The sequence below is a fragment of the Anomaloglossus baeobatrachus genome, chromosome 6, assembly GCF_048569485.1.
Source record: "Anomaloglossus baeobatrachus isolate aAnoBae1 chromosome 6, aAnoBae1.hap1, whole genome shotgun sequence".
NCBI classification, from domain to species: Eukaryota; Metazoa; Chordata; class Amphibia; order Anura; family Aromobatidae; genus Anomaloglossus; species Anomaloglossus baeobatrachus.
This window is the reverse complement of record NC_134358.1, coordinates 244013972-244086060: the sequence shown is the minus strand read 5'-3', so window position 1 is coordinate 244086060 and position 72089 is coordinate 244013972. Positions and strand designations below refer to the sequence as shown.

The window sequence follows — 72089 nt, the reverse complement described above, 5'->3', positions numbered from 1 at the left end:
TGTGACAGTCACAGTATATAAGTGGGGACAGTGTGGTGGGAATATTTTATACTCATGCTATGTTTTGATGTGCCTGTGGTGATTCCCATTGGGGGGGGGTTAGTGCTCTTCGTTTCTTATTGATACTTTTTAAAGTGTGCTACAGAGTAGATCTGCCTTAAACAGATGTCGTGTGCGAAAACTCAGTTTTACGTTGTCACTAAGGGGCGCGACCAATTAAAGTGCCTAGGACAGCATGAAGGCAAAATACAGCCCTGCCTACATGGAATGTACTCTTAGGGCTGTACATGTTCTTTACATACCCATATGCGGGATATATATGTATTTTGTTGAAATCGACCTTGATTATTTACATTGGATGCTCTCTGTGGGTTAAATATACTTTTTATACATTGACTGCAGGCTATTTCCCCTTTTTATTATGAAAGGGATTGCCCACTAGATGTCAGTGTCTTATGTATGTATCTAACGCTTCATTCATTGTTTTGACATTATACGATTAATGTACTCTAAATTATTATGGGTGAATTCCCAATTACTGATTCCTCACATACACAGTCTTATTTAAAAACTATTGTATTCCCGTCCTTTAAGCCTTTAAAATGGTTGTTTCATATTGCCATTACCTCTGCCCTCTTTCAATATGGCCACTCGGCCACACTGACGTCAGAGCGCGCTCTGTGTGTCGGAGCCTGCCTCTCCCCCTCAGCCGGCGCCCAATTGAGGGATGTCTTCTGCGCATGCGCAGGACGCCTTCCGGAATGCCAGCGGAGGTGGATGATGCGGCCTCCGCCGCGCGGCGTGCGCCGCTAAATGAACTTCAGGTGGGCTTTCTAATATATGAGTGACCCCGCAGCTACCCCAGCACCTCTTGACGAAGCGAGAGGCGAAACGCACGTCGAAGTGCTGGGCGTTGTGGTTCGTCAACTGGGTTTGCACTTTGTTGCCTTTTTTGACACCAACCAGCCTTAACGGAAGCTCTTCCTGGTCTATCCTGGCACTAGGTTGTTATATATCCCATGAGTATTACATTAGATGTTATGTGATGATTTACTATTTATTGTCTCATGTTTTGATATATGTATTAATCCTATTATTGATTCTATCTATGCTTATTGATGCTCATTGGATTATATACAGTTTGGTCCAGAAATATTTGGACAGTGACACAAGTTTTGTTATTTTAGCTGTTTACAAAAACATGTTCAGAAATACAATTATATATATAATATGGGCTGAAAGTGCACACTCCCAGCTGCAATATGAGAGTTTTCACATCCAAATCGGAGAAAGGGTTTAGGAATCATAGCTCTGTAATGCATAGCCTCCTCTTTTTAAAGGGACCAAAAGTAATTGGACAAGGAACTCTAAGGGCTGCAATTAACTCTGAAGGTGTCTCCCTCGTTAACCTGTAATCAATGAAGTAGTTAAAAGGTCTGGGGTTGATTACAGGTGTGTGGTTTTGCATTTGGAAGCTGTTGCTGGGACCAGACAACATGCGGTCTAAGGAACTCTCAATTGAGGTGAAGCTGAACATCCTGAGGCTGAAAAAAAAGAAAAAATCCATCAGAGAGATAGCAGACATGCTTGGAGTAGCAAAATCAACAGTCGGGTACATTCTGAGAAAAAAGGAATTGACTGGTGAGCTTGGGAACTCAAAAAGGCCTGGGGGTCCACGGATGACAACAGTGGTGGATGATCGCCGCATACTTTCTTTGGTGAAGAAGAACCCGTTCACAACATCAACTGAAGTCCAGAATACTCTCAGTGAAGTAGGTGTATCTGTCTCTAAGTCAACAGTAAAGAGAAGACTCCATGAAAGTAAATACAAAGGGTTCACATCTAGATGCAAACCATTCATCAATTCCAAAAATAGACAGGCCAGAGTTAAATTTGCTGAAAAACACCTCATGAAGCCAGCTCAGTTCTGGAAAAGTATTCTATGGACAGATGAGACAAAGATCAACCTGTACCAGAATGATGGGAAGAAAAAAGTTTGGAGAAGAAAGGGAACGGCACATGATCCAAGGCACACCACATCCTCTGTAAAACATGGTGGAGGCAACGTGATGGCATGGGCATGCATGGCTTTCAATGGCACTGGGTCACTTGTATTTATTGATGACATAACAGCAGACAAGAGTAGCCGGATGAATTCTGAAGTGTACCGGGATATACTTTCAGCCCAGATTCAGCCAAATGCTGCAAAGTTGATCGGACGGCGCTTCATAGTACAGATGGACAATGACCCCAAGCATACAGCCAAAGCTACCCAGGAGTTCATGAGTGCAAAAAAGTGGAACATTCTGCAATGGCCAAGTCAATCACCAGATCTTAACCCAATTGAGCATGCATTTCACTTGCTCAAATCCAGACTTAAGACGGAAAGACCCACAAACAAGCAAGACCTGAAGGCTGCGGCTGTAAAGGCCTGGCAAAGCATTAAGAAGGAGGAAACCCAGCGTTTGGTGATGTCCATGGGTTCCAGACTTAAGGCAGTGATTGCCTCCAAAGGATTCGCAACAAAATATTGAAAATAAAAATATTTTGTTTGGGTTTCGTTTATTTGTCCAATTACTTTTGACCTCCTAAAATGTGGAGTGTTTGTAAAGAAATGTGTACAATTCCTACAATTTCTATCAGATATTTTTGTTCAAACCCTCAAATTAAACGTTACAATCTGCACTTGAATTCTGTTGTAGAGGTTTCATTTCAAATCCAATGTGGTGGCATGCAGAGCCCAACTCGCGAAAATTGTGTCACTGTCCAAATATTTCTGGACCTAACTGTAACTATTGGCTGCATATTAAGAATTGTGTTCAGGCAGATCACGCTTATATGTTGAATTGCACGTGCACCTTAATAGCTTACCTGTGACAGGCTATCAGGTTTTATTATAATTCTTGACACCCAGATATATATATATGGATGTGTATTAACACTGAATCATAAATTATGGCTGCTCCACACTGCACCAGTTTGTTTCTGCATGTTTTTATGGGGTAGGGTTATTTTTAAATTTGTGAGTACCAGCATTATTAAAAAATTGTGATTAATATGTGATTTAATAAAATATGATGAATTTTGTTTACCACATTAGTGTTTGACATATTATTGAATGGGTTATACTTGCAGAACTCGTTTTCGGTTAATATATGCTAATTATAGTGAGATCTGCTTTGGTCAACCTTAGATAAGATATGGATCTCTATCCTCTTTTTTGGTTCAATATTTTACAAAAGGGCACTGTGGGGGGGAAATATTTTTCAGAGGCAGTGTGGGAGGGGTATATTAATGAGACTGGCAGCATGGGGGTATATTAATGAGAGTGGCAGCGTGGGGTATATTCAGGAGAGTAGCACTGTGGGGGTATATTAAGGAGAGTGGCAGTGTCAGGGTATATTAAGGAGAGGGGCAGTGTGTGGGTATATTAAGGAGAGTAGCAATGTGGGGGTATATTAGGGAGAGTGTCAGTGTGGGGTATATTCAGGAGAGTAGCACTGTGGGGGTATATTAAGGAGAGTGGCAGTGTCGGGGTATATTAAGGAGAGGGGCAGTGTGTGGGTATATTAAGGAGAGTGGCAATGTGGGCGTATATTAGGGAGAGTGGCAGCGTGGGGTATATTCAGGAGAGTAGCACTGTGGGGGTATATTAAGGAGAGTAGCAATGTGGGCGTATATTAGGGAGAGTGGCAGCGTGGGGTATATTCAGGAGAGTAGCACTGTGGGGGTATATTAAGGAGAGTGGCAGCATAGGGGTATATTAAGGACATTGGCAGTGTGGATATATTAAGGAGAGCAGCAGTGTGGGGGGTATATTAAGGAGAGTGGCAGCGTGGATGTATATTAAGGAGAGTGGCAGCGTGGATGTATATTAAGGAGAGTGGCAGCATGGGGGTTATATTAAGGAGAGTGGCAGCATGGGGGGTATATTAAGGAGAGTGGCAGCATGGGGGGTATATTAAGGAGGTGCAGCGTGAAACCAAAAACTGCTGCCGCGAGGAGGTGCAACGTGCGATCCCAAAACTGCCGCCGCGAGGAGGTGCAGCGTGGAACCAAAAACTGCTGCCGCGAGGAGGTGCAGCGTGGAACCAAAAACTGCTGCCGCGAGGAGGTGCAACGTGCGATCCCAAAACTGCCGCCGCGAGGAGGTGCAATGTGCGATCCAAAAACTGCCGCCGCGAGGAGGTGCAATGTGCGATCCAAAAACTGCCGCCATGAGGAGGTGCAGCATGCGATCCAAAAACTGCCGCCGCGAGGAGTGCAGCATGCTTTTTGGAGATCATTTCATCTTCAACTTGTTTAACTGTTCTCAATAATAATTTTGACCAGGGGTGTCCAAACTTTTACATGCCACTGTATATTCTGATACATAGGGGCAGTATTATAGTAGTTATATTCTTGTGCATAGGGACAGTAATATAGTAGTTATATTGTTGTGCATAGGGGCAGTAATATAGTAGTTATATTTTTGTACATAGGGAGGCAGTATTATAGTAGTTATATGCTTGTACATAGGGGCAGTATTATAGCAGTTATATTCTTGTACATAGGGGCAGTAATATAGTAGTTATATTCTTGTACATATGAGCAGTATTATAGCAGTTATATGCTTGTACATAGGGGCAGTATTATAGCAGTTATATTCTTGTACATAGGGGCAGTATTATAGTAGTTATATTCTTGTACATAGGGGGCAGTATGCTAGTAGTTATATTATTGTACATAGGGGCAGTATTATAGTAGATATATTCTTGTACATACGGGCAGTATATTTGTATATGGGGAGCAGTATTATTTTAATTATTGTCTTGTGCACTTATGCAGTAAAACAGAAAAAGTATTTTGACTGTCCCTATGACGGCAGCCATAATGTCACCATTAATAGTGCCAGTGAACCCCCCCCCCCTCATCCCTGGAACCTCGCTCGCTGAGTAAATAATGGAGCTCGCTGAGTAAATAATGAAGCTCGCTGAGTAAATAATGAAGCTCGCTAAGTAAATAATGAAGCTCGCTAAGTAAATAATGAAGCTCGCTGAGTAAATAATGGAGCCTCGCTAAGTGAATAATGGAGCCTCACTAAGTAAATAATGGAGCCTCGCTAAGTAAATAATGGAACCTCGCTGAGTAAATAATGGAGCCTCACTAAGTAAATAATGGAGCCTCGCTGAGTAAATAATGGAGCCTCACTAAGTAAATAATGGAGCCTCGCTGAGTAAATAATGGAGCCTCACTAAGTAAATAATGGAGCCTCGCTGAGTAAATAATGGAGCTTCGCTGAGTAAATAATGGAGCCTCGCTGAGTATATAATGGAGCTTCGCTGAGTAAATAATGGAGCCTCGCTAAGTAAATAATGGAACCTCGCTAAGTAAATAATGGAGCCTCGCTAAGTAAATAATGGAGCCTCGCTAAGTAAATAATGGAGCCTCGCTAAGTAAATAATGGAGCCTCGCTAAGTAAATAATGGAGCCTCGCTCGCTGACTAAATAAAGGGGCCACATCTACTTGCTATGTCATCATATTATGAGGTCACAGTAGTCAGAGACTATAAAAAGCCATGCGGCTATCATTTATCCTCATACTCCTGGACCGGACCGCTGACAAACAAAGCTCCACCTGTCACCATGCCATCTAGAACTCAGAATGAACGCAGTGGACGTCGGCGGCGACGCAGAGCCAGGAGGAACCCCATAAAGCGCCACCCCGACCGTAGGACAGCTAAATATCTATGTACATTCTTGCCTGTGGACAGAATGTGTAGTAATGATGGCTTCTTCTTGTCTCAGTTCACAGGCGCAGAAGGCACCATCACAGACGGTGAAGAGGTCTCCACACAGCGACGCCACGTCTCAAGACTTCAGCAAACCCTGGGTGAATCCAAAAGACTTCTGAAGACTCCACCAAAACCGTAGTGAATCCAAAATATCGCTTGAAGGCTTTACGAAACCCGTGCTGAGTCCAAAATACTTACTGAAGGCTTCACCAAACCCGTGCTGAGTCCAAAAGACGCTGGATGCCGCTGGAGATATCTGTTAATAAAAACTAAGGCGCAAAAACTTTTCTGTTCTGGTTGTTTTTATTTAGTAAAACGCCTCAATCTTTTTGTGCTTTATCTAAGCTGGGGTCTTAAAGGGGGCTGGGGTTCTTCTTGCAGGCATGTGGGATCTTAAAGGGGGCCGGGATTCTTCTTGCAGGCATGTGGGATCTTAAAGGGGGGCCGGGGTTCTTCTTGCAGGCATGTGGGATCTTAAAGGGGGGCTGGGGTTCTTCTTGCAGGCATGTGGGATCTTAAAGAGGGGCCGGGGTTCTTCTTGCAGGCATGTGTTCCTGCATAGAGACCACAATGATCAGCTGCAGGACACCACACATCAGAGGATATGGCCGGCATCAGGCTCCTATCGGTCCAGGGTCTATAATCAGCTCATATCTGTAAATACTAAGTGACAAATATTAAAACCACATTGTTAAACTTTTTATTAAAAAAGAGAAAAAAAAAAAAAAAAAAATCTCCACAAGGTTGGATGGAAATATATGATAAGTGATGGGTGGGAACACAAACACCCCTAATCAGTGCATCCAACAGGGTTTGAAAAAAACAGAACAAAAAAAAAAAAAAATTAAAGAAGAATTATAATAAAAACATCACATTCAAAAATAAGTGAATCCAACCAGGTTTAAAAAAAACCCCAAAAAACAAAAAAAAAACAACCCAAGAAACAAAATACAATTAAAGAGAATAAACAGAAAATAAAACAAAAACCTGACATGCACAAATATCCTGGATCAGTGAATGCAACCCGTGTTTAAAGAAAAGAAAACAAACCTAAAAGAACAAAATACAAACAAAGAAAATAAACAGAAAATTAAAAAACAATAAAATAAAAACATTACCTGGGATCAGTGAATGCAACTGGGTTTAAAAAAACAAACAAACAAAAAACAAAACAACACAATCGAAGAAAATAAACAAAATTAAAATAAAAACCTCCCTCACATGCACAAATATCCGGGATGAGTGGATCCAACTGAGTTTAAAAAAAAAAAAAAAACACACAACAAAAAAAAACAAATAAAGTTAAAAATAAAAAAACAAAGACTTCACATGCACAAATATCCAAGATCAGTGGATCCAACAGGGTTTAAGGAAAAAAAAAACCTTATAAACAAAATACAATCACAGAAAATAAACAGAAAATTTAAAGAATAATAAAATCATCACATGCAAAAATACCTGGAATCAGTGAATGCAAATGGGTTTTAAAAAAAAAAAAAAACAAACAGAAAATTAACAAAATTAAAAAAAATAAAAACCTCACAGTATATCCGGGATGATTGAATTTAACTTGGTTTAAAAAAAAAAAACAACAACGCCCCCCCAAAAAAAAAATAAAAAACAGAATTAAAAATAAAAAAACAGAGACCTCACATGCACAAACATCCAAGATCAGTGAATGCAACCGGGTTTAAAAAAAAAAAAAAAAATACAATCAAAGAGAATAGAAAATAATAATAATAATATAAAAACATCACATGCAAAAATACATGAATCTAACCAGGTTTAAAATAAAACCCCCAAAAAACAAAACCCAAATAAACAAATAAAATGCAATAAAAATAAATAAACCGAAAAATCTCACATCTACAAATATCCAGGAACAGTGAATCCAAACGGGTTTAAAAAAAAAAAAAAAAAAATACAATCAAAGAGAATAGAAAATAATAATAATAATATAAAAACATCACATGCAAAAATACATGAATCTAACCAGGTTTAAAATAAAACCCCCAAAAAACAAAACCCAAAAAAACAAATAAAATGCAATAAAAATAAATAAACCGAAAAATCTCACATCTACAAATATCCAGGAACAGTGAATCCAAACGGATTTAAAGAAAAAAACAAAACCAAAAACTTAATACAATCAAAGAAAATAAAATTAAAACCTCACATGTTTTTTTTTGTCAGGAGTGTCAGGAACAAGGAAGTTGTAGTTTGGAAGTGAAGGAGAGAGGAGGTCAGGAGCAGGGCTCCTAAGTAGATCAAGGTGGTAGACGTTGGTCTGGGCCCAGAGGAGCTAGAACCCGGTTGCAGGGTAATAGGCATGGAACTGTCGAGGAGGACAGCCGGCGGCCTTGCACCATCACCGGGCTGGGACCAGGTCACAATGGGGTACGTGGACCCTAGGTCAGGGAGCAGCTTCAGGCAACCTGACAATTGACCCGACAAGAACGGAGCCTTCAAGATCTGCTCTCCACCTGCTCCAAAATCGGGGTACTAGCGCAACGAGGGGGATAGGACTTACCACATAAACGGTCCAGGAAATCCCAAGCGTGAACCCTGAGAGCAAGCTCCCACACTTAGCCATAGTGGGGAGCGGGACCCGGCAAGTTCCATACTACCAACAGACCAACAGAGAAGTAAACTTAGTGCCAGGAGGCAGGTCTCGGATCAGAAGGCAGCACAGCACCATCAGGGACGGGACCCGAATGAGCTCCCCTAAGCGGCAGCTGTATCCAGAACTTTGGTTTATCCGGTTGTCGGTGTCAGCTTTATGGACTGAGTGAGTACGCAAGTGACCCCTTTGCACCCAATGGCACTCCCCCTCACCATCACCGAGTCCCGGGGTATCCCCCCTACCTGTGGAGGGTCACAACACCTGGCTGCCCCATTCCATCACTCCGGGTACTCCCAACTGCAGCGGTGGTACTCCAAATTACCACATACCACGGGTGGCGTCAGGAGCTTTAACACAATCCCCTGTAAATACCCCCTTCATTTGAGTGGCCGCACGACCCCCCAGGCCAGAGACCCCTCGAGCCACTGCGGATCCAGATCTGAGCAGCCTGGCTGCTGGCATGGGGGCGGCACACTGGCAGGGTGTGGTGTGAGGTGGCTTAGGATTTTGTGTGCTGGTGTTCAGTGCCCCAGGTCAAGGCTCCCAGAACAAAGGAAGGTGGGCCCTGCACCTAAGATAAAGGCAGTGCAGAACCCTGCAACACCCTGGTATAGCCAGGGCGTCACATATGTACTCATCCTGGTATATATGTCCTCATGCTGGGCCCATCCTGGTATTTATGCCTTATCTTGGGCCTATCTTGGTATATATGTTCTTATCCTGGGCCCATCCTGATATAAATCATCCACATCCTGGTGTATAAGGACCCTTTCTTAGGCCCATCTTGGTATATATGTCCTTATCCTGAGCCATTTTCTGGTATTTACAGTCCTCGTTCTGTCTCTAGCTCATAAAAAAAACAGCAAAAAAAATCCCCATTCTACTCACCTCCCTCACCGCCCAGTATACTCTGTAGTAGGTGTGCAGTAGCCAGCAGCTGACATCAGCATGTGCGCTCTCTCACATGCAGGGCCGGACTGGCCATAGGGCAATTCTGGCAAATGCCAGAAGGGACGGGGCCTGTAGTGGGCTGGTGCCTGTAGTGGCCGCTCAATCTTCAGTCACCGCCGCTCTCCTCCGCAGTGTGCGCTGGGCTGTGTCGGCCCTGCTGTGTGATTCTGCGCCTGGCATACACACTGCTGAGGAGAGTGATGGTGACCACAGCTCTCTCCTTCCTGATCAAATGTATTTGCGTCTCTCAGCCGTAAATACATTTGAACAGTGTAGCGCGGCGATCGGGTCTGGGCTCCGACGTGCATCAGCGTGATAAGATCAGCACCTTGCTGACGTCATCACACTGCTGTGGACGCCACAGAGACATGTCGGACAGTGGTGAGCGCTCCATGGAGGAGCGGAAGATGAACTGTACTGGAGAAGGGGAGAACAATCGTGAAAGGGACACAGCTTTCTGAGAGGTAGTGAGGTGAGTACTTTATTCAGAGTGGGCAATGTGTGTGTGTGTGTGTGTAGGATATTTTACAAAAGGGCACTGTGGGGGGGAAATATTTTGCAGAGGCAGTGTGGGAGGGGTATATTAATGAGACTGGCAGCATGGGGGTATATTAATGAGAGTGGCAGCTTGGGAGGATATTAAGGAGAGCAGCGTGGGGGGTATATTAATGAGAGTGGCAGCGTGGGGTATATTAAGGAGAGTAGCACTGTGGGGGTATCTTAAGGAGAGTGGCAGTGTGGGGGTATATTAAGGAGAGGAGCACTGTGGGGGTATATTAGGGAGAGTGTCAGTGTGGGGGTATATTAAGGAGAATGGCAGTGTGGGGGTATATTAAGGAGAGTGGCAGTGTGGGGGTATATTAAGGAGAGCAGCAGTGTGGGGGTATATTAAGGAGAGTGGCAGCATGAGGGTATATTAATTAGAGTGGCAGCATGGGGGTATATTAAGGACATTGGCAGTGTGGGTATATTAAAGAGAGTAGTAGCATGGGGGGCATATTAAGGAGAGTGGCAGCGTGGGGGGTATATTAAGGAGAGTGGCAGCGTGTGGGAATATTTTGAAGAGGGGTAGTGTGAGGGGATATTTTGGATAAGGGCAGTGTGTATATGGGTGGAGATATTTTGTGGAGAAAGTACAGCAATTATTTATTCAGGGTTGCAGCATGGGAAATATTCATATTAATGGATCATAATAATGATACTTTTATATTTAAAGGCACTGTGTCAGGAAGTGCTGCTGAAAAACAAAGAGGGAGGTCTTCAGAGACGAGTTGAGGGCATGAAATCTCATGATGGTGTCTGTACTACATGGAAACAAAAGGGACAGGAACGATTCTGATCAGAGATGATGTCACTTATAAGGTACCTGGATGTAAATGTTTATTTGTGATGCTGCCTGCGTCTTATCAGTACTGTGGTTCTTGTATGGCCCGCAGTCTTATAATTGATAACAACAACTCTCAGCATCTCCTTACCATTGTTAAGGACAAATTGAGAGTTGTAGGTTCATACAATCCAATTGTACATGGGGCTAAGCATGATTCATGTACTGACGTTAGTTTTGACGCTGCAGTCATGTGCTGACTGTGGCTTTGGTGCTGAAATTCTGTGCTGATGATGGTTCTGGTGCTGCATTCATGTGCTGATGGTGGTTCTAATGCTGCATTCATGTGTTGATGGTGGTTCTGGCGCTGCATTCATGTTCTGGTGGTGGTTCTGGTGCTGTATTCATGTGCTGATGATGGTTCTGGTGCAACATTCATGTACTGATGGTGGTTCTGAAGCTTCATTGATGTGCTAATGGTGGGTCTGATGCTACATTCATGTGCTGATGGTGGTTCTGATGCTACAGTCATGTGCTGATGGTGGTTCTGAAGCTACATTCATGTGCTGATGGTGGTTCTGAAGCTACATTCATGTGCTGATGGTGGTTCGGCACTTGACAATCCAAAACAAGTTTCATAGCTATGTTAAAGCTTAAAAATAAAAACTTTGTTTTGAGATTATGAGAATTTGGCAAGATTCTGCTCAGTTTCTGCTCCAAAAAAGTGTAAATTAGCGTATGTTTGCACATATTTTTTAAGCAGAATGTCTCCAAATCCTCCTTAAATCTTTGGTTCTGGTGATATATTCATGTAAGTACCCCTTACATGAGTCTGACTGTTTACATCCTCTTCATGTCTGATGCGTCCTTTTCGTTATAAAAAATACAAACTGCTGTTGCATCTGGGGTCTATAATTGTCTGCATCTCTGACATCACATCAGCAGCGCTGTAGCTAATCAGTTAGCTGCTGAGCTCCTTGATTTGTTGCAGCGCTGTCATTGTGATGTGACATCAGCGCTGCAGACAATAGCAGACCTGGGGAGAGTGAATAAAATAAACAAACAATGCAGGGAATGGTTTTCCAAAACCGGAAAACCTAAGGTTATGTGCACACAAGGAATTTTAAACTCAAGCAAAACCGCCATGTTTCTCAAGCAGAAGATGCTGAAAACCGTTGTATTTTTTTCCTGACCCATCTTCTGTGTAGTTTTACAGTCATTTCCTAGCATCTATGGTTTTCACCATCTTTGGTTTTTCTTTTAGTGTTTTCTCATTGTTTTTGTCACATATGTTTTACTGCAGTTTTAAGAAAAAGCGATGGTAAACACAACAAAAAACGTCTGGGCATCTTCCGAGCCTTCTCATTGATCTGCATTGTAGAGCGTCTTCTAAGTGGAAAACACCAAAAGAATGAAGCGGTCACTTCTTTTAACCACTGGGTGGTTTTAGAAACCCAAAGTGGGTAAAAAATGCTGAAAAGCCTGAACCTCTGCACAGCAATAGATGGATATGGTCATTCGAGTATTTTTCATATCCCTGCCCATCAGCTATATGACCGCAGCATTATATCGAGATCAGCATCCTCTTTATTATCTGTGAGACCCAGCTCTGTAGGGAAAATAGCGGCTCCACGAGGTCCTGCTACTAAGAGCAATAAATAGGCATGAGCTGTAATACTGGATGCAGCCGTGACTACATGTTATATGGTCGTGTTACACAATCTACAAGTGCACAAAGATATTACACATTCAACACACGAAAAGTGAGCCTGTGTACCGCCCCAGCGCCAGCAGCCGGGCTGCTGCTCGGACCCAGATTCGCGGTGGCTCGAGGTGTCTCCAGATCCGAGAGGGGTCGCACGGACATCCGTAATAAAAGGGGGGGTATTTACAGGGGATTTTGTGGTTAGAGTTTGTGACGCCACCCACGGTGTGTGGTAAGGTGGGATACCACCGCTGCTGTTGGAAGCACCCGGTGGCGATTGTATGGCAACCAGCTGTTTAACCCCTCCGTAGGTAGGGGGAAGTGCCCCGGGGCTTGGTGATGGGGAGAGGGGAGTACCATTGGGGAGGAAAGGGTCACTGCATACTCACTCAATCCAATAACGCTGACACCGACAACTTGTAAACCGGAATTTTCAGCACCACTGTAGCAGGGAGGGAGTACGCTGGGGTCCGTACCCGATGGTGTTGCTTGTTAGCCTGTGACCTTTTCCTTGGCACTGTCTCTACTTGTTGGCCCCTGTAGTTTGAAACTAGTCGGGTCCCGCTCAACCGTATGGCTAACGGAGTGAGTTTGCTCTCAGGGTTCACTCTTGGGATTTTCTGGACTGAGTATTGGGAAAGTCTTATCCGCCTTGTTGCGCTAGTACCCCCATTTTGGAGCGGGTGGAGAACAAATCATGAAGTCTTCTCCCTCGTCGGGTAAATTACCAGGACGCGTGAAGCTACTTCCCGGCCTAGGGTCCACGTACCCCGTCGTGCCCTGGCCCCTGCCCGGAAATGGCTCAAGGCCACCGGTTGCTCACCTCGGCAGTTCCGTGCCCCTTGACACGATCCCCTGCGACCAGGGTTCCAGCTCCTACTAGGCCCAGACCAACGTCTGCCACCTAGTATTGAGGAGCCCAGCTCCCAACCTGTGACCTCTCCTTTCAAGAGTCACTCCACAACTGACTGTCTCCTACATTCCTGACTCTCCTAAACCAACCCCCCAAGTGGGCAGCCCTATTCCCTTCAGGCTACCCATTGGTGTGTCTGGTGGGTGTGGTGCAGAGTGTTTCTAGGATTTTTGATTGGCTTGGCTCTTAGCAACACCGAAAAGGTCAGGGACCCATAACCAAGGAGGTGGATACTGTGCATAAGGGCAGACTGCACAATACCCTGTGACGACCTGATAGGCCAGGACTTCACACGTGTGTACCCCCAAATGCCAGGGCTGAATTTTAGTCCCAGTCCGGCCCTGCTGAGTAGGAAACTCTCATCCTGTGAGAAAAACTATACAATCGTGGAAAAGGAATGCCTGGCCATTAGGTGGGCAGTGGACACTCTGAAATATTACCTGCTAGGCCGCAAATTCAGGCTAGTGTCTGATCATGCGCCACTGATATGGTTGAGAAGTAGACAGGGAAAGAATGCCAGGGTGACCAGGTCGTTTCTAGCCCTCCAAGACTTTGCCTTCCATGTAGAGCACAGGTCTGGGAAGTTACATGGGAATGCAGATGCCCTGTCGCGGCTCCCCTGTTTAGTGGTTGATGGTGCCAATGCCCCCGACTTTGGGCAGAGGGGGGGATATGTGATGTGGTGATCACTGGTGATGTGCAAGAGGGGAGATATGTGTTGCTGAGGCTACTGAAATCAGTGATGGGAACCCGGGTGGACTACTCCAGCATATTAGGTGCTGATAGGGTTAATTTGTATTACCTGGGCCGGGTTTGTTGTGGACAGCTAAAGAGATGGGTGGGATGGCTGTTCACCATATCTCCACCTCGGGGTGTGGTCCCAGAGGTAAAAGCCAGGCCTCTGGACACACTCGTGGTTCTGCTCTGTATGTTCCTGTGCTGGAGGAAGTAGTTTTGTCTTTCTGTGAATGGCTTATGGCTGAAGTTAATAAACCAGGTGAAAGTCGACTCGTGAGGTGTTCCTGCATCCATCTCCTCCTGCAGCTGAGAGAGTGGCTCTACCACACGCTCTTTCCCTCCAAGCCCTGCAGTGCAGCCAAACGGTGCTGTACAGTCACATGTAGTGTATTATCACTTTCAGGAGAAATTGTGTAACACATTATAGAGCCTTTTTACCTATTACCCTTGTGAAAATTGGAAATCTGGGGCTGAAACAACATTTTAGTTGTAAAAATATAATTATTTATTCTTCACCGCCCAATAGTATAACATTTTGTAACACACCTGTAGTGCCAATATGCTTACTACAATATTGGATGAATACACTGAGAGGTGCAGTTTGTAAAATGGGGTCACTTGTGGGCGGTTTCTGCTGTTCTGGCACCTCAGGGGCTCTGCCAATGTGACATGGCACCTGCAAACTATTCCAACTAAATCTGCACTCCAATATGACACTCCTTCCCTTCTTAACTTTGTATTGTGCCGCAAAAGTAGTTTCAACGACATATGAAGTACTGGCGTACTCAGGAGAAATTGCACAACAAAATGTATGGTTCACTATCTCCTGTTAACCTAGAGAATTTGAAAAATTTAGAGCTGAAGCAATATTTTTGTGGTTAAAAATTTATTTTATCATTTTCATGGCTCAATATTATAAAATTCTGTGAAGCACCTGAGAGTTCAAGGGGCTCACCAACCATCTAGATAAATTATTTAAGGGGTCTAGTTTCCAAAATGGTGTCACTTGTGTGGGTTCCCTCTGTTTAGGTACTTCAGGGGCTTTCCAAACACGACATGGCATCCGCTTTTTATTCCAGACAATTTTGCTCTCTAAAATTCCAATGGCGCTCCTTGCCGTCAAAGCCATGCCATGCGCGCAAACAGTAGATTTCTACCATCGAGTATCAGTGTACTCAGTAGAAATTGTATGATGCATTTTCCCTTGTTACCCTTGTGAAAATGAAAAATTTGGACCTAAAGTAACATTTTTGTGGGAAAAAGTAACATTTTCATGTTTTCTTCCACAGTGCTTTAGCTCCTGTGACGCACCTAAAAGGTTACTAAATTTCTTGGATGTGGTTTTAAGAAGTTTATAGGGTGCAATTTTTAGAATGGTGTCACTTTTGTTTTTTTTCTGTCACCTAGGTCTCTCAAAGTCAATTCAAATGTGATGTGGTCCCTAAAATAAATGGTTTTGTAAATTTTGTTGGAAAAATTTGAAGTTATTTATATATTTATTTTTGTATGGCTGGTGATAATATCACACTAGGTATGGGGGAGTGCCAAGCGAACGGTGAAAGGAAAGGGAAGGGATAACCATGCGTCTAGGCAATGGTGAGATGGTGACCACTGACCAAACCTACCGCTGGTCCCTGGGGTCCCTCACCGTCACCACCCTAGGTAGGTTCCTCAAATATGCGCAGAACCTAGTGCTGGATCCTAGATAGGAAACAGGTGGGATGAGCTCTTTGTCTACCCCACTAAACACTAAAGACATAAGGAACACACAAGGGGAAAATGCATGAACTACTTATCCACATATGACACATATGATAGAAGTTCAACAAAGTTACGCATGCTTGCAACCAGCACAAGTCCAAGGAAGATGGGAGTATTTTAAATGAAAGGTGACGTTACCATTGGGATATGTAATGTCTGCTCTCCTGAGTCTCACCGCAGGGCTGTGTATGATCATAATTGACACAGTACAGCATTAAACACATTCGCATTTGTCTTCTTTTAGTGTTTCATCTTGCATCTCACAGGCAGTCACTGTTGCATTACAGCAGAACTGTGAGAGCTGCAGCTGCAAACATGTTTATGATGAGACAAAGTTCAGTTCTACTGTGCTGTTAGTTACATACAAACTAGTAATGCCTCTTTTAATTTAAAATAAGCTCTGAAGGCAGATTCCCAAGAACATCTGTGTCCGGTCCACATTTCTTAACAGCTTATTTACATATTAAGAAAATGCAAATTTTTCTAGAATAAGACTTTGGATTGCAGATATCAAGGTATCATCTTAATGAGCTTCCTAAGACCTTCTTGCTATTATAGAGTCATATGAAAAAGTTTGGGCACCCCTATTAAAGCTAACCTTTTTTCTTTATAACAATTTGGGTTTTTGCAACAGCTATTTCAGTTTCATATATCTAATAACTGATGGACTCAGTAATATTTCTGGATTGAAATGAGGTTTATTCTACTAACAGAAAATGTGCAATCCGCATTTAAACAAAATTTGACCGGTGCAAAAGTATGGGCACCCTTATCAGTTTCTTGATTTGAACACTCCTAACTACTTTTTACTGACTTACTGAAGCACTAAATTGGCTTTGTAACCTCATTGAGCTTTGAACTTCATAGGCAGGTGTATCCAATCATGAGAAAAGGTATTTAAGGTGGCCACTTGCAAGTTGTTCTCCTATTTGAATCTCCTATGAAGAGTGGCATCAAGGGCTCCTCAAAACAACTCTCAAATGATCTGAAAACAAAGATTATTCAACATAGTTGTTCAGGGGAAGGATACAAAAAGTTGTCTCAGAGATTTAAACTGTCAGTTTCCACTGGGAGGAACATAGTAAGGAAATGGAAGAACACAGGTACAGTTCTTGTTAAGCCCAGAGCTGGCAGGCCAAGAAAAATATCAGAAATGCAGAGAAGAAGAATGGTGAGAACAGTCAAGGACAATCCACAGACCACCTCCAAAGACCTGCAGCTTCATCTTGCTGCAGATTGTGTCAATGTGCATCGGTCAACAATACAGCGCACGTTGCACAAGGAGAAGCTGTATGGGAGTGTGATGCGAAAGAAGCCATTTCTGCAAGCACGCCACAAACAGAGTCGCCTGAGGTATGCAAAAGCACATTTGGACAAGCCAGTTACATTTTGGAAGAAGGTCCTGTGGACTGATGAAACAAAAATTGAGTTGTTTGGTCATACAAAAAGGCGTTATGCATGGAGGCAAAAAAACACAGCATTCCAAGAAAAGCACTTGCTACCCAGAGTAAAATTTGGTGGAGGTTCCATCATGCTTTGGGGCTGTGTGGCCAATGCCGGCACCGGGAATCTTGTTAAAGTTGAGGATCGCATGGATTCAACTCAGTATCAGCAGATTCTTGACAATAATGTGCAAGAAACAGTGAAGAAGTTGAAGTTACGCAGGGGATGGATATTTCAGCAAGACAATGATCCAAAACACCGCTCCAAATCTACTCAGGCATTCATGCAGAGGAACAATTACAATGTTCTGGAATGGCCATCCCAGTCACCAGACCTGAATATCATTGAAAATCTGTGGGATGATTTGAAGCGTGCTGTCCATGCTCGGCGACCATCAAACTTAACTGAACTGGAATTGTTTTGTAAACAGGAATGGTCAAATATACCTTCATCCAGGATCCAAGAACTCATTAAAAGCTACAGGAAGCGACTAGAGGCTGTTATTTTTGCAAAAGGAGGATCTACAAAATATTAATGTCACTTTTATGTTGAGGTGCCCATACTTTTGCACCAGTCAAATTTTGTTTAAATGCGGATTGCACATTTTCTGTTAGTACAATAAACCTCATTTCAATCCAGAAATATTACTCAGTCCATCAGTTATTAGATATATGAAACTGAAATAGCTGTTGCAAAAACCCAAATTGTTATAAAGAAAAAAGGTTAACATTAATAGGGGTGCCCAAACTTTTTCATATGACTGTAGATGCCTTAGGAGGCTTGATCCAAATGACAGATTCCCTTTAAGGAGGTTGTCTAAGATTGTTGCATTAATGATCAATCTTATGATTGTTGAGGTTTCAACAAGTGGCACCTTCATCAAGTAGCTGATTTGAGTTTAATCAGAGGCTCAATGTAAACAGTATACAGAACCGGAACAGCTCAGCTCTATATACTGTGTAGTGGCCGTTCTTTGGTGCCAAAGCTTAACTGAAAGAACCACTCCAGCATTTGTTGAGGTGCTTAAATATAAGTCCCCTACCCAAATTCTTATACTCACCCTCCAGTCCTTCATCTTTTTACAGAACCGCTCTGGTCCCACAACACCATCTTATGCTCATAAGCTCTGACTGGCTGGAAGTCAGAAGCTATGTCACAAGCTCTCAATGCAAGTCTATGAGAGCCAGAATGAGGCTTTCACAGAGTTGCATTGAGTTGTGACCTCCGGCGCACTCCATGAAACACTGGGGCTGCCAGCAGGTCACCAATTGCCGGACACTGATGGGAGCCACACTGGAAAAAGATGAAGACAGTGGCAGGGGACTTACATGTAAAGCACCACTCCAGTGCTGAAATAAAAAATAAAACTCTGGAGTGAAGCTTTAAGTGGAAGATGAGGTTCAGTTCTGGCAATGGCCAGTCCACAGTATATGGAGCCGCAATGTTAGAGCTCTGTAGACTGTTTATATCTGGATCTATAATCTAAAAACAGTTGATCAGACAGGTTGCCAGATGTCGGCCCTCCATCGATCTCATATTGATAACCTATCCTAAGGTCATCAGTATCATAGTCCAGGCCTTGTTCAGACGTCTGTGTTTCTTCACGTATGCAAAAACACATTATACGTTTATCATCAATGTTTTGGATCTAACGTTCATCAGTGTTTGGTCAGTTTGTTACTTTTCCCCATCAGTAATTTTCATATATGGATAAATAACATAAATCTTCTCCTATCCCTTGCAATGTTAATTACGGACAGCACACAGACTGCACACCAATGTCATCCAAGTGCTTACACAGACCCATAGATTTGTATTGGTGCATTTCACCCATGATGTTGGTAAAAACCGAACATTTCTCCATGATTTTTGCACAAATACACGGTTAAGCAAAAAAACACGGAAATGTAAACCTCACCATAGTCTATTAAGGTATGTCTTTTATCCGTGAAAATCATGGATACAGGAGCATGTATTTTTTATGGAATAACCTGCATGTTTAATTGACTTTGCTGCAATTTGTAAAGTCTTTAACATGCTTGAAAAGTTTGAACATTTCGGGTCAGAACGGTACTAATTATATTAGCTTTATTATCTCAGAAACACAATACTGCTTTAATTAAAGGATTACATGATTGATATATTATGTAGGGACTATGAGGAAACACTCATTTCCATACTGCTAAGTAATATGAACATCCATAATGCGTAAAGAGCTCATTATATTTATATAGTAAAGAAATGAAATGCCTTTTAAAGTAGTTTTATGTCATTGCCCTCCCTGGAAAGCTAGAACATTTTGAGATGCATGGAAAGAATTTCTATTTAGGGAACCTATGGGAGATATAAAAGGAAAGACAGATTTTCTGAACCCAGAGGCAAGATTTGTATGAACTGCAGTATATCCTAATTACTTACGCATTGTGGCAGATATAAGGCCTTGCATTTGAACAGCTGCGTAATTCTGCCCAGTGACGGGAAAATCATATAAAATATTTGGAATTATCAATATGGAATGTAACAACCATGAAATACGCAGGTGCTCTAACATATATCTTATCTGGATTACTTAAAGTGACATTTGACCTAAACTAATCCTGTCTGTGGAATCTGGTGTTGTCTGTACGCAGCTATTAATGGCTTTGAGTTTCCTTCAATGGGATTATGTTTCCTTAGAATACTCACTTCTTTGCTTTTAAGATATTTGCAATATTTTTACTTTAAGGCCGGGGCCACAGAGGGACTAATGCGATCCTCGCATGACACTGGGCTCACGCTGGCAGCACAGTGGGAGCCGAGTGTCATGCGAGTGTCACTGCGACTGAGGTCCGATCATGCGATCGGACCTCAGCTGCGAGGGATGGGCCGGCAATGAGGAGGGGCGGGCCAGCGCTGAGGAGGGGAGGGTCAGCACGGAGAAGGAGAGGGAGGGATTTTTCTCCCTCTCTCCTCCGTAGCCGGCTATTGCCATTCTCGCCCTGCACTCGCGGAACACTGGTGTACTGCGAGTGCAGTGCAATCTTTCTCTCGCCCCATATACTTGAATGGGTGCGAGAGAAAGAGCCTCGCATCGCAATCGCAGCATGCTGCGATTGTTTTCTCGGTCCGATTGGGGCCGAGAATATAATCGCTCGTGGGTGCTGGCACATAGGCTAATATTGGTCTGAGTGGAATGCGATGTTTTATCGCATTATACTAGGTCCGATTTTCATGCCGTGTGTCTTAAGCCTAACGATTCCACTTTGGTTTCCTGCAACTCCAGTTTAGTCTTCCCCTTGCAGTATGCAGATGTTCTGTCTCTGGTGATGTTACCTCGGATGTCCCCTACCAACTTGTGGCCTGCTACCTTGACAGTTTACTGTGTGATACCTGTTTGGGTTGGCTAATTTCCAGTTACAGTCTCCACTGCCAGTCTGTGCACTGGAATCTGCTGTCTATCTAAACTACTGCAACCAGCCTACCCATAATAGTAACCATTAGGGCAGTACAAGAAGTACTGTCACCAGGAGCTCGGCTATAAAGGAGGTTTACCTGCTGCCACCCCCAAATAAGTTACTTAAAAGGAGAAAAGGATAGAGGATATAGCCTTTTAGAGAAAAACAAGCCCTGCAATGTACCGGAGCGATGTCTTTCTCCAAAGTACCACTATTGGGTCACCTGGGCCTTCTTTTCACTGATGCAGACAATGTTTTGACTGAAGAGGTTTTCCAGGTCTATTTTATATTTTTTCATGGGGCTAATAACTTGCAGGCAGTTGCTGACTACCTGAGTGTTCTGCTTGGCGCCAGTGGTCATGGAACGCTCCTGCAGGTGATTCAGCTGCCTCATTTGATACACGCCACAAGAGCAGTTTTTCGTCTCTCGGGCTGCTCTCTTGACATGGCTCCCTGCAATTAGGCAGCGGAGAGCCAACTGTCAATCAGCAGGACATTGGCAGTGATGCCCCATCAACCATACAGAGCAGAAGAGAAGCTGCTGGTCTGTCGATATGATGTCTGTGGAAGATGCAGAATTGCAGCAGTAGGGGTCCGTGATTGCTCTGCGATAGCAGAGATTGACACTGGACAGTTAACAGTTCTTAGGCCCATAGGAAAAGATTTATTCTAAGTAATAAAATACTCCCGTTTCATGAACAATAACAAGCAAAAGGATCATTCCTTGTGTAACACTTAGGAACAAGCAATTGTTTGAGCCTTCATTGTTTGAACTTATGTTGACTATCTTTGATATGTTAGACAAAAGTTGGCTAAAATATCTTTTGTCCACAAGCAATCGTTTATTGAAAAGATATTCTAAAAAAGATAATTAATTTGTGGCATGGTGTCATTGAACGTGTATAGCTAGGTTGAATGATAGTAAAGGCCGATCTGTTGATTTTTTGTAGGGTCGGTCAACAATGTAATGTGCATGGGGTCATCCTGAATTTCCCCCAACTGATGATTTAAGTAAGAGCATGAAACAACTTGTTGAATTTTAACACCTATGCTTATATTCATTTAAGAGATAAGCCACTGAAAGAGGAGCATGTCAGCAGCTCTCTCATAGAGAATACAGCAATATTCGACCGAGCGTTCCTGTGTATTGGGGAGTCGGAAGAGATAACTTCAGCCAACAGCTTTCAAATGTTGTCCATGACTGACTAGCTTTATAAGGATTACAATGTGTATGACTAGCCTTATAGCCTAAGGACTAAAATGTGTATGAGTAGCCTTATAGCCTATATGGACTAAAATGTGTATGACTAGCCTTATCGCCTATAAGGACTAAAATGAGTATGACCAGCCTTATAGCCTATATGGACTAAAATGTGTATGACCAGCCTTATAGACTATGTGGACTAAAATGTGTATGACCAGCCTTATAGACAATATGGACTAAAATGTGTATGACCAGCCTTATAGACAATATGGACTAAAACGTTTATGACCAGCCTTATAACCAATAAGGACTAAAATGTGTATGACTAGCCTTGTAGCCTATATGGACTAAAATGTGTATGACCATACCTTGTAGCCTATATGGACTAAAATATTTATGACTAGCCTTATAGCCTATATGGACTAAAATGTGTATGACCAGCCTTAGAGACTATATGGACTAAAATGTGTATGGCTGCTACAGCACAAGGATCAATCTCAGGCAATGTTTTATTTGATGGCTGTTTAATATCCACAATACTTTTATCTATAGTGCATGGCCACTTTTACAGGTTAAATAATATAGCATGTTTAGAGTTGTGAATTAATTTTGGTGTCTGCTGTGTGGTCTGAATTAAAATGATTCTGTACGCAGATCTTACAATACAAACTGCATTCATTGCTAAATATATCTCTTAAGGCTGCTTTACATGTGCAATTAATCGTGCGATCGCATTTGCGATCGCACCCGCCCCCATCGTTTGTGCGGCACGGGCAATTTGTTGCCCATGTCGCACAATGCTGTAACCGTCGCACAATGCTGTGGGCGGCGAACATCCACTTCCTGAAGGGGGAGGGACGTTCGGCGTCACAACGACGTCACACAGTGGCCGGCCAATTGAAGCGGAGGGGCGGAGATGAGCGGGACGTAAACATCCCGCCCACCTCCTTACTTCCGCATTGCCAGCGGCCGCAGGTAATCTGCAGTTCATCGTTCCCGGGGTGTCACACGTAGCGATGTGTACTGCCTCGGGAACAATGAACAACCTGTACGCAGAAGGACGTTCGATATATTAAAAATGAGCGACGTGTCAACGAGCACCGGTAAGGTGAGTATTTTTGCACGTTCACACTCGCTCGTAGCTGTCACATGCTACGATATGTCAAATGATGCCGGATGTCCGTCACTTATGACGTAACCCCGACAACATATCGTATAATATATCGTAGCGTGTAAAGCCTACTTTAGTCAAGATAATGCTGCATGAAAATCCATGTCAGAATAGCTGTATAGTATTATGAAAGTTTAACTCATTCTCTGCCTAACTAGCCTGACTGACAGCTCCTCAGTGTCCCTCATTGCTCAGTACAGGGGCAGCTGTCAGTCAGGGTAAACAAAGACTGAATACACTTGGAATAATCAGCTATTTCATTCTATAGCCGGACTCATAAAATGCTCATCTAAATATCAGGTTCAGACTGAAATTCTAGATAACCAAGAAAATACAGCTGCACTCTGAAATGCTATAATATACAAACACTGAACATTGGATCTGCATTACTCTTAAATAAACTATGTCAAAATATATATTTGTAGCACCCAGAAAAGGGGGTACTCGGTCTAGGGTGGTAACAGACGGGGATGTCACTCTGGTGGCCGTTGCCCGGTCCCATGCACTGGGCCCCTTTTGTTAATGGGGTGTATTTACAGGGAAGATAAGAATTTATGTCATGTGACGCCACCTGCGGGTTGCAGTTAAAGATGGGGAACCGCCGCTGCTCAGTGTGGGTACTCCCAGGGCTGGTGGTAGTGGCAGCTGAGATGGTAGGCCCTCCGCAGGTAGGGCTGTTCCTCGGAGATGTAATGGGGCAATTCAGGAGACCACACTAGGTTGTCTTTAACAGTCTCTACTCACTCTGGACCCAGGGATTGCTGGTTCAGGTCCCAGGAGGACCAGTGCCAATGTAGTGAACCAGGTTGCTCTGTCCCCAGCACTCTCTGTAGATTGAGTCCCCGTAGCGTGGAGTGTTTGGGAACCATGACTATCCCTTTTGGGGTACAGTCTCCTTCTCCGTACGGTGGACAGGTAAGTGTCCGAACCCCGATCCTAGCTTACTGCTGATGCCCCTGGATTATTTGGTTCGATAAAGTCTGTGAAAGTATCCTCACCATGCAGCTATTTGCCAAACAGTCTAAAACTTGCGCTTGACCTAGGCCCTGTGCGTGCTCCGGTCCCAGCAGTATCTCAGTACCCGTCCTGGCGACCTCTCTCCTGTGCCCCCGGGTCCCCGTTACACAGACTCAGCTCAGGCACGTCCGCACACCTCTCCTGTGTGCTTCACTCTCCTCCGACCCCTCCCACCAAGCTGGCTATACCCAGGGACTCATTCCCATGGCGACCATCCCCTTACATGGTTAACCCTCTATGCCCAGTATGGAGAGGAGAACTAGGATTTTAGATGTGTGTTGGTGGAATCGGCACTGGTACTCAAGGTCCCAGGGGGTAGGTCCTGCATCCCCAAGAGGATGCAGTTCCCTGAAGTGCCATGAGGTTCTCAGGGGCTCTACATTTACATACTGCCATTCTGACATGGATCTTCTTCAATGTAAGGAAAATAGATTGTATTGTGAAATCTGGTGACACTGTTGCCTTAATTTCATAGTCCGGTTGGAGATCTTTACTATTTAGGAGCCTGGGTGAAGTAATACATTTGGAGGTCCAGTGTGTGTTTTTTTTTTAATTATGGCATTGGGCTTCGTAGCTCCCAGGTAACATAGGTGTGAGGACGAGGTAGAGACTTCATCCAGGAATGCCAAGACGCTGAACATGACATTAGAACAAGAAGCAGCCAAATTATTTGCTGGTTTGGTCAGAGGTCTTAATAATGGCATTTGGTGTTGGATCAATGTGATGAGATGGAAACTGCATGTGAAGATGCGATAGAGACATTAATGAGGTGTGCCGCAGTGTTGAGGGACCTTAGAGCCTGATGAAAACAAGCAGCTGCCACCACGCTCACTTGGTGACTATGCTCCATACAGGCAGCAAGGTTCAGTGCCATGAATTTTTCAAGATGCCCATCACAAAGTGTATTCTCCCCCTATACCCTCTACGAGGCTCCTGGCAGGTTATGTCTCAGTCCAACTTCTGCCATTTTCCTCTTCCTCAGCCATCTCCTGCCCCCACAGAGCCTTGCCACCTAGTCTCTCTCCCCTAGTCTACCCCCAAATTTGTCCTGTACTTTCATAGAATTCATTTTTTTCTTACTCTGAACTCCTCAGTTCTCTAATAATGAGTGAGAGCCCAGACTTCCAACCCGTATAAGCCCTAAAATTTTTCAATTGGGGTGCTGCCGTGAAAAATGTCTGTCTAATAGAACTGTGAAGGCTGCAACCTATCTGTGGCTGCTGATTGTTTGCCATGTGAGCACTGTCATGAGATCGCTGGGGGATTGCTCTTAGAGTAGAGGAGTGGCACCAGTCTGGGAGGTGAATATGAATCCATTTTTATTTTACTAGCCACATAGGTACATTTGAAATGGGTTGGCCAATAGTTGACATTGCCTTTTAAAGATAGGTTCTCTGTCATTCTCTAGTATCTTCTTGAAGTGGTCATCTTGGATTCTGTGCAGAAAGTTGCTTCCTATGAAAGCCTACTTCTATCCTGTTCTGCCTCGGGATTCACTGAGCCTGCTAAAGATAGTATGTGCACTCACTAGGTTTGTAAATTAATTTAAATATCACTCAACCTGTTGACATTATCAGCATAGTGTCAGATGATCACATCGGGGTGGATGTCCCCTTTACCTACAATTTAAACTTAGCTTAGATGCAAAAAAAGAAAAATTACATTTAATGAATGGTATTAGATCTTATTGATATAGATTACGGGTCTACATTGTTTATGAGAAATGATAGGAAAGAATAGGACAAATTGTCATTATTTCCTATGGATTCTGTTTTTGCCATCCTCAAATTGTGGAGGTCCTTTCTGAACAGCTTAAAGAGTAGCTAATCTATACTTTATTTTATTGTTGTTTTTTTTTTATAATTTTATCCTACATTGAAAGTTTTTTCATTCCTATAAAAAAATGCATATAAAGTAGATTTTAAATTTTTGATATCACCAATCTGTTTGTCTCTCTTTAGCTGTATTAGAATTAGAAAGTACTTATTTGGAGTACAGATGATGGCATTGAAAGGGTCAGCTAAGCACCTGCGTCTCACTAACTCTGGGGAGAAGCTGCAGAACATTGTTATGATATGGGTATGCTCACACGAGCGTATGTCTCGGACGAGTGCAATGTGAGAAATTCTCGCATTGCACTAGGACCAATGTTATTCAATGAGGGATGAGGGAGAGCAAATAGTCTACTTTTTTCTCATCCAGATTCTGGATGAGTGAAAAGTCTCAGCATGGTCTGATTGTCAGCGAGAGCTGTGTCACTCGCACCCATAAAAGTCTATGGGTGCAGTGAAACATCGGACTGCACTCAGATGGCATCTGAGTGCAGTGCGATAATCATATCAGCTGACAATAGAGGAGATGGGGAGATTAATCCTTCCCTCTCCTTCGCAGCACCCGCCCTCTCCTCCACAGCTGTAATCTGATGGTAAGATCGGATTTCAGTTACATGACATTCAACTCATGCTCCCAGCACAGCGGGAGCCGAGGGTCATTAGCATATCGCATCCGATGCACTCACATCAGATGCCATATAAACGGGTGAATCCAGTCTAAGCCCAAGATTTAGAGGAAGAAATAAGTGTTGACTGATCACTGCAATCATCTGTACTCCCAATGACTACATTTTAATATCAATGCAGCTCAGGGCAGGCAAATAGACTAGGGGAAAACAAGGTTTGGAAGCAATCTACATGCAATTGTTTTTTACAAGAGTGAAAACAAAATCCCCTAATAAAGAGATTTGTAAATTTTTAGAACTTTCCAAGATTTTCACAATGAAAAAAAAAAATATGACTTTTAAAAACAAAAGTGGCGAGACTTATTGGTATTCAACTTGGACTGTGGTCTCTTGCTGGAAAGTGGAGCTGGAACTCTATGAGGGTACACAATTACGGGTGACCTTACCTTGTGCCTTTTTCAATGGCAAAAAAATGTCTGAACAGCCAAGAAGAAATTATTATGTATGTGGAAAAAACTGGTTGTTGCATAATGCAAAGAAATCATACACAATCTTAGAATAATCTACAAGCCTATGGTTAGATTATTACAGTCACAAAGGGTCCATCAAAAATGGAAGTGTTTAGCCTTGAACAATAGCATATGCCTTTATTGTGCATTTTGCTTTGATGGTGCACCGTGCATTTGTTGTCACTTTTATGTTGCCGCAGACTTGAAATGATAGTATAACTATGCCATGTGCAATTAGTATTTACTACGCTCCGCGACGCAGTGTTTTAGGCCTCTGCTACCGAACCATGTCATTTTTCCACAGGCTGCCTACCAATGGTAATCCACTGCAGCAGTACTTCATCCAACTGGCGCAAATCCAAGTGAAATGCCGGCAATCGGCAGGGAGACCCAAACCTGTTGAGGCATTTTCTTCCTGGCAAAGGGAGATTAGGCTGACAGTTATTACAATAAATAAGTGGGGGAGGGGAGAGGAAAGCAACTTGTGTGAGCAGAATAAGTCCATAGGCTGCGTCTCCGATGGTAGATCAGGCCTGCTGCAGTCATGATAGCTGGAAGTTGTTGGGATGTTATGCTGATCTTGGTCAAAGCCAGCCCCGGGCTGCTTTCTTTGGAATGGTGCCTTTTCTGATTATCCGTATGGCTACTGTGTTTGATGCTCAACCTGGACAGACAGGCCTGGCAGGCAAAAACTGCTCAGGCAGATGATGTCAAGGAAGACAAAAATTATTTAGTGCAAGTCTAAGAAGACAGATGACACCCAGCAGGAACAGCAAGCCAAATCTGTAGAATCCACAATACAGCTGGCTAGCCCCAGGGGGGATGCTTTTTTGGAGTGGAATAGACATCACCAATGAGCTGTCAAATTAGCTCATAAGGCTGGAAAGTCTGCAGAGATTGAGTTCCTCCAAAGGAGAAATAGTTTAAAAGATGTGTATAGTAAATAGCGACACTGTATAAAATGGGAACAAGCTGGAAATATCCCATAATCCATAGAATTTTACCAACTATTTTTAAAAGACAAGCCTGTAAGACAGTAAGCAACAAGTAATACTTTCACAGATATCTTTAATCTGATGCGCCACGAGCTTCAGTATAACCCTAAAGCTTGACTTTAATTGCAATAGGTTGGTGTAATAAATCCAAGTTCTGAGACTAGAATTAGACGGTACCTGTCTATCCAAGGGCTCCGCGCAGCACTCAGATATATGGTCACATATTCGCCTCATCATTTTTGCTATAAAAATCACCTTCTGCCTGAAGAAAGCTGTAATTCAGTTTTAATAAATCAAGAATAACATTAGGCATGGACAATATAGCGAAATGTTCCCAGGAAGAATTTATAGAATTTCGAGTTTTGTAATAAAGAACAGTCAGACTCTGTCTAATAACAAAAAGAGTGGAGGGGAAACGAAAGTTAGATTGCAAACTTGTGCATGTAAATAGAGTATTAGCTTTGTTGTACGTTACTTTTTTATATATACAGAAATATAAAAGTGTGCATATACTATATATATACAGTAGATATATATATATACATACATATATACACACACACATACACACACAGTATATTTTACACTGAGTGGGTAAAAGTGCATGGAGCCCTTCTATGTAGTGAATTTGGCATGTTCATGAAATAAAGGGTGGGGGGTGCCAAGATAACAATATGTTAGTTTGGGGGCTCAGTCAGAGGTCAGTTTTTCAGGTAACACGTAACAGTGGGTTTGTTGACTTCTCTGTATATTTGCAGACAGAGTGGTCCTAACCAAAACAGAAAGACCTGTCCGATATTGATCAGTTACTGATCTCACTTGCCATCGCCAGTTTATGGATCTGTAAGAAAAATCAGACAGCACTTAAGCCTGCTTTACACGTTGCAATTTCCCATACGATTTCGTATGCGATTTGCAACGCCCCCATTGTATGTGTGGCACGTTCAATTTGTTGAATGTGCCGCACATAAGACTAACCCCCGTCACACGTACTTACCCGTCCATACGACCTCGATGTGGGCGGCGAACGTCCACTTCCTGGAGTGGGAGGGACGTTCGGCGTCACATCGACGTCACGTGGCAGCCGGCCAATAGAAGCGGAGGGGCGCAGCTGAGCGGGACGTAAATATCCCGCCCACCTCCTTCCTTCCGCATTGTGGGCCGGGAGCCGCAGGACGTAGGTAAGATCTGTTCATCGTTCCCGGGGTGTCACATACTGCAATGTGTGCTACCCCGGGTACGATAAACAATCTGACGTGCAATTCTAGAGACAGGTACGATGTGTATGCGATGAACGTTTTAACGTTCAATCGCAATCGCACGTACCTGTCACACACTGCAATGTACCTTACGATGCCAGATGTGCGTCACTTACGACGTGACCCCGCCGACACATTGTAAGATATATTGCAGCATGTAAAGCAGGCTTTAGATGCCGTCTTAGGCCTGTTTCAGACGTCAGTGATTCTGGTATGTATGTGCTAGTTTATATATGTACCAGAATCACGGACATACGCAGACCCATTAAAATCAATGGGTCTGCGAACACATCAGTGGCTTTTGCGATGTACAGTATGTTTGGTGGTTATGTTATATTTGGAATTAAGTTTTATGTAAATGTTGACATTTCTTTGACACACACTAGACATCACACACTGGTCACGTAATTATGTCCTCAGGTACAGGTATACAAATTCACATTGATAATATTGAAGTCACATCATAGAACTAAATTCCAAAACATTAGGGCAGAAGATTAGATAGTGTCAAATATCCCCTGTTTAATATACCTCCCCTCTTTTTTTTTTTGTTTTGTTACTGAACAATGCCACCAGTATACAACAAAAAAAAAAAAGTAGACCTCTGCCCTAGTTAATATTAATGAGAAGCCCTTGGTGAAGGCCTGCCCTTTTACACAAAACCTGAAGAAGAGCATGATTTTATTACCCTCAACATGGCAATACTGCTTTGTGTGAAAGTCCAGATTCTCACGCTTCATAACTTGCCACCCACAGGCGGTTACTCTTTATCAGCATTTTGACAGTACTATAGGTGCAAAAACTTTCTTTTCCTCACTTGCCAGCTTGTATTCGTAATATTATAGCCCAATGTTGTTTTTTTTTGTGTTACTACATTTTAAAATTTGTTTTGTTAGTGATTGGCATCTAAGGCGTTAAGGCCCAATTCCATCTTGGATATTTGCTAAAGAAGACATGCTGTGAATCACCACTGGACTCCGACAGATATAGCTCCTGGGCACACATGATCACCATGATGTGCTTTAACAATAGCGTGAGCAAATTACATCGTTTTCCTGTTGTACATGTTCAGTAAAGTGTGTTAAATGGTTAAAGAGGTTTTCTGGTTTTGAAAAAACCTGGTGCCCGGCTGCAGTTAAAAAAAACAAAAACCTGTCCTCTATTCACCCTCCCCTTGTCGAGCTTTGAGTCTGCACCCCTGCTTGTGATCTCTGAGCGCTGACTTCATTTCACAGTGTTGTAGCTTATCGGTGAGCTCAGTGATTCTTAAGGGGGCTTTACACGCAACGACATCGCTAACAAGATGTCGTTGGGGTCACGGAATTCGTGACACACATCCGGCCCAGTTAGCGACGTTGTTGCGTGTGAAACGCACGAACAACTGTTAACGATCAAAATTACTCACCTAATCGTTGATCGTTGACGCATCGTTCTAATCCCAAATATCGTTGCTGTTGTAGGACGTAGATTGTTCGTCGTTCCTGCGGCAGCACACATCGCTACGTGTGACACCCCAGGAACGAGGAACAACACCGTACCTGCATCCTCCGGCAATGAGGAAGGAAGGAGGTGGGTGGGATGTTACGGCCGCTCATCTCCGCCCCTCCGCTTCTATTGGGCGGCCGCTTAGTGACGCCGCTGTGACGCTGAACGAACAGCCCCCTTCGAAAGGAGGCAGTTCGCTGGCCACAGCGATGTCGCTAGGCAGGTAAGTACGTGTGACGTGTGTTAGCGATGTTGTCCGCTACGGGCAGCGATTTGCCTGTGACTCACAACTGACTGGGGCGGGTGCTTTCGCTAGCGATGTTGCTGTGTGTAAAGTGGCCTTTAGGATATGTCTTCAACTCAGAGCCGTTGAGAATACTTATTGCCTGCAGTAGTGGAGACTGTGTTGGACCTGGTAAAGGTGAGTAAGGCATGCTTTTTATATACTGCAGCTGGGGTATGAGTTTTTTTTTGCCTTTAGCTCAGGGGTCTCAAACTCGGCTGGGTGTTTGGGCCGCACAGAGGAAAAAAAATTATTTGGGGGGGCCGCACTCTTTGCAGGACAAAGTGACATATTTATTGGTACCATATATAATATATATATTATTTTTTTTTTACACACCTTGGGATCACTAATTTTGAACATTTTCACTTGTTCATTATAGCAAACGTGCACATTCTTTGTTTAAATATATATTTTTTTTTTACATTTTATTCCTTTCTTGTAACTAATAGTCTTACAATTAGCACTATATAGAAATTTTGACCAACCTCTTTTAGTAATGTTCCCCATATTGTTGTAACATGCCCATCCTTGTCCCCTTGTAGTATTGTACCCCATCCTAGTCCCCATCCCACAGTAATGTGCTCATCCTTGTCCCCTTGTAGTATTGTGCCCCATCCTAGTCCCCATCCCACAGTAATGTGCTCATCCTTGTCCCCATCCTAAAGTAATGTTCACCATCCTTTTCCCCATTTTATAGTAATGTGTTCATCCTTGTCCCCATCCTATAGTAATGTCCCCAATCTATAGTAATGTGTCCAGCCATGTCCCCCATCTTATAGTAATGTTCCCCATCCTTGTCCCCTTGTAGCAATGTCCCCATCCTATAGTACTGTCCCCATTCTATAGTAATGTCCCCATCCTATAGTACTGTCCCCATTCTATAGTAATGTGCCAACCTTGTCCCCACCCTATAGTACTGTCCCCAGCATTATCCCTATTCTATAGTAATGTTTCCCATCCTTGTCCCCTTGTAGTAATGTCCCTATCCTACAGTAATGTGCCCACCTTGTCCCCATCCTGTAGTAATGTCCCCATCCTATAGTACTGTGCCCACCTTGTCCCCATCCTATAGTAATGTCCCCAGCCTTGTCCCCATCTCATAGTAATGTGCGCACTTTGTCCCCATCCTGTAGTAATGGGTCAGCAGCTCCCCTCACCTTCCATAGACTCCGGAGTGAAGCTGAGGGGAGTGGTCACCGGCCTCAGATCCACAGTGATTGGTGAGATCGGTCACAAAGCCGGTCTCTCCAATCAGAGCTGGGGGCGGGTGAAACACAGGCCACCCATCTCCAGCCAATGATCAGGGCTACAGCTGCCCTGATCTTGGCTGGATTTCAATGTTTCAGCGATTTTCAATGGCTGAAACATTAGTGGCTGTGATTGGCTGACGAACTCCGCTCAGCCAATTACAGCCTCCGTAGGTCCGGGGAGGAGACACCACCCCTCCCGAGGTCCCCTCCTCCCCGAATCTAAGGTATTTGCAGCGATCACAGCCACCGGGGCCGCGATTTCGCAATGACGTACTGGGTACGTCATGGGTCCTTAAGTACCAGGGAGCCATAACGTACCCAGTACATCATAGGTCGCTAAGGGGTTAACGTCCAGCGTGCATACATACACACACACACACACACACACACACACACACACACACACCCCATTCTTCTCACCTGTCCCGCGCTCCCTCCGCTGCCTCATCTCTGCTTCATGCGGCCCCCAGGCCCGTGCCCTTGGTCACTATCGCGGCAGCTGCAGTGTCACCGTCAGTGATTTATGTGAGATGATTGTATTGGCGGCGCGAGAGCGCAGCACCGGCAATACATTCATCTGACATAAAACGCAGACAGTGGCTGCGGCCCCTGCCGCGACAGTGAACAGGGGCACGGGCCTGGGGGCCGCACGAACTACCCTGAGGGGCTGCATGCGGGCCGCGTGTTTGAGACCCCTGCTTTAGCTCCTCCTTACTCCCCTGTTCTTTCTCCACAGAACTTTACTAGCACCAACTAACACCTCCTATGGCAGTAAAAGGTGAAAACAGATTTTACCCATGAATTGAGAATGAGACATCAATCCAGGAAGAGAAAAAGCAGATTTCTCTTATAAAATATATTACAAATGTGTTATTTACATGTGCTCTATTGATTTATAAAATAAAAATGAAAGTTACTTTTTACCCCATTCCCAACATCCACCGTACATTCACGGCACTGCAGGCATTGTGTTCGCACAAACAGCCGTACATGTACCGCACAAGGATATTGCTGGCTCAAATCATAAGTAAAATTTGTATGTAAAAACAAAAAGAGAATAATAATTGATATTAACAGGTCTGGAATGACCCAATCTATAAACTCATGAATATCTTAAACTAAACGCTTTTCCAACATAACGAGCAAAAAAATGAAATAAAAAGTGATAAATGTTTTTTAGAAATTATATAAATTTTATATAAAGTGGAACCTTGGATTACGAGCATAATTGGTTCCGGGAGTGCGCTCTTAAACCAAGTTACTCTTATATCAAAGCGAATTTTCCCATAGGAAATGATTGAAACGTAGACAATTCGTTCCACAACCCAAAAATATTTACTGTATTTATACAAATTTATTACAGTAATACAAAATAAAGTACTGTATTCATATAAAATTATTACAGTACACTAATACAAAATACTGTGCAGTAAAAAAATTAAACTGCACAAATGCAAATTGATAGAAATGCTATATAGTATATACTGTGCAATGGTATACTGTATACAGTACATATGTACAGAAAGTTATCTCCAGATCGGGTCAGAGCGTGGTGAAAGGACAGAACTAGAAGTGTACATGGTGAGTATTTGCTTTTATTGCAAAGGATTGCTCTTAAACCAAGTTACAAATGTTTAAAAAGCTTTGCTTGTCTTGCAAAACACTCTCAAACAAAGTTACTATTAAACCAAGGTTCTACTGTATGTATATATTGTGAGACATTATAAATGGCCGGTATGTTTTGCAGAAGCGTTGGTGCTCTGCAATGTGAATATTGGCTGGGACCTTTGGTTCCACAGGACTGCATTACATTCAGAGTCATGAAAGGGTGTGTGAGGCTGATTAAACACTCCTTACCACCTGTGGGTGTGGCTCCAAGGGTTAAATCAATCCTGTGTTTCTGAACCTGGAGCAGAGTGTCTAGGGGAGACTGGCTCTAGACTGTCAGTGTGTGTGCTGCAGAGGGTGAGAGCAGAGCAGGGAGCTCTGGGTGCATCAGCCTGTGTGGAGGCTGAACACAGGGCTCTGGAATTCAGTCTGGGTTTAGACTGGACGTAATGTGCAAGCCAGGCTGGTTAGTGCTGGGGCTACAGGACCGAACCTCTCCTGGAGGAGAGACAGACAGGAGTCTGCAGAGTGTCTCTGGGTTTTTGGAGGGAGCCACAGCAAGTGTTGTTCCCTGGCAGGAGCCAGTGTGTACAGGCGCCACACCTCCAATAGAGACTGTATTGGACTCGAAGCCCACGGTATGTGGTCGTGCTATGTTTGTGCCTTAAGCCAGGAGAGGCCTGTTATGTTTAATGCTTGCCATTTATGGCAAGTTTTTTAATACCCTTCTATTTTTACAATCAATTTGTATTTTTATACTTATTTATTATCTACACACCCGATGTAGTTTGCTGCCGATCCTTTTTGTGCCAGTTGCCTTTTAATAAATTACCGTACCTATTTGCACATTACTCTTTTGTCCTCCTGCTTTTCCAATGTTTTGAGTGTTTCGCAGGTACCATGCTTTGGCTATCCTGCTTGCTTATTCTTTGGGAATTCCTTGTTCAAGTTTTTTAATAAACGGCTAGAATTTTATGAAGATACTGTGTCGTCCTGTGACCCTGCCTATGCCTACCTGAGCAAAGCCTTACAATAAATATAATATATATAAAATAATCATCAATGAAATCAAATGTGGTACCACTATGACTGTACCGTACCTAAAACAAAGTTGTTTTTTTTTCCGTTCACTTAGGCTACATTTACACGATTGTCCAGTTTTTGCGGTGCGCAAAAAACGGTGAAGTTTCTTCACAGATGCATCCATGTGATATCCGTTCCGTATACGGACCATGTGGCATCCAGGTGCCTTCTGTTTTTTTTTATTTTTTTTTTACACCGCAAAAAACGGAAGCAGATAGATAGATGGATAGATATAGATAGAGGGATATATAGACAGAGAGAGGGATAAATAGAGAGATAGATGAATGAATAGAGGTATAGATTATAGATGAGAAAGACATATATAATGTCCCACTCACAGCATTTTGTAATCTTGCACCCTTTAGTGCCTTTCATGTGGCACTAAAGGGTGCTTAGCCTTGTATTTAGCCAAAAAATAAATAATTAAAACACCAACGTGGGGTCTGCCCTATCTTTTGTAGCCAGCTTGGGTAAAGCAGACTGCTGAACCTGCAGATCACAGCTAGCAGCTTCACATTGGCTGGTAATCCAAAAAAGAGGACACCCCACGCTATTTTAAATTAAATAAATTTAAAACAAAAAACGTGTGGTCTCCCCAAATTGGATTACCAGCCATGGTAAAGCGGACAGCTGTGTTTTGGTATTCTCAGACTAGGGAGGTCCGTGGTTCTTGAACCCTCCCCGGCCTAAAAATAGCAGGCCGCAGCTGCTCCAGAAGTGGCGTATTCATTAGATGCGATTTATTCAATCCGGGTCCGGCGTGAACCAATAAGGGGGTTCCACGACAATCCATACTCATTGTCCTAGTCAATGAAGAACAGAAGGTTTCCCATTGACTGGGAGAGCAGTGCAGTGACCTGAGCTAACATCATGAGGTCAGCCCAGGTCACTGCAGGGCATGACTATCGCTGACTTCAGGAGATTAGTTAGGTACATTACCTGCGGTGATGGAAGCCGCTGCACTCCTTAAGTCAGCGCTGGTCACTGAGATAAACGACCGCAGCTTTCACAAACGAGGTATTGTGAGCGTCCCGTGACATCAACGCTAGTCACAGTCTTGGGCCGCCCGCGACAGGATGCGGCGGGAATAGAAGTTAGTGACGAGCGCTGACGTCAGGAGTGCAGGACTTCATCACTGCAGGTAATGAACTTTACTACCCTCCTGATGGCAACGCTCATCATCCCCGCGGCTGCTAGCACTGCGGGAATCTGCTGATACACTGCAGTGCGAGCATCGCGGGAGCGGGCCAGACTGCAGGAGCACCCGACGGAAGTCACACGGAAGTGCTTTTAGCTGTTAGGAGAAATAGTGTCTTACGTAGAAATAAAAATAGATAAATTAAACCAGCTATACCCATCCTTTATTGGCACAGAACTTTTTTTTTAAAAAAACTGCAACAATAAAAAAAATTGTCACAAAGTCTACATTAATACAATAGAATGAAGTAGAAGTTTTTGGATTCTGTTGACTTCCCAGAAGGTACGGTAAATTGCATAAAATAAATAAGAAAAATTCATGTGTGGCGATTTTCTTCCGAATTTGTTGTTATATCTGCCATATGACGAGGTACAGACATAAATAAGGGGGGACAGTAAACATATCTGTGCCGGCAGCTGGGCGCGGATCTGCTAATGGACATTAGTATAGATTCTGTTCTTAATAAACACCAAGCTTGGGAGATGCTGCCGAACGCCGGGGTAATGCTGGACGTGACTGAACCACCGGGACACATTCATGTAACTCTCTTTTTCCTGGATTGAGAGGTCAGCCTGGAGGAAAAAAAAATACAAAATGAAGTATCTATCTATCTAAATAACTGAATACCATTACTCTCTGTCTCCACTTGAACCTAAAAGGAAAAATTTGGCAAGACATTTGTGCCAATTTTACTGGCAGGAACAATTCACAAGTTTTGGCATACACCAGTTTTCAAAAAATAAAAATAAGAGACTTAGATTTTATATTGTTAGTTATGTCTTTTTTTAAGCAAACTTTGGGCTCAAAAAAGGGGCAGGAACAAACAAGGATATACAGATTATTTATGCAAAAAGAAAAACCATAGTGGAAATCTATCCCCACTTGCCTGCCCATGGCGGTTAATAGCTTCCTATTACATGTCCATGCTGTGCTCCTCCCGCCAGCTCTGCCCGTCACAGCTCTGCCGTGGGCGTGCTGAAGAGTCCGCTTTGTGTTCTGCAGTGCTGTGACAGGCAGAGAAGCATAAACTGTGAAGACGTGGGCAGCGCAGGGACTGTCGATCACGACCAGGGTGCGTACCTGCAGCTTCCTAAGCCGGACTAGCGTCAGTGAGTAAACCTCTTTTCTGGACTGGTCCTGTTCATGAACCCCTTCACATCCAAGCAATTTGCTGTTTTTTTTCTCCCCTTTTTCCAAGAGGCACTTTTTTTGTATTAATCAGTCCATATAGTCATATGAGGGGTTTTTTTGTGCAATTTCACAAATTTTTTTTTTGTTATCTTGTTCACTATATGGTAAAATTGACCTGGCAATAGGATTCTCCAAGTCAGTACTCTAAAGGCCCCGTCACACACAGAGATAAATCTTGGGCAGATCTGTGGTTGCAGTGAAATCATGGACATATTGTTCCATTTGTACACAGCCACAAACCTGGCACTGATTGTCCACAATTTCACTGCAACCACAGATCTGCCGCAGATTTATCTGTGTTTGTGACAGGACCTTTAGGCTATGTGCCCACCGGAGCACGCAGCTGCGGATTTATCTGGATTTTCTAGATAAATCCGCAGGTTTCAGCAAGTACAGACACTCCCCATGTTATCCTATGGGACATGGGGAGTGCTGTGTCCACGCTGTGGAATATGCTGCGGATGTCCTGCAGCTGCACGTAACTGTATGTCAATTCTTCGTGCGGAAATCCCTGCGGAAATCCCAGCCCTCCACTATGGAGATAGAGGCCGGGACTTCCGCAGGAAAGTCACATGAATGTACGCAGGTTTACTGCAGATATTCGCTGAAATCCCGCAGCTGTGGAATCCCGGGGAGCTGCTGTGGGAAACCTGCGGCCATACCTGCAGATATATCCGCAGGTGCGAGCTCCCGTGGGCACATAGCCTTAAGCACATACCAAAAAAAGAAAAACGCCACATTAGATATGTGATTGTTAGGGCTCTGTCACTCAAGCGTATAAATCTGACAGCGCGCTGACCATCATTAGTCAGTAAGGCTGCTCAGATCACTGATTTCTCTCATGGACTAACGTCTTTATGAAAAAGAAAAAAACACAACAGCCTGCACTGCTTTGGACTAACTCATGGACCAGAATAGTGAAGGTACAGTGGGGAAAATAAGTATTTGATACACTGTCAATTTTGCAAGTTTTCCCACTTACAAAGAATGGAGAAGTCTGTAATTTTTATAGTAGCCACACTTCAACTGTGACAGACAGAATAAAAAAAAAAAAATCTAGAAGATCACATTGTATGATTTTTATATAATTAATTTGCATTTTATTCCATGAAATTAAGTATTTGTTACAATAGAAAAAAGAACTAAATATTCTGCACAGAAATCTTTGTTTGCAATTACACAGGTCAGACGTTTTCTTTAGTTCTTGACCAGGTTTGTACACTGCAGCAACGATTTTGGCCCACTGCTCCATGCAGATTTTCTTCAGATCTTTCAGGTTTTGGGGCTGTCACTGGGCAAAATTGAGATTCAGTTTTTTCCAAAGATTTTCTCTATTGGGTTCAGGTCTGGAGACTGGCTAAGACACTACAGGACCTTGAAATGCTTCTTATGGAGCCACTACTTAGTTGCCCTGGCTGTGTGTTTTTGGTCATTGTCATGTTGGAACATCCAGCCAAGACCCATTGTCAATGTTCTTACTGAGGGAAGGAGATTTTTGGCTAAAATCTCACTATATGACCCCACCCATGCTCCCTTCAATATGGTACAGTCGTCCTGTCCCCTTTGCAGAAAAGCACCCCAAAAGTATAATGTTTCCACCCCCATGCTTCACAGTTGGGACGATGTTTTAGGGTTGTACTCATCATTGTTCCTCCAAACACAGCGAGTTGAGTTGATACCAAAATGTTCTATTTTGGATTCATCTGACCACATCAATAAAGATGAAGGCTGCACATCCAATAATATGATAATGGTATAATGCTACAAGTATGCTGACAATTATAATGAAAAATGCAATTTGCTAACTGGAAAGAGAACATGTGAATAATGAAATGCATACCTGCCATGAAGATTTGGAAAAAGGAGATATTTAGCAATCGAATTGATCAATGTAACCGAACCCCATTACCTCGCCAAGGTACTTCTCTATATTGGGGTCCCTAGCTCTATGACCCTAACTGTGTGTCATCTTATTGCAATTAGAGGGGTAACCAAGGACTTGCTTATATAGGAGATGTAAAAAACATGGCCGAAAGGGGCGGAGCTAGGGACCCCAATATAGAGATATACCTTGGCAAAGTATTGGGGCTCGGTTACATTGATCAATGCGATTGCTAAATATCTCTTTTTTCCTAATAGTCTTGTCAGGTATGCATTTCATTATTCACATGTTCACTTTCCAGTTAGTAAATTGCATTTTTCATTTTAATTGTCAGCATGCTTGTAGCATTATACCATTATCATATTATTGGATGTGCAGCCTTCATCTTTATTATGTATTTTTTGGCTTGCACTCTGTATACATATATACATATTGGTGCTCATTTCAGTTGTCCTTTAGTCATCTGACCACATGACATTCTCCCATGCCTCCTCTGGATCATCCAGATGGTCGTTGGTGAACTTCAAATGGGTCTGGACATGTGCTGGTGTGAGCAGGAGGACCATGCGTGCCTGCTGGATTTTAATCCATGACGGCGTAGTGTTTTAACAGTAATCTTTGAGACTTTTGTACCCACTCTCTTCAGGTCATTGACCAGTTCCTTCCATGTAGTTCTAGGCTGATTCCTGACCTCTCAATCATCTTTACCACACAAGGTGAGATCTTGCATGAAGCTCCAGACTGAGTAAGATTGAAAGTTATCTTGTGTTTCTTTCATTTTCTAATAACTGCGCCAACAGTTGTTGCCTTCTCACCAAGCTGCTTGCCTATTGTTCTGTAGCCCAACCCAGCCTTGTGCAGGTCTACAATTTTGTCCCTGGTGTCCTTAGACAGTTCTTTGGTCTTGGCCATGGTGGAGGGGTTGGCGTGTGATTGATTGTGTGGACAGTTGTCTTTTATACCGGTAATGAGTTCAAACAGTTGCAATTAATACAGGTAATAAGTATAGAGTAGGAGCTTTTTAAAGAAAAAATAGCAGGTCTTGCTAGTTTTGTAGGTGATCAAATACTTATTTCATGTAATAAAATGAAAATTATTTAAAAATCATGCAATTTCGTTTTCTAGATTTATTTTTGGATTCTGCCTGTCACAGTTGAAGTATACCTATGATAAAAAGTACAGACCTCTCCATTCTTTGTAGGTGGGAAAACTTGCAAAATCGGCAGTGTATCAAATACTTATTTTCCCCACTGTAACGTCAGGCAGCTCCTTAAGTCGTCCGATATTCGACTAGCAGATGGAGTTTTCGTTCGGCTGCCTGAAAATGCCCTAAAAGAGATTATTTTATTTTTTTTAAATACTTACTATGATAGGATGCAACCCATAATAAGTTAAGATATCAGCCAAAGTGATTTTATTGCCAGCCATGTACACTTTATCCTCCAAATAGGAATTTAGATCCTAGGGAAAAAAATAGCAATAGAGAAATTACAGGTAAGAAGATAAGACGCCACACACTGAACTATCACATATTACATAACCACTAGTAATAGAACGGTAAGAGGACTGTCATTAGGTGAGTGCTGCCGTATGAGAGAAACGTAAATGTGCGGACAGATCTTGATCCCAGTGCTGTCACCATTGTTGTTTGTTTGTTTTTTTAAGAAAATTACCTGTAACTCACCCCTATGCAGAAAGGTAGAAAGTTGGAAATGTGTATCTAATTCTGTGACGCACAACCCAGTGAGCATCTAATCCTGTGATGCAGGACACAGTGGGCATCTAATCCCATGATGTTTGGCAGTCTGTGTACCTAATCCTGTGATGTGCGACAGTCCGCTGAGCAGTATATCTAATCCGGTGTCGCACATGATTGGAATTGATACATGGCTCTGCCTAGTCAATACAAAACCTGATTCAGATTTCTATAACGCAGGGGCATCTGATGCTTTGCTGCATCAATCTCACGCCCCTGTATTACAGACATCTGAATGAGGCTTTGGACTAACTGCGCAGAGCTGAGTTGGTCTTCAGAGCACAGCAGCATGATGATTACATTACTGGAGATTACAGCTGTGACCAGAGGTGGGGCAGCCTGGTATCGTACTACCGTGTTTCCCCGAGAGTAAGATACCCCCGATAGTAAGACGTAGTGGGGGGTCGGCTAATGTAAGACGTACCCCGAAAGTAAGACGTAGTAAAAGTGTATTTATTTTTTTTCTTCTTTACAGTACAGTTACAGCGGCCGAGCGCTCAGCTGAGCGCCCTGACATGCCGGCGGCTGAGCGCTTAGCTGAGAGCTGACACATGCCGGCGGTCGGGCGAGCGCCCTGACATGCCGGCGGCTGAGCGCTCAGCTGAGAGCTGACACATGCCGGCGGTCGGGCGCTCAGCTGAACGCCCTGACATGCCGGCGGCTGAGCGCTCAGCTGAGAGCTGACATGCCGGCGGTCGGGCGCTCAGCTGAACGCTCGGCTACCGAGAAATGTTGAAATGTTGCAGTAATGTTGTCCGTGGTCCATCAGGACCATGGACAACATACAAAATCACGCAGCCACAGTGCCCTCATGTGCAGCCGCTGGTGGTTAAGTTTCCTTAACTTGCGGTACACTTAGGGCGCAATCGCGGCAAGTCCCCATACGGTACATTGCAAGGAGACTTGCTGCGATTGCTGTGGGATTTTTTCCAATATAAAACATACCCCGAAAGTAAGACATAGTGGCACTTTTGGGGGTAAAAAGAATGTAAGACACTGTCTTACTTTCGGGGAAACACGGTACTAATACCAGGGTACTGAGCTGTTCACACCCACGGAAGATGACTCTGCCGCAGCACTGTTCTTACGCCTCAGAGCAGCTCTATGGCAATGACCTCTTGCAGGAGTAAGAACAACTCAGTATCCTGGATTATTAATACGACACCAGGTTGCCCAACTGCGCTCACCACCACTGCCCTGGACCTACCACTGCTCGACCCTGAACACTGTGCAAGCCTGGACAGAGGGAAATTGTACCTCAAAACACAGCTCTGGGCTACAACAAAATGGCACTGGCTCCGCCCCCCACTGCTGTGGACCGGACAGCCCATAGCTGAGGAAATACAGCTGGATGCTGAGCGCAGTCTCCTATGCCCAGGGACGGCTGTGTCATGCTCATACTTACACCCTAGCAATTAAAAATGGCAGCCAGCAGTGGCTGCAGAAAAAAAATAATAAGTGTTAGAACAGAACATTTAATTTTATGTTAATATTGATTATATAATTAATAAATAAAAATTGCAACATATTCCCTTTAGCGCCATTACACTAAAATATGAAACCAATCTCCTAAAATACATGTCCCAAACAGAAAACTTCCCTGTAGTGACAGATAGTTGCAGTGGGATTTTATATGAAAGGTGCTGAGTGGAAGCTTCATGTACCACACATCACTTAGGCTATGTGTGCACGCTGCATCTTGAATGGTCACAGAAAACACCGCTTGTAGCCTAGAAAATGTATGACGTTTTTCCGCGTTTTTGTCAATGCGTTTTTTAAAGGAGAAACAAAATAGGATAGGACAATTGATAGGAAAAAGAACAGAATAGCTCAATAGATAGCGGGATAGTTAGCTTGGCCAGCTGTTTTATAAATTTTTTATTTTTTTTGCCAAAAAATAAATCTGTCGCCGACCCCCCCCCCCCCCCCCTCTAATTTTCATATCTAGCTCAGGAACAGCAGCAGCTGCGGGCTGCAACTCTCAGCTGTGTGCTGTACCTTGGCTGGTTATGAAAAATAGAGGGGATCCCACACTTTATCATTTGATCTTTTTTTCTTTTTTTTTTTTTTTTAAATGACTTGGTGTCCCCTCAATTTTTCCAAAATCAGCCAAGGTACAGGAGATAATTAGGGGCTGATATTAATGTGGGAAGGGCCAATATTTATTTGGCCCTTTCTAGCCTAACAATAGCAGCCCGCAGCCGCCCCAAAAGTGCAGCATCCATTAGATGCACCAATTCTGACGCTAGACCTGGCTTTTCCCATTGACCTGGTGTGCTGGCAATCGGGGTAATAAGGAGTAAGTGGCAGCCCACAGCTGCCACTCACCCCTAGATTAGTAATGGGATAGTAATGGGAAGGGTCTATGAGACACCCCCATAACTAATCTGTAAATGAAAGTAAATAAACACAAACACGCAAAAAATTCTTTATTTGAAATAAAAGACAAAAAAGCACCATCTTTCACCATTTTATTAACCCCAAAACCACCCCTGCAGATCTGATGTAATCCACACTAGGTCCCACAACGATTTCAGTTCTGTTAAATCTGACGCTCACAGCGAGCGGCCATAGAGCAGCATGACTGCCCGATGTGAGGTAGTGACTGAAGTGAAGCGGTCACAGGTGGAGGACTCCAGCTGTGGGCGAAGTTAACCTGAGTGACGTCATCGCTGATTGCGGCTCAGTCTCTGCCTGAATTTATCGCGTGCGATCATATACCATGATCGCGCGCTGTGATTCAGATGTAGCAGTGCTAGAAGCGACGTGGGACCTCGTGTGGATTACGTCGGACCTGCAGGGGTGTTTTGGGGGTTAATAAGGTGGTGAAAGGGGGTGCTTTTTTTGTCCTTTATTTCAAATAAAGGATTTTTTTGGTTGTGTGTGTGTTTATTTTCTTTAACTTACAGATTAACAATGGGGGGGGGGTCTCATAGACCCCTCCCATTGCTAATCTAGGACTTAGGCTATTAACTCCTTATTACTCTGATAGCCCTGGTGCGGTGGCTATCGGGAATTCCAGGTGGCTACAGGCTGATATTTCAAGGCTGGGGAGGGTGGGGGGGTGCCCAATAAACATGGGTCTCCCCAGCCTGAGAATACCAGCACCCAGCTGTCAGGCTTTATCTGTGCAGGATATCATAATATGGGAGATCCTACGCCAAATTTTTTATTTATATATTTTACTGTACGATATAGACCTGCACACCGGCGTCTGTGATTGGAAGCATCAGACATGTCACTCAGTGTGGGGGCTCATCTGACTCTCACCAATCACAGACGCTGGTGAGCGGGGGAAGCAGTGCATATTCAATGAAGCTAATCAGCGGCCTGGGAAGTGAATGAGCAGTGCAACAGCTGCCCCGGTGAATCGGTAAGTATGAAGCGCTTGCTCCTAACCCCTTTACGCCACAATTTGGTCTCCATAGACTTTATATGGGAACCGGCATCTAGCCAGATACCAGGAATCAATCTCCCACCGACTCAGAGTCAACGGGACATTGATCTGCCAGTCCTCTGAAACGCAGGACAAAACAGAATAAGAATTTACATGCTGTATCTTGGCTGCTTCTTCAAAAACACAGCCAAAAAAAATGCACTGTGCGAACAGCAAAATAGAAATCTCAGACTTTGCTAGGGGAAGCAAATGCACGCATTTGGGTACATCTTTTGTGACCACAAAATTTTCACCAAAAACACAGTAAAAGATGTAGCGTGCGCATATAGCCTTAGCTGTAAATCCTGCTAAGTACCATATTTTTCATTTTATAAGACGCACCTCAAATTTAGAGATAAAAAAAGTAAAAAAAAAATGGGGTCTGTCTTATACTCCGGTGTGGTCTTACCGGAGGGGGGCGGCAGCGGTGGTGGAGTGGGCTCACAGGAGGCAGAGGCTGTGCTGGCAACGGGTCAGTGGTGGCAGCGGCGGTGGCGGGTCAGTGGTGGCAGCGGAAGCTGCGGTGGAGCAGACCGGTGCAGCAAGTGTCCCAGTCTGTCCGCGGTCTGGGCTTCAAAAAATGGCGCCCGGAGCAGCGCATGCGCAGATGGAGCTCTCGTCCAAAGCTCCATCTGCACACGCGCTGACTCCCAGCGCCATCATTTGAAGCCGGGACCACTGACAGACTGGAACACCTGCCGCACAGCCATCGCAGTCTGAACAACAACCCGGCTGCCCACCCACCCGCACAGAGAGGCAGCCGGCTGCCTGCACACACTCAAAGCCACACACACAGCCCCAGCCAATTCTCTACCTCCCGGTGAGCTATATTCGGATTTTAAGATGCACCCCCCCATTTTCCTCCCAAATTTTCGGGAGGAAAAGTGCGTCTTATAATCCGAAAAATACGGTAGTAACTTTAGATAATTTTGATATACAGTATATATCTAATATATGAAGGTGTGTGTGTGTGTGTGTGTGTGTGTGTGTGTGTGTGTGTGTCCGGGATTGGCATCTGCACCGTTGCAGCTACAGCCACAAAATTTTGCACACTCACACGTCTGGACCCCAAGAGCGTCATACGCTATGTTTTGAGGGGAAATTTTAACCCCGCGCTTTACAGTTATTCGCCAAAAAACCTGGCTCCATTAAAGCGAATGGAGCTGGGAGCCACAATGCAGCCAGAACTTCAGAAGAATGTGCAGCCACGGCCTTATATGGAATGTTGGCGTGTCACAATGCAGCCAGGGAAAGAGACAGACACAGGGAAAGAGACAGACACAGGGAAAGAGACAGACACAGGGAAAGAGACAGACACAGGGAAAGAGACAGACACAGGGAAAGAGACAGACACAGGGAAAGAGACAGACACAGGGAAAGAGACAGACACAGGGAAAGAGACAGACACAGGGAAAGAGACAGACACAGACAGACAGGGAAAGAGATTGAGACAAACGGAGAAAGAGACAGACAGTCAGAGACAGACAGGGAAAGAGTCAGACAGAGAAAAAGAGAGATTTATACAGAAGGGGAGACAGACAGAGAATGGGAGAGAAACGGAGAGACAGTTACTATCCCGGGCGTTAATACATTCTATTTATACATTCTATCCCGGGAATGTTAACACATTCTATTTTGTTAACAACAGTTATTAACCCGGGCAAAGCCGGGTAGTACAGCTAGCATATATTATATATAAAATGAAGGACCCTCCATCCCCAGTGTTCGCAGGACATCTTCTCATTACTGACCTTTAGTGAGGTCCTGACATCTTCCTTGGAGGTTAATCGGTCTATGCGTGTTGTCCGATATTCTAGCCATTGCTGCACGATGGCCTTCTCTTCTAAAGAGACGCCCAATAGTTCCTCTTTCTTGGCTTGTGTAGCTAAATGGGAGGCAATGGTGGCAAGGCCTGCTAAGCTGGGACCTTTATTGGTCTGAAGTACAGGAATCTGAAAAAGAAAAAACATTTATACAGTGAAACATTTTTGTAGCAGCTTTCGTGAAATAGACAGTGCTAGGAATAAACCGTTCTGGCTGCTAGTAGTTACCACTAGAGGGAGCATGGAGCTAACTGCAGGCTGAGAAATTAAAGGGCACCCGTCAGTAGGATCAGCCCTCCTGAGCCATCTATATGGGCATACAGGGCATAGGAAGAGGAATAAAATATCTGCCATCCGACGTCTTATTCCAGAGAAATGCACATTTTCTTAATATGTAAATTATTTGTTAAAGGACCCGTCACAAGTTGTTGAGTATCTACACTAATGCCACCACCTTTATCTACTCCTTTACTGCAATCCACAAATGTGTGTAACATCTAGTGGCTCCTCCCGTATATCCCTAAAAATACCATTTAAATAGTTCCTGCGCTGTATGTATATGAGTATGGTCTGTCTGATGCGCGTCATTGCTGTGGTGTGTAGTCCTCCGGCTCTGATTGATGTGGATGACATGTCCTATGTTATATACACAGCAATCTCACACCTGTAGCTTCGCAGGTGTACACAGGCGCACTTCACTCTGCTGTACTGAAAGCAGAGCATAGGACATCAATACACATGCACAGAAAAAAAGTCATTCCAAAAGCTGTCAATCAGTGGTGTGGGCGAGGTAATACAGAGCTCAGAATTCAGAGAACTGCTAGATCTGCAGCAGAGAAAACTGATTTTTATCAAATCTGCTGCAACCAGCTCAGTAAGTGACACATCACTGGAATCACGGTCTCTGCCTCTACATTATGCTGCTCTCAGATGTGGGAGCAAAAACCTGGTACCAGATATAGGGCTCAGTTCACATATTGGGGACAATTGTGGCACAAAAAAACAATAAGCAAATTGCTGTTTTACAAGGTGATTATTAGTGCTACCGTTTTTGTTTTAACAGGTGAAAAAAAACACTATACAGGTTATATTTCAATGTCATTTAGTAACTGGGCTGCTCTTGGACAACCATGAGAGCGTTTTCTAGGTAGCAGCTATGCAGAAAGGAGGAGAAGGTGAGCTGTGACACCTACAGTGAATGCTCCTGCCTGTGATGAGATGACCGGACAGGGAGTGGCAGTTCATTCCCAGGCTCAGCTGCCCGTGTGATAACTAACATTTCAGAGTTTTTCTTAAAGGGGTTGTCCAGGCTTGGGGCTATATCCTCGCAGCACACAGTGCACACTGTCAGGATTCTCGGGTACCAGAAGTGGGCGGATCTGTGCCTACTCATGTGATTTCTATACACGCGGTCACGTGCTGGCTAGCCGTGTGTGGCCATGCACAATACAAGTGATCTGAGGCCGGGCACATTAGTCAGTGTGGTCAGTGCAGAGGAGCGAGGCTTTGTATGACGACCACACAGCGGTGCCCCTGGCTGTATATTCCCATCAGATACTGTCTACAGGTGTAGAATATACTGCAGCGATGCCCAGAGTTTCCGCAATCATTGGGCCCACGCCCTGTGACCTGAGGAGCTGGGTGTGAATTTAGCCCAAATGTCACTGGAGTTCCCTGGTCACATGATCACAAGAGCCAGCAAGTAGAGCACAGTCACTATAAGAAATATACTGGTCCTTTCTATTTATGTTTTGCCACTTCTGGAAAGCCCCTTTAAATGCTGCTTTGGTTGACTTTTAGAACAGGCCATGTGACTGGTGCCCGGCTGCACAACTGTGCTGACTCCATGACCTGCCGCTCTGACCACTGTCTTCTGCTCATATGTCCTATAGTTGTGTTCCCCACCGCCATAATCCCTGAGGGCACCGTGCAGGGGGCTCACCTGGCTGCTCCCCTGGGCACGGCTGCTGTACTTTCCTGCTCTCAGCCCCAGACATTTCTCCAGCGCGGCCAGCTCCTCCACCGCCATCTTGGTTGGCAATTCACAGAGCCGCACACGCTGCCAACCACACGGCTGACACAATCGACCCGCCCACTCGCGAAACAGGTCAATCTAATTGGTCAGAATTTAGACAGTGGCCTGATCCTAAGCAATGATTAGTGGATGTCATCTGCCGGGCGTAGACCTATGACACCATAGAGCTGAATGATCTGACAGTAGATCGCCTACAGCGTTTCCTGTTCCTCGGCTGCGGTGTAGTGCTGGTGATTCCTCCCACAGAGCGTGGCAGCTGCAGTACATTCGTGTATGCGGCGGCACAAAATGTACTCTTTATTCGTGACTTTTCAGTTTAGTTTCATTATTTTTTTAATGTATTTTGCCAAAAGCCTTTGTATTTTGTGCATTTACTGCTGTATTGTTCTATGGTTATCAGCATCGATCATTCCCCTGGTATGGCTCTGCACGGACTACACGGCTCTAACATTCCATCACGTTATATAATTCTCAGTATGGAACTTTCCCCTTGGTATTTACCTCTGTATGGATGACACGGCTCTGTAGTGTCACTGTATGAGGTTATAACCAGTGGCGTACCTAGAGCTCGATGGGCTCCGGTGCAAAAGTTGCACCTGGGCCTCCCATCCACCTCCCCTTCCCCCCTTCTTGGCTCTTTCCCATGCTCCGATATCCCTCTTTCTCTCAGTACTCAGCTTTTCCACATTCTGATATCCATCTTGTACTCAGCACCCAGCTTTCCCATGCTCCGATATCCCTCTTTCTCTCAGTACTCAGCTTTTCCACGTTCTGATATCCATCTTGTACTCAGCACCCAGCTTTCCCATGCTCCGATATCCCTCTTTCCCTCAGTACTCAGCTTTTCCACGTTCTGATATCCATCTTGTCCTCAGCACCCAGCTTACCCATGCTCCGATATCCCTCTTTCCCTCAGTACTCAGCTTTTCCACGTTCTAATATCCATCTTGTCCTCAGCACCCAGCTTTCCCATGCTCCGATATCCCTCTTTCCCTCAGTACTCAGCTTTTCCACGTTCTAATATCCATCTTGTCCTCAGCACCCAGCTTTCCCATGCGCCGATATCCCTCTTTCCTTCAGAACATGGAAAAGCTGAGTACTGATATGCATCTTGTCGTCAGCACCCAGCTTTCCCATGCTCCGATATCCCTCTTTCCCTCAGTTCTCAGCTTTTCCACGTTCTGATATCCATCTTGTCCTCAGCACCCAGCTTTCCCATGCTCTCCTATATATCTTTCTCTCAACACCCAACTTGCCCTTAACCCCTTCACCCCCGGATGATTTTTCCGTTTTTTTTTTTTGTTTGTTTGCTCCCCTTCTTCCGAGAGCCGTATCTACTTTTCCGTCAATCTTGCCATATGAGGGCTTGTATTTTGCAGGACAAGTTGTTTTCATATATTTTTATTAAAATAAGGTTAACAAAATAACATATCAAATCCACACAATCAAGATATTATCATGCGTAGCATACCATTATTTGAATACATGTGGGGATCTATTGTATGAATAGAACTTTTCATGTGGGGGGGATAGGTATAGGAAAAGAGAAAGGAGAGGGGAGGGGGGGGGTAAAACAATTACTTTATTGGGGATGAAAAAGGGGAGGAGGGTGAAGGCAAGGAAAAACAAGGTGAAGAGGGAGTGGGTAAAAGGAAGAACAATGAACGTAAACAAATGTTAACAGGGTTCCATTCTAGGAATATAGGCATATTGTCAAGAAAGCATGACTGAAGGTTTGAACAAAAGGATTCATATTATAAAAAAGGTTTTTAAGTAGTTATAAATATTTATTTATGTAATACCTTGTATAAAAATATTCCAGTGATCCCATCTTCGGTAATAGGAGGCAAAGGCATTGTTAATGGTAGCAAAGTACTTCTCGAAGTTGTTGTGAAGAGAAGTAGTCTCTATGACCTCAGAGATAGTGGGCACCGCAGGTTTCTTCCAATTAGAAGCTATAAGATTTCTCGTAACTAGAAATAAATGAGTTAGGATAGGTTTATATATAGGGTCACATTTTTCCAAATTAAGTGAAAGCAGGGCCATTTGGGGAGTTACCTGAATTGTGGAGTTAGTAATCTGATTAATCAGCCTAGAAATATTTTCCCAGAGACTCTTCAATCTGGGACAACTCCAGAAAATGTGAAGTAGAGTACCTCTCTCATCGCAATCTTTCCAACATAAAGGGAACGTCTCTGTTAAATTTAGCAAGTCTACATGAAGTGAGATACCAACGCGACAAGTTGAAACCATAAGTTTTACCATATAGTGTACTGGAAAACAGCAAGAAAATCCAAGTGCGGAAAAATTGCAAAAAAATGTGATTGCATGATTGTTTTTGAGATATTTTATTCACGATGTTCACTATATGGTAAAACTAATGTCACTGTGATGCCTCAGGTTGCTACGAGTTCATAGACACCAAACATAGGTTTACTTTTTTTTATAGGTTTACTTTTATCTAAGGGGTTAAAAAAAATCTGAAGTTTGTCCAAATAAAGTGGAGCACTTTAAGCGTCATTTTCCATGACCTGTAGCATTCTCATTTTCTGGGATCTGTCTCACTGATGGGTTATTTTTTGCGTCTCCAGCTGACGTTTCTAACGGTACCATTTTTGCGCAGATGCTACGTTTTGATCTCCTGTTATTACATTTTGCGCAAAAAATTGTGTTGACCAAAAAATGTAATTTTGATGTTTGGCAAACGGCGTAGTGGCAAAAAAAAATCCAATCAGATTAATTGATTTTATATGTTTCTATGTATTTCTGAACGCGGCGATACCAAATATGTGTATATTTTTTTAACCCTTAATTTTTAACGGGGTGAAAGGGGGGTGATTTGAACTTTTAGGTGTTTTTTTTATTTTGTTTTTAATTTTTTTAAATTTTTTTTTTTTTTTTTTTATTTTACTAGATCCTCCAGGGGACTATAAGGGTCAGCAGTCTGATCGCTCATTTATTTCTGTTGATCACAGCTACACAGTCGTGATCAGCAGAAATACTCACCTCTTGTCACTGGCAGCACTTGGTTGAGTGAAACAGGAAGTGACTCATGATAGCTAAAGGAGTCATCACATGACCCTGTTGTACCATGACAACCATCAGGCTCACAGTGATCATGTCCTAGCGCTGCCGATGGAGCATGGTAAGTGAAGATTTACCGCGGCCGGGATTTAAACGCCATTTAAGGGCTTAACAGGCGTGGGTGCAACGCGGATCCACTTATGCTTGGGAGGCACACATGTCAGCTGTTCAAATCAGCAGCCGGCGGTGATTACCTAGGACGTAATTTTACTACCCGCGGTCGTGACCGGGTTAATATAAGAGCACGGGAAAGCCGGGTGCTGAGGGAAAGATGTATAGCAGAGCATGGGAAAGCTGGGTGCTAAGGGAATGATGTATACCAGAGCATCGAAAAGCTGGGTGCTCAGGGGAAGATGTATAGCAGAGCATAGGAAAGCTTGATGCTCAGGGAAAGTTGTATAGCAGAGCATGGGAAAGCTGGGTGCTCAGGGAAAGATGTATAGCAGAAAATGGGAAAGCTGGGTGCTCAGGGAAAGATGTATGGCAGAGCATGGGAAAGCTGGGTGCTCAGGGAAAGATGTATGGCAGAGCATGGGAAAGCTGGGTACTCGGAAAGATGTATAGCAGAGCATGGGAAAGCTGGGTGCTGAGGGAAATACAGTCAGGGCCAGAAATATTTGGACAGTGACACAAGTTTTGTTATTTTAGCTGTTTACAAAAACATGTTCATAAATACAATTATATATATAATATGGGCTGAAAGTGCACACTCCCAGCTGCTATATGAAAGTTTTCACATCCAAATCGGAGAAAGGGTTTAGGAATCATAGCTCTGTAATGCATAGCCTCCTCTTTTTCAAGGGACCAAAAGTAATTGGACAAGGGACTCTAAGGGCTGCAATTAACTCTGAAGGCATCTTCCTCGTTAACCTGTAATCAATGAAGTAGTTAAAAGGTCTGGGGTTGATTACAGGTGTGTGGTTTTGCATTTGGAAGCTGTTGCTGTGACCAGACAACATGCGGTCTAAGGAACTCTCAATTGAGGTGAAGCAGAACATCCTGAGGCTGAAAAAAAAGAAAAAAATCCATCAGAGAGATAGCAGACATGCTTGGAGTAGCAAAATCACCAATCAACAATCGGGTACATTCTGAGAAAAAAGGAATTGACTGGTGAGCTTGGGAACTCAAAAAGGCCTGGGCGTCCACGGATGACAACTGTGGTGGATGATCGCCGCATACTTTCTTTGGTGAAGAAGAACCCGTTCACAACATCAACTGAAGTCCAGAACACTCTCAGTGAAGTAGGTGTATCTGTCTCTAAGTCAACTGTAAAGAGAAGACTCCATGAAAGTAAATACAAAGGGTTCACATCTAGATGCAAACCATTCATCAATTCCAAAAATAGACAGGCCAGAGTTAAATTTGCTGAAAAACACCTCATGAAGCCAGCTCAGTTCTGGAAAAGTATTCTATGGACAGATGAGACAAAGACCAACCTGTACCAGAATGATGGGAAGAAAAAAGTTTGGAGAAGAAAGGGAATGGCACATGATCCAAGGCACACCACATCCTCTGTAAAACATGGTGGAGGCAACGTGATGGCATGGGCATGCATGGCTTTCAATGGCACTGGGTCACTTGTGTTTATTGATGACATAACAGCAGACAAGAGTAGCCGGATGAATTCTGAAGTGTACCGGGATATACTTTCAGCCCAGATTCAGCCAAATGCCGCAAAGTTGATCGGATGGCGCTTCATAGTACAGATGGACAATGACCCCAAGCATACAGCCAAAGCTACCCAGGAGTTCATGAGTGCAAAAAAGTGGAACATTCTGAAATGGCCAAGTCAATCACCAGATCTTAACCCAATTGAGCATGCATTTCACTTGCTCAAATCCAGACTTAAGACGGAAAGACCCACAAACAAGCAAGACCTGAAGGCTGCGGCTGTAAAGGCCTGGCAAAGCATTAAGAAGGAGGAAACCCAGCGTTTGGTGATGTCCATGGGTTCCAGACTTAAGGCAGTGATTGCCTCCAAAGGATTCGCAACAAAATATTGAAAATAAAAATATTTTGTTTGGGTTTGGTTTATTTGTCCAATTACTTTTGACCTCCTAAAATGTGGAGTGTTTGTAAAGAAATGTGTACAATTCCTAGAATTTCTATCAGATATTTTTGTTCAAACCTTCAAATTAAACGTTACAATCTGCACTTGAATTCTGTTGTAGAGGTTTCATTTCAAATCCAATGTGGTGGCATGCAGAGCCCAACTCGCGAAAATTGTGTCACTGTCCAAATATTTCTGGACCTAACTGTATGTATAACAGAACATAGGAAAGCTTGGTGCTGAGGGAAAGATGTATAGCAGAGCGTGGGAAAGCTGTATAGCAAAGCATGGGAAAGTTGGGTGCTGAGGGAAAGAGCCTCCTTTCCCTCAGCACACAGCTTTCCCATTCCCATGCTTGTCTCTTTCTCCCCTATCCTGGTAACTAGCCCCATCCCTTTTTTTCTAGCTGTACATTATATTTGTCCTATAAATAACATTATAGATTTAATCATTTTGCATAGAAAAATGTTAGGTTTTTTTAATGGTACATGAGTTTGGATATTTTAAGAGGTTTTTTGGCACTTGTAGTATTATGATTGTTAATGTCTGAATTTTATCCTAAAAATGTCACATGTGCACATGCACACAAATGCAGACATATACACTGTATCTTATATATGTGAGCATTTTGTACACACTGTATACACAAAGAAATCAGTAAGTTGGATGTTTGACAGAAAACTCCAAGGTAAGGACACCTTATCACCATCACAGGACAGCAGTGAGGCATGTTATACCGGTGCATCTTAATTCATTAGAATATCAGCAAAAACTTAATTTATTTCAGTAATTCCATAAAAAAACATATTATATAGAGTCATTACAAACAGAGGGATCTATTTCAAGTGTTTATTTATGTTAATGTTGATGATTATGGCTTACAGCCAATGAAAACCCAAAATTCTTTATCTCAGAAAATTAGAATAATTACCACAAAACACCTGCAAAGGCTTCCTAAGCACATAAAATGTTCCCTTATTCTGGTTCAGTAGGCTACACAATCATGGGAAGACTGCTGACTTGACAGATGTTCAGAAGGCAGTCATTTACACACTCCACAAGGAGGGTAAGCCACAAAAGGTCATTGCTAAAGAAGCTAGCTGTTTACACAGTGTTGTATCCAAGCATATTAATGGAAAGTTGAGTGGAAGGAAAAAGTGTGGTAGAAAAAGGTGCATAAGCAACTGGGATAACTGCAGCCTTGATAGAATTATTAAGAAAAGGCCATTAAAAAATGTATAGGAGATTCCCAAGAAGTGGACTGCTGCTGGAGTCAGTTCTTCAAGAGCCACTACACACAGATGTATACAGGACATGGGCTACAACTGTCACATTTCTTGGGTCAAGCCACTCATGACCAATAGACAACACCAGAAATGTCTTACCTGGGCCAAGGAGAACAAGAACTGGACTGTTGCTCAGTGGTCCAAGTTGGTGTTTTCAGATGAAAGTAAATTTTGCATTTCATTTGGAATTCAGGGTCCCAGACTCTGGAGGAAGAGTGGAGAGGCCACAATCTAAGATGCTTGAGGTCTAGTGTGAAGTTTCCACAATCAGTGATGGTTTGGGGAGCCATGTCATCTGCTGGTGTAGGTTCACTGTGTTTTATCAAGACCAAAGTCAGCGCAGCCGTCTACCAGGAAATTTTAGAGCACTTCATGCTTCCATCTGCCAACAAGCTTTTTGGAGACAGAAATGTCATTTTCCAGCAGGATTTGTCACCTGCCCACACTGCCAAAAGTACCAATACCTGGTTTACTAACCACAGTATCACTGTGCTTGATTGGCCAACAAACTCGCCTGACCTAAACCCCATAGAGAATCTATTGGGAAATTGTCAAGAGGAAGATGAGACACCAGACCCAACAATGCAGATGAGCTGAAGGCTGCTATCAAAGCAACCTGGGCTTCCATAACACCTCAGCAGTGCCACAGGCTGATCACCTCCATGCCACGTCGCATTGATGCAGTAATTCATGCAAAAGGAGCCCCGACCAAGTATTGAGTGCATTTACTGTACATACTTTTCAATAGGCGCCAACATTTCTTAGTGTAAAATCATTTTTTCAGTTGGTCTTATATAATCTAATTTTCTGAGATAATGACTTTTGGGTTTTCATTGGCTGGAAGCATAGTCATCAACAATAACAAATAAACACTTGAAATAGATCCCTCTGTGTGTAATGACTCTATATAATATGTGTTTCCCTTTTTGTATTGAATTACTGAAATAAATTAACTTTTCTATGATATTCTAATTAATTGAGATGCACTTGTAGTTTTTTTTTAAATTTGGCTGCTGTTACACTAAAAACACTATTTTACAAAATAAAGACTTTTTGCATCACTGAATTTTGAAGGCTATAGTTATTTCATTTTTCTACCAACAGAGTCATGTAAGGGCTTGTTATTTGCGGGAATGGTTGGTTTTTATTGGTACCCTTTTGGGCCACAAAATATTTTTTGATCGCCTTTTATTCCACTTTTTGTGATGTTGAATCAAGAAGAAACAAATTCAGGAATTTTTTTTTTTTATGCCGTTCACCATGTCATAAAAGTAGCTTTATTCTTCAGGTTAGGCTGGAGTCACACTTGCGAGTGACTCGCATCGCATCACCCGGCACGGCCTGCTGCTCTCCGGACAGGAGCGTCTCAGCTGCATAGAAATACATGGAGCTGACCTGCTCCTGTCAGGAGAGTGTGTGGTGTGCCGGGTGATGCGAGACTCACGCGAGTTACTCGCAAGTGTCACTCCGGCTTTAGAGAGATTACAGTGATACCACATTTTTATATATATATATATATATATATATATATGTTTTGATACTTTTACACCATAAAAACTATTTTATAGAAAAAAAAATGTTTTTGCATTCCTGTATTCTAAGATCCAGATCTTTTTTTTATTTTTTTCTGCTGATGGAGCTGTATGGCAGCTTGTTGTTTTTTTTTGTGGGTCAAGATGACATTTTCGGCGATACTATTTTTATTTATAAACGCTAGGGTTTTTTAGTGCCTGTGCCCTTACTATTTTCTCAGCAGCAAGGTAATAGCAAAAACCCTCCAATTTGCTAAGGGAATAAAACAAACAAATATTACAAAGGCAACTGCGCTAGAGAAAATATTATTTATTTGGCCTGGGTTCCGCTAGTGTATAGCTTTCGAAGCGAATGCATCAGAAACAATATGCTAATGACCCTCTGCTGCGAGCGTCAGCCGAGGGTCATGCGACTGTGATGCGATGTGATCTTGCGATCGGATCACAGCTGCGGAGAAGAGGGAGGGAGCACTTTCTCCCCATCTCCTCCGCTGCCTGTCTATGCGTACATCGCACTGCACTCGGATTACATGCGAGTGCAGTGCAATGTTTCACACGCTCCCAAAGACTTGTATGGGGGTGCGTGAGCCGAGACTGACAGCAAAACGAGCATGCTGCGATTTTTTTCTCAAGCCGATATGGCATGAGAAATCAATTGCAGATGAACACTGCCCCACAGTTTTGCACTAGAGTGAGAACAGTCAGATCTTTTATTGGATTGCACTCGTCCTTGCAAAATGCTAGTGGAACTGAGCGCTTTAACCAAAAAAGGGGATTTGGATAAAACAGCAGGTATTCCATAAAAAAAATGTTGTTTTCCTTTTAACCCCTTAACGACCCTTGACGTACTGGGTACGTCATGGTGACATGGTGCTAAACGACCCACGACGTACCCAGTACGTCATGGCGAAATCGCGGTCCCGGAGCCCCGGGGAGTCCAATTTGTTTAATTAAACAGTAGATTCGGGAAGGAGGGGGCCTCTGCCTGACCTCAGGAGGGGTGGTGCCTCCTCCCCGACCCTACAGAGGCTGTGATTGGCTGACGAACGCCGCTCAGCCAATTACAGTCACTGTAATGTTCCAGCCATTGAAAATGGCTGGAACATTGAAATCCAGCACTGATCAGTGCTGCTGTAGCACTGGCCATTGGCTGGAGCTGGGTGATCGTTGCTTCACCCGCCCCCAGCTCTGATTGGAGAGACCGGTCTTGTGACCGATCTCTCCAATCACCGTGGATCTGGTGCCGGTGACCTGTGTCCGTCCCTGAAAGCCGAGGAGAGCGGTCTCTGCGGGTGGCCATCGGTAAGTTGCTGCCCCCGCCGCCCGCCCCTGTCCCCGCCACCGCCAGCCCCGCCGCTGTCTCCGATCGCCACGACCGCCACCGCCAGCCCCGCCGCTGTCTCCGATCGCCCCGCCCGCCAGCGCCAGCCCCGCCGCTGTCTCCGATCACCACGCCGCGGCCCCGCCCGCCAGCGCCAGCCCCGCCGCTGTCTCCGATTGCCCTGCCCGCCAGCCCCGCCGCTGTCTCCGATCACCCCGCCCACCACCGCCAGCCCCGCTGCTGTCTCCGATCGCCCCGCCCGCCACCGCCAGCCCCGCCGCGGCTCCGATCGCCACCGCTAGCCCCGCCGCTGTCTCCGATCGCCCCACTGCTGCTCCCGATCCACCGCTGTCCCCGATTGCCCCGCCCCCCACTGTCCCCGCCATCATATTCGCCACTGTCCCTGCCGCCACGCTCGCTACTGTCCCCGCCGCCGTCGCACCCACCTTTTTCAGCCGCTGCTGCCCCCGAATCGGCCCCCACTGTTCCCGATCGGCCGCCGCCGCCTCCTTCATCGGCTGCGCCTCCCCCTCTATGTGCTGCAAGCCACCCTCCCCCCACATGTGCTGCAAGCCACCCTCCCCCCTCCATGTTCTGGGGGCCCCCCTCCCCCCGGGGCCCCCCCTCCTCCATGTGCCATCTCTCTCTCCCATCAGACTCTGCCCCTCTCCCTGATCTGCTGCCCTTCTCTGTCCCATCCTCTTCATCTACTGTCCCCTCTCACACTCCTCAATCTGTTGCCTCCTTCATCTGCTGCCTCTTCTGTCTGCTGTGATCCTGCTGCCTAGATCCATCCTGTAAGGTAGGTATCCCCATCTCACCTCCCTCCCCCGCATCCTCCGCCGCTCCTCCATCCGCTGCGCCATTTCCCATCATCCATCCGCTGCGCCCTTTCCCATCCTCTGCCGCTCCTCCATCCGCTGCGCCCTTTCCCATCTTCCATCCGCTGCGCCCTTTCTCATCTGCCACCCCGCCCTCTCGCATCACATTATGCAGCGCAGTTGCTCGCTTCCAGACTGGAGTGGATGATACGATGCGAGACTCGTGCATTGCTCTCACGTTTGGCACTGGTCTTAGTGGCAGGTGTTCATATTTTTTTTTTTTTTTATTCATTTTTTTTTTTTTTTACTGATGTCTGTAATTTTTATTTCGCCATACTAATTTTTTTGTATGGGGGGGTCTAGTTTCCAAAATGGGATCACATGTGGGGGAGCTCCATTGTTTAGGCACCTCAGGGGGTCTCCAAATGCAACATGGCGTCTGCTAATAATTCCAATCAATTTTACTGTGAAATGGCACTCCTTCTCTTTTGAGCCCCGCCGTACGCCTAAACAATTGATTTCCACCACATATGAGGTACCTGTGTACTAAGGAGAAATTGCACAATACATTTTATGGTGCATTTTTTCCTGATACCCTTGTGAAAAAAAGCTACCTGTTTGAAAAAACAATTTTGTGGTAGAAAAAAAGAATAAAATATTTTGACGGCTGAACATCACAAACGTTTGAAGCCCTGGAGGCTTCACAAAGTGCTCACTAAACAGCTAGATAAATTCCATAAGGGGTCTAGTTTCCAAAATGGGGTCAATTGTGGGGGAGCTCCATTGTTTAGGCACTTCAGGGGGGTCTCCAAACGCAACATGGCGTCCGCTAATAATTCCAACCAATTTTGCTGTGAAATGGCGCTCCTTGCCTTCCGAGTCCTGCCGTGTGCCCAAACATTTGATTTCCACGACATATGAGGTATCCGCGTACTCAGGAGAAAATGCACAATACATTTTATGGTGCATTTTTTCCTGATACCCTTGTGTTAAAAAAAAAGCTACCTGGTTGAAGCAACAGTTTTGTGGTAAAAAAATGTTTTTTCTTTTCACGGCTCAACGTTATAAACTTCTGTGAAGCCCCCAGGGGTTCAAAGTGCACATCAAACATCTAGAAAAAATGTTTGAGGGCTCTAGTTTCCAAAATGGGGTCACTTATGGGGGAGCTCCATTGTTTAGGCACCTCAGGGAGTCTTCAAACCCGACATGGCGTCCGCTAATGAGTACAGCTAATTTTGCACTCAAAAATTCAAATGGCGCTCCTTGCCTTCCGAGTCCTGCCGTGTGCCCAAACATTTGATTTCCACTACATATGGGGTATCTGCGTACTCAGGAGAAAATGCACAATACATTTTATGGTGCATTTTGTCCTGATACCCTTGTGATAAAAAAAGCTACCTGGTTGAAGCAACAGTTTTGTGGTAAAAAAAAAGTTTTTTCTTTTCACGGCTCAACGTTATAAACTTCTGTGAAGCCCCCAGAGGTTCAAAGTGCACATCAAGCATCTAGAAAAATTATTTGAGGGCTCTAGTTTCCAAAATGGGGTCACTTATGGGGGAGCTCCATTGTTTAGGCACCTCAGGGAGTCTTCAAACCCGACATGGAGTCCGCTAATGAGTGCAGCTAATTTTGCACTCAAAAATTCAAATGGCGCTCCTTGCCTTCAGAGTCCTGCCGTGTGCCCAAACATTTGATTTCCACCACATATGAGGTATCTGCGTACTCAGGAGAAAATGCACGATACATTTTACGATGCATTTTTCCTGACACCCTTGTGAAAATACTAATTTTTATGGCTAAAGTAACATTTTTGTGTTAAAAAAGTAAAATTTTCATTTTTTCTTCTACATTGCTTTGGTTGCTGTGAAGCTCCTAAAGGGTTAATAAACTTCTTGGATGTGGTTTTGAGCGCAGTGTGAGGGGTGCAGATTTTAGAATGGGGTCACTTTTGGGTATTTTCTGTCGCCTAGGTTTCTCAAATCACTCCAAATGTGATGTGGTACCTAAAAAATTTTTTTTGTAAATTTTGTTGTAAAAATGAGAAATTGCTGATAAACTTTGAAACCCTTCTAACTTCCTAACGGAATTTTTTTTTTTTTTTCAAAAATTGCGCTGGTGTAAAGCAGACAAGTGGGAAATGTTATTTAGTAACTATTTTGTGTGACATATCTCTCAGATTTATGGGCATAAAATTTCAAATTTTGAAAATTGCGAAATTTTCGCCAAATTTCCGAATTTTTCACAAACGCAAAACATATCGGCCTAAATTTACCACTGACATGAAGTACAATATGTCACGAAAAAACAGTGTCAGAATCGCCAGGATCCGTTGAAGTGTTCCAGAGTTATAACCTGTCAAAGTGACACTGGTCAAAATTGCAAAAAATGGCCGGGTCTTTAAGGTGAAAACAGGCTGGGCACTGAAGGGGTTAAATAATATAACAACCTTATGATTAAAACATACACATGTGAGATTATTATTATTATTATTATTATTATTAACTTTTGATATTTTTATCATAATTCTAAACAAGAGGCATTAGCCACAGGGCCAGTGCTATACCCAGATGATGAAGTAATGAATATAATTCTCTCATATGTGTACTGTTTAATCATATAGGGTTATTATATTTTTTTAAAGGAAAAACAAAAATAATTGTTTCTTCAGCGCTCTATTGGGAGACCCAGACGATTGGGGTATAGCTACTGCCCTCTGGAGGCCACACAAAGCACTACATTAAAAGTGCAAGGCCCCTCCCCCTCTGGCTATACCCCCCCCGTGGTATCACGGGTTCTCCAGTTTTAGCTTTGTGATAGTGTCCCCAGCATGCTCCCTTCTCACCCCTGGATGGTGTTGTAAGGTTGAGGTACCTATTGCTGGTACAGGGCTGGAGCCTGACATGCTGTTTTCCCTGGTAGGGCTCTGTGGAAGTGGGATCCTGCCGGCCTCTCAGCTCTGACGCCGGGCTCCATCCACAGACCCATTAGAACCTGATGGAGACGGAGCAGGAGTACGATCAGGGACAGGCCCTGCATCATACAGGTACTCTGTGTCCCCGGCAGGCACAGACACACTCCGGGCGGGCTGGGTGTTGTAGTGCGCCGGGGACCGCAACGTTGGAGTTAGTGTCCCTACAGATTACTGGGGGATTTTTTGTGTATGGGAACGCAGCGCCGACCCCCTCTGGACCGGGCGGCGCTGCTGTGACTTGTGGTGCGCCGGGGATCCGCCGTCCGCGCTTTTACGGCGGCGGCGGTTATAAATTGAGTCCCCGGCTTTTTGGGCCTAGGACGCCGGCAGCTCCGATTCGTTCCCGCCCCCACCCTGTCATTCAGGGTAGGGGAGAGACGCTGTTCGCTAGCAGCGACGAGGGCTGGAGCCTGATTTACATGCTCCAGCCCTCACACTAGGCACAGAGGGAAGCAGGCTTCCCGCTCTTAGCCAGGAACGCCCAGGGCCCGCCCCCCTTCTCTCTCAGGACGCCGGCAGCCATTACATGCAGTCTGGCTGGAGGAAGGACGCAAGGCTCTGGGAGACCTGGACTAGGGGCTATCTGGCGACCACACACCCGCTTTTTAAGCGGGCGGTAAGCGATTTTTCTGTGCTGGTCCCTCTAGTGCCTCACGGTGTATCGGTGTACTGTGTAGGATATAGAGATATTGTATTTCTTGCACTGTGAGGTCGCTTCTGGCTGCATCTCCCAGATCCCTCTGTGGAAGCAACAACATGCCATCCTCAAAACGCAAGGCTGCCAAGGCTAGGGCTGTGTATACTGCGTGTGCTGCATGTGGGGCTAATCTACCAGCAGGCTCCGATGACCCCCATTGTGTGCAATGCTCCGACCCGGTGCTGCTTCGCCAGCCGGAGTCAGGAGAGGTAGTGACCCAGGCTGAGACGCTTGTAAGTTCTGCCCCGGTGACAGGGACAGACTTTGCAGTTTTTGCTGATAATATGTCTGTGTCTATGGCAAAAATCCTTGAAACCTTGCAATCTATGCATGGGGCTCAGTCTTTGGGCACGGCGAGGCCTCTGTCCTCAGGTCCCCCTCACTTGGAATTAATCCAGCCCACAGGGGGGTCCCCGGCTTCACAGGCCGAGGATTATGACTCAGATGATAGCCCCAGCCACCCTAAACGAGCTCGCTGGGAAAGACCCTCGACGTCATCACACTGCTCAGGGTCTCAGCGCAATCAGTCTCTCTGTGATGTGTCTGATGAGAGTGATCAGGAATCCATTCCTGGAACCCCTCTCAACCTGGATACCCCTGATGGGGATGCCATGGTAAACGACCTTATCTCAGCCATCAATAGGCTGTTGGATATTTCTCCCCCAGCCCCTTCAGCAGAAGAGGCGGCTGCGGAGCAGGAGAAGGTTCGTTTCCTTTATCCCAAGCGTAAATTGAGTGCTTTGTTGGATCACGCTGACTTCAGAGAATCAATCCAGAAGCACGACGCTCACCCAGAAAGGCGTTTCTCTAAACGATCTAAAGATACGCGTTTCCCTTTCCCCCCTGAGGTGGTCAAGCGCTGGACACAGTGTCCAAAGGTAGACCCCCCGATTTCCAAACTCGCAGCTAGGTCCATAGTTGCAGTGGAGGATGGCGCTTCACTTAAAGATGCCAATGACAGACAGATGGACCTTTGGTTAAAATCTGTCTATGAAGCTATCGGCGCGTCGTTTGCTCCGGCATTCGCAGCCGTATGGGCACTCCAGGCTATTTCAGCTGGCTTAGCAAAAGTGGATGCTATCATACATCCAGCAGTGCCGCAAGTGGCGCACCTTACCACGCAGATGTCGGCGTTTGCGTCTTACGCTATCAATGCGGTCCTAGAATCTACCAGTCGCACCTCAATGGCGTCCGCCAATTCGGTAGTTTTGCGCAGAGCCTTGTGGTTAAAGGACTGGAAAGCAGATGCTGGTTCCAAAAAATGTTTAACCAGTTTGCCTTTATCTAGAGATAGACTGTTTGGCGAGCCATTGGCTGATATCATTAAGCAGTCCAAGGGTAAAGACTCCTCTTTACCACAACCCAGAACAACCAAACCTCAGCAGAAAAAGTGGCAGCAGAGGTTTCAGTCCTTTCGAGGTTCGGGCAAGACACCATTTACCTCGTCCAAAGGGACTCAGAGGACGCAAAGAAACTCAGATTCGTGGCGGGCTCACACGCGCCCCAAGAAAGCAAATGGAGGTACCGCTTCCAAAGCGGCTACCTCATGACTTCCAGCCCCCTCCCTCCGCATCGCCGGTCGGGGGCAGGCTCTCCCGCTTTTCCGGCATTTGGATGTCACAGGTCAAAGACCGGTGGGTGACGGACATTTTGTCTCGCGGGTACAGAATCGAGTTCAATTCTCGTCCTCCAGCTCGGTTCTTCAGAACCTCCCCACATCCAGACCGAGCAGATGCTCTGCTGCAGGCGGTGGACTGCCTAAGAGCGGAAGGAGTGGTGATCCCAGTCCCTCCTCAGGAACAAGGGCTAGGGTTTTACTCCAATCTGTTTGTGGTTCCAAAAAAGGACGGCTCGTTCCGTCCTGTTCTGGACCTAAAACGGCTCAACAAACATGTGCACGCCAGGAAGTTCCGGATGGAAACCCTGCGTTCTGTCATTGCCTCAATGTCCAGAGGAGACTTCCTTGCCTCAATAGACATCAAAGATGCTTATCTCCACGTGCCAATTGCTACAGAACATCAACGTTTTCTACGTTTTGTGATAGGAAACGACCATTTTCAGTTCGTAGCTCTGCCATTTGGTCTGGCGACAGCCCCACGGGTCTTCACCAAGGTCATGGCGGCGGTGGTAGCAGTCTTGCACTCTCAGGGACACTCGGTGATCCCTTACCTAGACGATTTATTGGTCAAAGCTCCCTCTCAAGAGGCATGTCAGCACAGCCTGAATGCTACGCTGGAGACCCTACAGTCTTTCGGATGGATCATCAACTTTCCAAAGTCGATCCTATCACCGACTCAATCAATAACGTATCTTGGCATGGAGTTTCATACTCTAGCAGCGATAGTGAAGCTTCCGCTGAACAAGCAGCGGTCACTACAGACAGGGGTGCAATCTCTTCTGCAGGGCCAGTTGCATCCCTTGCGGCGCCTCATGCATTTCCTAGGGAAGATGGTGGCAGCCATGGAAGCAGTTCCCTTTGCGCAGTTTCATCTGCGCCCACTTCAATGGGACATTCTCCGCCAATGGGACGGGAAGTCAACGTCCCTGGACAGGAAAGTCTCGCTTTCCCAGACGGCCAAGGACTCCCTACAATGGTGGCTCCTTCCCACCTCATTGTCGCAGGGAAGATCCTTCCTGCCCCCATCCTGGGCAGTAGTCACGACAGATGCGAGTCTGTCAGGGTGGGGAGCAGTATTTCTCCACCACAGGGCTCAGGGGACGTGGACTCCGCAGGAGTCCACCCTTCAGATCAATGTTCTGGAGATCAGAGCAGTGTATCTTGCTCTACTGGCCTTCCAACAGTGGCTGGAAGGAAAGCAGATCCGAATCCAATCGGACAACTCCACAGCGGTGGCATACATCAACCACCAAGGAGGGACGCGCAGTCGGCAAGCCTTCCAAGAAGTCAGGCGCATTCTAATGTGGGTGGAGGACAGAGCATCCACCATATCCGCGGTTCACATCCCAGGCGTAGAAAACTGGGAAGCAGACTTCCTCAGTCGCCAGGGCATGGACGCAGGGGAATGGTCCCTTCACCCGGACGTGTTTCAGGAAATCTGTCGCCGCTGGGGAGTGCCGGACGTCGACCTAATGGCATCCCGGCACAACAACAAGGTCCCGGCATTCATGGCGAGGTCGCGCGATCAAAGAGCTCTGGCGGCAGACGCCTTGGTTCAAGATTGGTCGCAGTTTCAGCTCCCATACGTGTTTCCGCCTCTGGCGCTCTTGCCCAGAGTGCTACGCAAGATCAGATCCGAGTGCAGCCGCATCATACTCGTCGCTCCAGACTGGCCGAGGAGGTCGTGGTATCCGGATCTGTGGCATCTCACGATCGGTCGACCGTGGTCACTGCCAGACCGACCAGACTTACTGTCCCAAGGGCCGTTTTTCCATCAGAATTCTGCGGCCCTGAACCTGACTGTGTGGCCATTGAGTCCTGGATCCTAGCATCTGCAGGATTATCTCAAGGAGTCGTTGCCACAATGAGACAAGCTAGAAAGTCGAATTCGGCTAAGATCTACCACAGAACGTGGAAGATTTTCTTATCCTGGTGCTCTGCTCAGGGAGTGTCTCCCTGGCCATTTGCATTGCCCAAGTTTCTTTCCTTCCTGCAATCGGGGTTAGAAAAGGGCTTGTCGCTCAGCTCCCTTAAAGGGCAAGTTTCGGCACTATCCGTGTTTTTTCAGAAGCGTCTAGCACGTCTTTCTAAGGTGCGCACGTTCCTGCAGGGGGTCTGTCATATTGTGCCCCCGTACAAGCGGCCGTTAGATCCATGGGATCTGAACAGGGTACTAGTTGCTCTCCAGAAGCCGCCCTTCGAGCCTCTGAAGGAAGTTTCCTTTTCTCGGCTGTCACAGAAAGTGGCGTTTCTTGTTGCGATCACATCGCTTCGGCGAGTGTCTGAGCTGGCAGCTCTGTCATCCAAGGCTCCCTTCCTGGTGTTCCACCAGGACAAGGTAGTGCTGCGCCCTATTCCGGAGTTTTTCCCTAAGGTCGTATCCTCTTTTCATCTTAATCAGGATATATCCTTGCCTTCTTTTTGTCCTCATCCGGTTCACCGGTATGAAAAGGACTTACGTTTGCTAGATCTGGTGAGAGCACTCAGAATCTACATTTCCCGCACGGCGCCCATGCGCCGTGCCGATGCACTTTTTGTCCTTGTCGCTGGTCCGCGCAAGGGGTTGCAGGCTTCTAAAGCCACCCTGGCTCGATGGATCAAAGAACCAATTCTAGAGGCCTACCGTTCTGCGGGGCTTCCGGTTCCTTCAGGGCTAAAAGCCCACTCAACCAGAGCCGTGGGTGCGTCCTGGGCATTACGTCACCAGGCTTCGGCTCAACAGGTGTGCCAGGCAGCTACCTGGTCCAGTCTGCACACTTTCACCAAGCATTATCAGGTGCATACCTATGCTTCGGCGGATGCCAGCTTAGGTAGAAGAGTCCTGCAGGCGGCAGTGACACCCCCGTAGGGGAGGGCTGTTTTGCAGCTCTAACATGAGGTATTTCTTTACCCACCCAGGGACAGCTTTTGGACGTCCCAATCGTCTGGGTCTCCCAATAGAGCGCTGAAGAAGAAGGGAATTTTGTTACTTACCGTAAATTCCTTTTCTTCTAGCTCTTATTGGGAGACCCAGCACCCGCCCTGTTGTCCTTCGGGATGTTTTTTTGTTGTGTGCGGGTACACATGTTGTTCATGTTGAACGGTTTTTCAGTTCTCCGATGTTATTCGGAGTTAATTTGTTTAAACCAGTTATTGGCTTCCTCCTTTTTGCTTTGGCACTAAAACTGGAGAACCCGTGATACCACGGGGGGGGTATAGCCAGAGGGGGAGGGGCCTTGCACTTTTAATGTAGTGCTTTGTGTGGCCTCCAGAGGGCAGTAGCTATACCCCAATCGTCTGGGTCTCCCAATAAGAGCTAGAAGAAAAGGAATTTACGGTAAGTAACAAAATTCCCTTCTTCTCAAATACCTACTGTTTTTATCCAAATCCCTTTTTGGTTAAATAAACACTGTTTTCTCTAGCGCAGGTACCCTTGTAATGTTTTATTTTTATTTATATATGATCTTTTGATCGCGTTTTAGTCCATATTTTTTGTCAGCTGTATGACGAAAAGTCATAGTTCTCGGTATTTTTTTTTTTCCACGGTGTTCACTGAAGGGGTTAACTGGTGTGATAGTTTTATAGATGGGGCTGTGTCATTTTTTTTTCAACACAAATATAAGTATTTAGTAATTTTTTTTTATTTTATTAAAAAAATTTTTTTTTACTTTTTTACTTAGTCACTATATGGGACATTACATTTCACATTGCTGTACTGCAATGCTCGATTATTGCAGTAGAGTGCAGCTGTGAGAGCTGCATTGTGGAAAGCTCCAATGATCATGCTGTAGGCATGACCACTAGGGCTTCCCTTAGTCAGGTGACCCAGAGGTCGTCATGACGACCTCGGGTCACCATGTTGACGATCGGGTACTCACAATTATATCGCTAAAGTAACATTTTTGTGTTAAAAAAGTAAAATTTTCATTTTTTTCTTCTACATCGCTTTGGTTGCTGTGAAGCTCCTAAAGGGTTAATAAACTTCTTGGATGTGGTTTTGAGCAGTGTGAGGGGTGCAGATTTTAGAATGGGGTCACTTTTGGGTATTTTCTGTCGCCTAGGTTTCTCAAATCACTCCAAATGTGATGTGGTACCTAAAAAGATTTTTTTTTGTAAATTTTGTTGGAAAAATGAGAAATTGCTGATGAACTTTGAACCTCCTGCTGAAGGAGGCTCTGACCTTTGAAACGCGTAGACCTGTAAAATAAAGAATTAACCCCGTTTCTCCTCTTCAGTATTGACATTTAGACATATAAGAGCGCTTAACCAGAGGTGCCACCAGTAAGGTGTTCACTATGTTATAAATATCAGAAATGAGACCTTTATTTGAAGGTCCCCTCCTACACATTCTTTCAAACTCAGTTGACTGAAAGACTCCTGTGGAACTAAAAAGAGACAATGCCAGATATGCAGTTTGAAAATATTGAAAAATTCACTATTAGATATGGCAAACTTATATTTAATATAATCAATTTTCAAGGCGTTCCCATCCAATAAATCATCGAATCTAAACATCCTGGCGCATATCCATGGATGAAAGATTGAAGATGCTAGACTATTCGCAATCAGAGGCTGATGTCATTGTCAACTTTAGTTGAGTATGAGTGCCATATATCTCTAGTGAACTGGATGGGGCCTAATAAGGCTAATTCATCATCTTAATAGAACTAAAGGCCCAGTCACACACAACGACTTACCAGCGATCCCGAAAACGATGCGACCTGATAGGGATCTCAGGTAAGTCGCTGGGAGGTCGCAGGTGAGAAGTCACACAGTCAGATCTTACCAGCGGTGCAGAACAATACAGGTCGCAGTTGCGACCTGTATAGCGATCTCAGCAGTCACTGTGACCCTGTCACACATTGTCAAACACCGATGTGTCCTTCCCAGCAGGACATCGCCTTTGAAGAAAATGGCCTGGACCATTCTGCAACGACTAGAGATGTCACAGCAGGGGCCTGATCGCTGGTAGGTGTCACACATAACAAGATCGCTAACAGGATTGCTTTTGCGTCACAGAAACTGTGACTCAGCTGCTATCTCGCTAGCGATCTCGTTATGTGTGACGGTACCTTAAGCTCCAGTACCTGGGAGAGGCCACTATACATCAACCCACCCCCAGAGCTGATAACAGCTAATTGACACTGATAACTTATCAGATTGGTGGGGATATGACTACTGACACCCCTACTGATCTGGAAGGTCCTCAATATCATGGTAGGGGATGGCCCCTTCAAACTTATAATTCTGCTATTTCTCAGTTGTATCAGCTTTGACTGTTTTTTTTCCCCCCACAATTGAATGAATTCCAATACTACTTCTAAATGATTGGTCACCCAAGCTCCTAATGCTTCTCCTGGATGATGATTTTATTTGTTGATGCAGTGATACTGTAGCAGAGTAGGACTCTGTTCTAATTCAGAAACATTAAACACTAGTGATGAGCGAGCACTACCATGTTTGGAACTCGATAAGTGCAGTTGAACTTGAGCACCTGAGTAAAATGGAAGTCATGGTGGGCTCGATCATTTTTCTGGGAAATCTCCTGGAAAACTGTTCTACGTTCTCCCACTAGCTTCCGTTATATCCTCGTGCTCGAGTTGCGCCTATATGAGCATCGAACTGCAGGGGCGCAAGTGCAGATGTAAAAAAAAAAATCTGGTCATATGCCGATGTTTTTCATAGTCTTCAACACAGTGTCTTCCATAAAACGGCGCCCGAGGTAGCAGTACGCGCATGCACAGACTCCGGAGCCATTTTAATGAAGACAGTATTTCTGTGGTAATGCACACGCGCCGCCAACAACAGCAATGGAGGCGCTGAGCGGCATTCAATTAAAGAAAAGGGGGCAAGCCAGGAGAACGCCAGAGGAGGAATAAATGCCAAGGACCTGACCCCAAAATCCTGTCCCCGTTGCATCCGTCAATAAAAGTGCAGTCCATTTCTGCAGCTTTGATTAAAGATATTTCTTCAACCAAGCATCCCATCCAATCTTTCTACAACAGGTATGCCTACAATCAGCAGCTGAGTGCCAGTATGACACTGCCTTTAGTTGATATCACAAAATCCTGGTGGTTGGTTCTCTTTAAGGACGCTTACATTCCATGTCATACATATAACTTCAAAACCCATATAAGGCTCTGTGCGCACTGGGAAATGGAATTTTCTTGAGAAAATTCCGCATCCTCTCAAAGATTACCGCACCCGCGGTAAAAAACCGCGGGAAACCGCACCCGAAAACCGCATGCGGTTTGCCGCGGTTTGCCGCGGCTTTACCGCGGTATTGTTCGCGGTATTGCCGCGGTTTTGCCGCGTGCGGGTTGGGATGTGCTTTATTGCATTCAATGCAATAAAGCACATTGAAGAAAAAAAAAAAAAAAATACATTTAATTCTGATAGTAGATAGACAGAAGAATAGATAGAGGGATAGATAGATAGACAGACAGAGGGATAGATAGAGGGATAGACAGATCGCTGCATTTCCCACGGTCGGCAGTGAGTTCACATTACCGGCCGTGGGAAATGACCGGTAATTACCTCTGCTGTCTGCTGCATTCAGCCTGTGTCTGTGACAGTCGCGGCTGGATGTCAGCAGTGCAGGACGCCGGAGCTGTGGATGTCGGAGCGGTGGATTACGCCGGAGCTTTGGTGCGGGAGGGGTTAATAAAATGGTGAACGAGGCTTGTTGGTTTTATTTAAAATAAAGGATTTTTCGGTGTCTGTGTTTTCACTTTACTTACGGGTTGATCATGCCAGCTGTCACATAGACGCTGCCATGATCAAGCCTGGGGTTAATGGCGGTGGTCCCCCATCACCATTAACCCCTTGTATTACCTTGTCACCACTGCTACACGGTGGCAAGAAGAGCCGAGGACACTCCCGGTGCTGCCGCATATTGCATGCGACAGTGCCGGGGCAGCTGCGGCTGATATTCTCGGCTGCCGGAGGGGGAGTGAGGCGGGGGACATTACCCCTGCCCCTCTCCCTCCCCAGCCTGAGAATACCGGGCCGCCGCTGTGTGCTTACCTCGGCTGGAAGGTAAATATGCAGCGGAGCCCACGTTCTTTTTTTTCTATATTTCCGTTTTCTTTCTATGTGTGTTCTATGTGTCTGTGTTCTATGTGATCTATGTCTGTGATGTGTGTGTGTGTGTGATCTGTGTGTGTTTACTCTGCACGACTTCCTGTTCCTGTAATGACATCACTTCCCTGCAAAACCGCAAGCAAGTGATGCACATTACCGGAGGTAAACCGCAAAATACCGCAGGGAATAACGCAGGAAAACGCAGTGAACCGCACAGAATTTGCTGCCTGCGTTATTCCCTGCGGGATTTCATGATTAACATTGAGTCAATGGAGTGAAATCCCGCAGCGATGTGCGGAAAAGAAGTGACATGCACTTGTTTTTGCTGCGGGATTCCCGCAGCAAAACATGCAGCTGTCAAATTCCGCCCAGTGCGCACAGGATTTTTTTTCTCCATAGGATTTGCTGGTGATTCACTGCAGAGATGTTATGAACATTTTCTGCAGCGAAACATGCAGCAAATCCGCGGCAAAATCCGCGAAAAATCCGGTAAGTGCGCACATAGCCTAACTCCGAAGGACAGCATGCAATAACATCTCGCATCTCTCATTCATTTCCCAGTTCAGCACGCCAGCCCTCCATGAATATCATATACCCCAACAATTGAAGAGACCATATTCACAATACCACTAAAGTACATCCTAAGAGAAAAAATTGTTAGTGAAAAAGTAGTGTTCCAGCATCAATAAACATAGAAACAGTAGCCAACATGACTAAGAAAAGAAAAAGGAAGGGGGAGAAAAAGAGCAAAGTCTGGTGCTCTTTACAATATTCCAAAAGGGAGATACCTTCACCGAACATAATGTTTGGTATAGGTGTTACACTGATTATGGAAAGAGAAACCTCCTGTTGTTACAAATAAAGGTGAAAGTTCAGTTTCCTTTCACTCAAAATTTAAAATGAGGAAGGCCGCAAAAGAAAATACAAATTAATAAAGTATTATGTCCAATTTGATCCTAAATAAAGTAGAAATCATTCTGTTGCCTTAGCAAGGGTCGAAAAAAAACCGTGGAAGAACTCTCCGACAATTCAGGAGACAAAAACGTTATATACTCAAAGGTCTTCCCTGCTAGACTTCCTAGCCGGGAAGACCATGGAGTGTAAAATGTTTTTGTCTCCTGAATTTCTTCTTCACATCGATGAATTGAGCCTGTTGTTTCTGGAGGTCCACTGAAAATCTGTAAAAAACAAAATTGTGGCATTGTTGTATTTGAGATGGCATTTTTGTCTAGCCAGGTGAAGAAAGAGAGAGAGAGAGAGAGACACAGACCTGACGAAGGCTACGGCTGAAACACGTGTTGGTGTGGCTCAGCAGTGGTAATGGCGACAGGTATT

The 72089-nt window shown here is 44.6% G+C and overlaps 1 protein-coding gene and 1 long non-coding RNA gene across 2 annotated transcripts; one reads left to right on the top strand and one right to left on the bottom strand.

The window, feature by feature from the left end:
• Positions 1-5529: 5529 nt before the first annotated feature.
• Positions 5530-6057, top strand: LOC142244254 (uncharacterized). The gene is made up of 2 exons (XR_012724488.1): positions 5530-5710; positions 5788-6057. It is a non-coding gene; the product is annotated as an uncharacterized LOC142244254 (long non-coding RNA).
• Positions 6058-36330: 30273 nt separating this feature from the next.
• Positions 36331-48341, bottom strand: EEF1E1 (eukaryotic translation elongation factor 1 epsilon 1). The gene is made up of 4 exons (XM_075314778.1): positions 48220-48341; positions 46206-46406; positions 40628-40723; positions 36331-36761 (listed from the first exon to the last, which is right to left on the bottom strand). The coding sequence occupies exons 1-4, from the start codon at positions 48304-48306 to the stop codon at positions 36621-36623; spliced, it is 525 nt and encodes a 174-aa protein (XP_075170893.1). The 5' UTR covers positions 48307-48341; the 3' UTR covers positions 36331-36620.
• Between the last annotated feature and the right edge of the window lie 23748 nt (positions 48342-72089).

Bases quoted from the DNA above. Each gene is read 5' to 3' on its own strand.
- EEF1E1 (XM_075314778.1), bottom strand. From the start codon at position 48,306: ATGGCGGTGGAGGAGCTGGCCGCGCTGGAGAAATGTCTGGGGCTGAGA. The intron at 46,407-48,219 runs GTGAGCCCCCTG...TTTCTTTTTCAG, and splicing joins GTGCCCAGGGGAGCAGCCAG to ATTCCTGTACTTCAGACCAA. The intron at 40,724-46,205 runs GTCAGTAATGAG...TTTTTTCCCTAG, and splicing joins ATGTCAGGACCTCACTAAAG to GATCTAAATTCCTATTTGGA.